Source organism: Notechis scutatus, chromosome 13, assembly GCF_049901735.1.
Source record: "Notechis scutatus isolate UNSWTSFEM ecotype Mainland chromosome 13, rNotScu1.2, whole genome shotgun sequence".
Lineage (NCBI taxonomy): Eukaryota > Metazoa > Chordata > Lepidosauria > Squamata > Elapidae > Notechis > Notechis scutatus.
In genome coordinates, this window is record NC_142021.1 from 7201892 (window position 1) to 7270382 (window position 68491).

The window sequence follows — 68491 nt, forward strand, 5'->3', positions numbered from 1 at the left end:
AGTTTAAAAACGTCTATAAGTAGCATATTAATTTTCAGAATACTGTAAACATCCCATGACCTTCAGCACCACTTATCTAAACACTATTGTACCAAGAATCTGGGGACAGAGATCAAAAGACAATAGTCTACGCAGACACTTTTGCAAAAAATTAGATTAGAACTTATCTGCATGCAGCCATGCCGGTCCAGCCTATTTTTTTTGTTTTGTTTTCTTCCTCTCTTTCTCCAGCTTGCCTAATTTCCCAAGGGAAAAGATGAACTTGAGAAAACCTGAAGGATTTCCATCCTTAGAGAGGCTCTCTTGCTCAGGGCTTGGGTGTGAAAGTGAGCCGAGGTGCTCCTCTCTGCGAGAAAACTAGGTTTTATTCTAATTAGGTTGCTCCATATGGGATTCGTGATGGTGGGGGAATCTTTACCGTTGGTTCTCGGGGCATGGCCACAACGGAGCCCAAAACTTCCGTTGCTAGGCAAGATAGTTGCTAAGTGAGGGTTTGCCCCATTTTACAACTTTCCCTGCCATAGTTGACGAAGTGAACCACTGCTGGGTTAAATTAATAACCCGGTTGTTAAGTGAATCTGGATTCCCCATTGACTTTGCTCGTCAGAAGGTCCCATAATTTGAAAGGGCATCTAGTTAGGAAGCTTAAGCTTGGGTATCAGCCTCAAAAAGGCTCTATTCACACAACACTTCGAATGCCAGTTATTCTGGCAACTTTCCCTTTTTTGGTGAATTTTACCGGGCGATGTTTTACGTGAACCCAGAAAAGGGCTAAATCCAGCAACTGCATTCTTATGCAAACATTGCATTGGCAAAATTAAGAGGAAAATTAAGTGGCATTGCACTTAAGAGGTCCTTAAATCTGAGAGGACACCAAACTCTGCCAATGCCCCTTCTCGATTCATCCAAATGACATCCTCCTGATTTGCAAAAGCGAGCAAAGGCATCGCCTTCCCAGAGTAAAGATGTCCCCGGTGGCTTCGTTAAGGGAAAAGGACCACAGCCAGAACGCCGCTCTAGGCCTCGCTTTTCTATGGCCTTTTCTCCCCGAATAGGTTTCATTCATTTCAAAGCCCGGCTGGGATCATAGAGAGGAGAACGCTAGAAGAGCCCGCGGGGGAGGTGGGATAGAAGCGGGGTTGGGAGAGCGAATTCTTCGCCTCCTTCCGCATTTCTGGGCCCAGCTGCAGACGGAGCGACGGCTCGGGACAAGGGCAAGGTAAGGGGATGCTCGCCCCGGCTTTCTCGCCTTTCCCCAGGATGGACAAGGGGCGGATTTGCCGTCAATGCACCAGTGCCTGGCAGGAGCAAAGTTGCCCGGGCTGCAAAATCAATGGATGTGTGTGTGTGTGTGTGCCTACGAGGGTGGGTGTGCACGCCTGTGTGAGTGTCACAAGCAGATGTTAGAGGTTGGGCGTGCAAGAATGCAAAGGGGGAAGGTTGCACAAGGTGTCCTCTGTTGCTTTGAGCATCTTTTCAGAATGCTATCGACTTACCGTCTTTGCCAAAGAGAGGAATTCTTAATTAATTTTATTTATTTATTGGTTGGTTGGTTGGTTCGTTTATTTATTTATTTAAAATTAGGAATGCCCAAAGGTGCTTTTTTTTCAAGAGGCAACTGGACTGTCTGTTTTTTCTTGGAAGCGCTTTTGTTTCTCATCCAAGAAGCTTCTTCGGTGCTGGATGGAATTAATTTGGTGGTTGGATTAGAAAATAGGTGATTAATGGTTTTAGAGGAACACTGTTACTTTCACTATTACTTTTATATTTGGTGGCTGGATTGAAAATCGGCTTTATTGACTTAATCTGCTTGTTTTAGAGGAATCACTGAATCCTGCTATCTACTTATACTCACTATTACTTTGTTTAGGTAATTGTAGCCTTCAAGTGACATCGGCTCATATTGACTTAGTTTTTAAGCTAGTGTAAGACAACATTATGAGGAATTCTGCCTTAATGGTATATACTATATAGATGGTATAGGGCCTCCTGCTTGAACTAGAAGACCTCCAAAGTGCCTTCCAACTCTTTTATTCTGTTAATGTCCACAAGTTGCATGGCTGCCCCTAATACCAGAAACGTCTAAAGTTAAACCATAAAGCACCTTTGTAAGTTTCCAAATAAACCACAAACAAGCTTAAAACAAGCCATAGTTTTGGTCCTGGCCTCTTACAGGGGAGCCAGTTTAAAGTTCCTGATTCTTATATCTCAATAAAGATGGCTGTGAAAATATCTACAGACCCCTCATATCCCGGACATAAACTATTTCAACTCCTACCCTCAAAACGATATAATAGAGCATTGCACACCAGAACAACTAGACACAAGAACAGTTTTCTCCCGAACGCCATCTCTCTGCTAAACAAATAATTCCCTCAACACTGTCCAACTATTTACAAAGTCTGCACTACTATTATTATTAACCTTCTCATCATTCCTTATCACCCATCCCCTCCCACTTGTGGCTGTATGACTGTAACTTTGTTGCTTGTATCCTTATGGTTTATATTGACTGTTTCCTAGTATGATTTGATTGCTTATTGTACCCTATGACTATTACTATGTGTTGTAACTTATGATTCTTGACTCTTGATGAATGTATCTTTTCTTTTATGTACACTGAGAGCATTTGCACCAAGACAAATTCCTTGTGTGTCCAATCACACTTGGACAATAAAGAATTCTATTCTGTTCTAATTTGTTGAACTAATGCCATTTGATGTGAAAAACCAAATGAAGGCACTTAAGGATGGGCCAGTCAGAGTACTGGATTACCTCTACCATGGAAACACAATTACTGATAACCAAAATGCTTTTAAAGTATGGCTGTCCAGCTAGCTATTCTGAATTTTTGAACCTTCTTATTCTCCTCTCTCCTTCACTTTTCCTCACCAGCTCCCAATCTCTGCTCCCTTTTGCAATTCCAAAAGCATTTAAGGAATGCCACATCCATTCAGAACTTCCTGCTTCAATCCCCACCCACTTCTAAGCTTTGGGATATGCAGCCTTTAAAGGTTTTTCAGCTCTTTGCCAAAGAAGTGAATCTTTGACTTTTGCAGAGGTCCTTGCCGTTATTTGAGAAATAATTTAAAATCAAAAGGGGCTAACATTTTCTTCTGTCTTGCCTTTAATGGCATCTCCCTTCCAGTTTCCTGTAAAATGTCTGGTTTGGAAATAAAGCTGTTGAATTCAGGCAACCAGGTTTTGAAAACATCAAGATGGGTTGGTTATGTGTGTTAAATGTTAAATCCCTTCATTATTGCAGATGCTTCAAGGGATACAAGCCGTTATCTAATGACCATGTCTCCTGCAATAACAGGCACCATTTTCCTAAGTCTCTTCACTAAACTCGGGTTTGAAAATTGTATTCGTTTATCAGAATAAGGGACGCGGTGGCTCAGTGGCTAAGACGCTGAGCTTGCCGATCAGGAAGGTCGGCAGTTCAGCGGTTCGAATCCCTAGCGCCGTGTAACGGAGTGAGCTCCCGTTCCTGGTCCCAGCTTCTACCAACCTAGCAGTTCAAAAGCACGTAGAAAAATAGGGACCACTTTGGTGGGAAGGTAACAGCGTTCCGTGCGCTTTCGGCGTTTAGTCCTGCCGGCCACATGACCATGGAGACGTCTTCGGCTTTGTAACGGAGATGAGCATCGCACCCTAGAGCCGGAAACGACTAGCAAGTATTATGTGCGAAGGGAACCTTTTCCTTTACCTAAGGTGTAATGAAGGAGTTGGACCACATCAGGGGTGTCAACTCAAAGCAAAGGGGCCGGATCTTGCCCACAGGGTGCTTAGATCTGGTCCACGGGACTGGCCTGGAAACAGCAAAGGACCAGCCCACGGTGTCTCTGCCAGTAAAAACAGAACTCAAGTTTCGGCTGCAACGGCCTCTTGCAACCCACTGCCAGCGAAAATGGGGCCCGGGAGGAGGGGGCTGCATGTGGCACCTCCCGAGCTCCGTTTTTGCTGGCAGAGGGCTATCAAAACAAACTTTAAAACAAAACAAAAGGAGAAATGTTTCCCCTTTTGCATTTGAGCATGCAAGAAGGGACAGGAAAGGAGAGAGGAAAAGAGGAAAGACAAAGAGAAAGAAGGGAAGGTGGGAAGAGAGCAAGGAAGGAAAAATCAGGAAAGAGGGGAAGGAAGAAGAACGGAGAATGAAGAGGGAAGGGAAAAGAAGAAAAGGAAGGGAAGATGGGAAGAGAGCGAGGAAGGAAAAAGGAAAGGGGAAGGAAGGAGAAAGGAGAATGAAGAGTGAAAGAAAAGAGAAGGGAAGGAAGGAAGGAAGGAAGGAAGGAAGGAAGGAAGGAAGGAAGGAAGGAAGGAAGGAGAGATAATGAGAGTGAAGGAGGGTCTCAGGGAAGTCCTGCATTAGCACTTGGCCACCACAGGTGCCCCCAACACGAGTCCTGTGCCATGCCCCATCATGGCCACGCCCATGCCTGGCCACGCCCACCATGCGCCCCCCCCCCCGGCCCACCAAGGTCAAACACAACCCTGATGCTCCCCTCAATGAAATCAAGTTTGACACCCCGGACCACATAATGTCTTATGGAAAAGATGGGTTTGAAGAACTACTGGGGTGGGGGGGGTGGGGAATGAGACAGAAATAAACCATGGTTTATTATGACACAGATGCCTGCTTTTTTCCTAGGCTCCCATGTGGCCGAGGCATCTCTCTCTCTCTCTTTTTTTTTTAAAAAAAAACAAAAACGCTGTGAACTTGAACACTTTATATAATATTTCATTTTGCTGCGGTCAGAGAGGGAAATCCTCAGATGCCAGCTGGTATATTTATTTATTATTTTTTATTTTTTGGTATCCTGGAGTTACAAAGGAAATGAGTTGGCTTCCTTCCTGCAGGAGGCCACCATTTCATACTGGGATTCTGGCATGACGGCATCTTCCAGGGGGCTCGGTTGCGCTGTATAAGACAGGCTGCCCTTGATCATTGACGTTTTTTTTTTTTTTTTAGTCTCCCAACACTCCCAGGGCTGTTCTGCCGAAGTCCGGAAATCTCTTGGTACAAGACTTACAGTTCAGGAGTCATCTTTGAAGAACAGCCGTGACTGGTCGAGTTACATAAGGCAAAATAGGTCCTTTTCCAATGGTCACGAAACAAGCTATAAGCAAACCATGAGCTAATACGTGTGAACCCGAGGGGTTGGGCCGCTGGGGGTTCGCCAGGGGTGTCAGGAAAGCCCCCTAGCTAAGATTCTGTGCAGTTTGGAGAAACCCCCCCAAATCCCACTCCCGGCTGGCCCCGCCCATCCTGGCCCCCCCCCTCCCAGGAGCCCCCACGTGGCCCGTTTTGGATGCAGGTAAGTGCGCCCAGGCTCAGGGAGGGTGAAAAACGGGCCTTCCGGAAGTTCGGGAAGGCCGGAAATGGGCCCGTTTCCAGCTTCCGGAGAGAAAACGGGGAGGCCATTTTCACCCTCCCGGAGGCTCGAGGAAAGCCCCGGAGCCCAGGGAGGGCAAAACGCCCCTTTCCCCCGCTGTGGTGCAGGAGGCCGACTAGGCCACGCCCACCATGGCCACGCCCACCCAGCCACCAGGGCAGAGAACCAACCCCATGCTAAAAATTTGAAGCCCACCCCTGACCGCAACCCTCATACTTCCTGGGGTTTTTTGTCCTTGAAAAAGTTTTGTTTCTCATCCAAGAAGCTTCTTCGGGAAAAGCAAAAACAGTCACTCCTAGGAGGGACCTTGGAGTTCGAGGGAAAAGAAGGACTAGGGGTGGACATGATAACGGTAGTCCAGCATTTGAGGAGGTGGCCCCAAAGAAGAGGGGCTCAACTTATTTTCCAAAGCACCAGAAAGCAAGACAAGAAGCAATGGATGGAAACTTAACCAAGGAAAGAAGCAACCTGGCATTAAGGAGCCATTTCCTAACAGTGAGGACAATTAACCTGTGGAACACCTTGCCACCAGAAGTTGTGGGTGCTTCATCACTAGAGGAAAGCCTCCGGAGTCCAGGGAAAAAACAACCTCCCCCGCTGCGGTGCACACCCATGGCCACACGCACCCAGCCACCAGGGCAGAGGACCCCTTGCTAAAATTTTCGAAGCCCACCCCTGCTGAACCCATGTCTTCCATATCATCCATGCCACTTGATTTTGTTCATGTATTCCATTTATCTCAGGGGTCCCCAGTCTACAGGCTGCGGTCTGGTACTGGGCCTTGAACCGTTCAGAACCAAGCCACAGAAGTGGTGGCTGAGCACAGGCATACATGCACGCATCCCCACTTGTGTGAGCGGCGACTGTGTGTGTGTGCGTGCACGCATGGGCCATTTGCACGAGCAATGGGCACACGTGGCGTGGAACCATCCTGTCTCCCTTGTCGGGTTGCAACACCGAAAGGTTGGGGAACTCTAAATAATAAAGATAAAGTAAATAATAAACTCAACCAAATAAATAAATAAACTAAATAATAAAGATAAACTAAACAATAAAGATAAAGTAAATAATAAAATAAATAAATAAACTAAATAGTAAAACTCTAAATAATAGAGAGAAACTCTAGAATAGTTTATAGTAAAACTCTAAATAATAGAGATAAACTCTAGAATTCATACGCTATTTTTTATTGCTTTAGAAAAGGCTGGTGATTATTATTTGGCATAAATAAAAAGCTGAGACTATAACGTTATTATGTTCCCATAACTTACGTCATTGTTTTGTTTCTTTTTTAAAAAAATTCCTTTCCCTCCTTCCCTCACTTATCTCCTCTATTTCCTTTCTTTTCCCATTTTCCGATTGTCTTTATTTCTATTTTATATTAATAAACACACATACACAGAGAGAGAGAGAGAGAGAGAGAAAGACAGGCATACGACCACAGTTGAGCCCAAAATTTTTGTTGTAAAGTGAGACATTTGTGCAGTGACTTATGCCCCACTTTACGACCCTTTTCGCCACCATTGATAAGTGAATCATTGCAGTTGATAACTTAGTCACACGGTTGTTAAGTGAATCGACTTTGCTTGTCAGACGATCGCAAAAGGGGATGACATGTCTGAATTTTGATCACACAATCACGGGGATGCAGCAAAGGTAGTAATTCTGAAAAAAAGGCCCTAAGTCACTTTTTTCCAGTGCCGTCGTAACTTTGATCAGTCACTAAATGAACTAATGTAAGCCGAGGACTAATTGTAACTTCAAGTAGCTACTGAACGAATGGTTGAGAACTGTCTGTAATTTGGCTTTAAAAGTTTTAAACCCTTTGGTCATTGGAGGGTGAAGAATTTTAGCCAAGTAAGCTTGACCTAATGGATTCCTTCCCATTCTTAATAAATATGACTTAAGTATCAGAGGAAAAAAAAAACCCTGTAAATTTCTTGTCGGTCTTTTTGGATCAAAAGATTTCCTTAATTAAATTACAAATATTTTACTACAACTCACAGTGATGGGTGTCAGGAACTTTTGGAGGCAAAGGGCTTCGGGTTGGCTACCATTCAGGGCTTAAGCAAATCTGACTTAACTATCCAGCTGACCTCCGGGAAAAAATATCTGGGAATAAATCCAAAGACTACTGAAAGCTCTGTTTGTTCAGCTGCGGTGCTTTGCTGCGTGTGTGTTTGTATGTGGGTGGTGGTCAGGGATAAGCGACAATTGAAAATGTGTTGCCGCTAAAATAATTGTCTTAATCGATCCAAAGATGCTGGAATGGGCTTGACAAATAAGCCCCATTTAATTGCTTGTTTGGGAGGAAACTTGTTTCAAAGCATTTATTACAAAAGAGAAGTAGTCGATACAACAAATGGAAGCCTTGGATACGAAAGTATTGGCTGCAACGTTTGATACAAAGCGTTCGATGCAAAACCGAAATATTTGGGGCAAAATTTGGTGCCTCAAAGTCAAGTCCCACTATGGATCTCTTTCATCCTTAAAATTCAGGATTAAGCTCTGCAGATTGAAAGGATGTTACAGGTAATTGTCATGCCCTTGTTGGAGTCTGATTCTGAGGGGGAGATTGAGCAGCTGACAGGGAGTGGGAGTGTGGCTGTGGAAGGGGAAGTCCAATCTCTTCTTGAAAGCCTCCAGGGATGAAGCTCCCACAACTTCCAAAGGCAACTTCTATTCCATGGGTTGATTGTTCTCACTGTCAGAAAATTCTTTCTTATTTCCAGGTTGAATCTCTCCTGGATCAGTTTCCATCCATTGTTCCTTGTCTGGTCTTCGGGTGCTTTAGAAAATAGCTTGACCCCTTCCTCCTCTCTGTGGCAGCCCCTCAAATATTGGTAGACTGCTATCCTGTCTCCCCTGGTCCTTCTCTTCACTAGACTAGCCAGGCCCAATTCCTGCAACCATTCATCATGTGTTTTAGTCTCCAGGCCAATGATAATCTTAGATAGATTCAGATTAACTGAGTTGGAAGGGACCTTGATCTTCTAGTCCAGGGGTCCCCAACCACCGGTCCGTGGACCGCCCGGTCCGCGGAACAAGTCCTACCGGGTCAGTGGCTTGTTAAGCCGCCATCTTTTTGATGAAAAGCTTTCGTGAGCTTTTCCAGGTAGAAAGCTCACCGAAGCACGTTTCATCAAAAAAAGATGGCGGCACCCAGCTGATGCCGGCACCGGCCGCGGCGCCCAGCTGATGCCGGTACCGGGCCGCGCGTAAAAGGTTGGGGATCACTGTTCTAGTCCAACCCCTGCCTAGGCAGGAAACCCTACACCATTTCTGGCAGATGGCAGTCCAGTCTCTTCTTGAAAGCCTCCAGTGATGAAGCTCCCACAACTTCCAAAGGCAACTTCTGTTCCATGGGTTAATCGTTCTCACTGTCAGAAAATTTCTCCTTGTTTCCAGGTTGTATCTCCTCTTGATCAGTTGTCACTGTAGATGGTGTGTGCACTGCTTGGCAATAGGGGAAGCTGGAAAAAATGTGCAAAGCACACGCCATGTATCCATTTTCCTGGAGTGCCAGCATTTCCCTGACCTCTTGGGCCTTCCCCACCTCCACTCTACAGCTTCGGGTTGCATCCTGCCTCCTTGGAACAGGAAAGCATCTGTGTTGAGCCTCGCAGGTGTCTTTCTATAGGTCACTTCCTCCCTTTCAGGCTGTGTGACAAAAAAAAATCCCACAGCGCTGCAATGTCTTGTGCTTTTCCTCTTCAGCGGCTGTAGGTAGTCTAAATAAACAATCCATTTCATATAGAAAAGATGCCCAGGCACGTCCTTAATGCACGTCCACGCATAAACAGTCGACAGCTCGCATCCCAAATTAGCATTTGGATACTAGTGCTGTTCCCTTTGTTTGAAAGAGGTGCTTCAATATAGAATAGAATAGCAAGAGTTGGAAGGGACCTTGGAGGTCTTCTAGTCCGACCCCCTGTCTAGGCAGGAAACCCTACACCACTTCAGACAAATGGTTATCCAATCTCTTCTTAAAAACTTCTAGTGTTGGAGCATTCACAACTTTTAGAGGCAACTTCTGTTCCACTGATTAATTGTTCTAACTAACTGTCAGGAAATTTCTCCTTAGTTCTAAGTTGCTTCTCTCCTTGGTTAGTTTCCACCCAATCTGGAAAGTAGGATGAAAGGTTTTAAAACAAGCTGGAATATGTCAGTGTAACTTGTTATCCTTGCTTTGCTCCTTAAAAATTTGAACCATCAATTTTTAATCAACAGGAAACCAATCTGAATTGTTTTCTCTTGGTTTACTCTTGTGATTGTCTCTTTTATGGCTTATAAAACAGAATTGTATGATTCTATGCATATGAATCTGCCCAAATGGATTAAATAATTCTCTTTCTGTATGTAGCTAGCCTCTGTGGTGTACCAAAGTGTGTTGAATTTGTACTTCGTTGTTACTAAACACAAACATGACTCACTCACTGGAATACACCCTCTTGGGCAGGCTAGGATGAAAAACTTAAAAATATTTGTCATTTAATAATGTATTTCCATATGACTCACCCCTAAATGCATTGCCTTCTTTTTTGGTACCTCACTTTCATTTGAGTTCAGTAAAATACACATTCAGTGTACATGAATATGTTTGTCTCTCTGGATTCCAGCATCATAAAATGGAAAGATGAATTAATAGGATTCAGGTTTAGTGTCTAAATGTTCTGTATTTTTTCTCTCTCTCCAGGCTGTAGAAATTTGGTGTGCAGGAACATGTCCCAGTCAGCTGAAAAAGTAAAGGTGAGTTAGAACTTGGGACGTAGCCCATCAAAACAATTCTTAGCTTTCAGTGTTTTATTTTGGGTTTTAGGGTTTAAAGGCTGTGTTTTGCAATCACTTTGGGGCAGAAAGTAGGGAAAAGAACAGCTGGAATAAATTTTAGAGAATTATTGTTGTTTAAATAAATAACCCACTTGAAGTCATCCAGCTTTATTTGTTCTACTCTGCTTATTTTCTGTTCAGTGGACTGAAGAAAAAATATATAGAAAATTTCTCCATAAATTGCTGAATCCATTGCAGAAAACAGTGGATAACAACTGCAGGTCAAGATGAGATAGGAATTTAGTGTAAAATCGACTGAATATCCTAGTTTTCCCCTCTTCTACAGCACAACACTTTAATCATAATTTTTCAGTGTGAATTTCCAAGCAAAAGGATAGTTAACAAAAGATTTTTCTTGGTTTTCTCCACTGTTATCTGGCAATGAACGAGTAAAAGAACGGTATGCTTTGGATGATGGTTGTTGTGCAGCCAATCCAGTTTTGGGTTGAGTAGAAAGCTTCCTGCAGGGTGAAACTAAATGCTTTTCCAAATTCTCAAGAAGCAATAAGACAGGAAGTAGAACTAACCCCTACTTCCTTGCAATGAGAGTCCACAGAGGCCCTGTATAATTCTTACATTGTCTCCTAAACCATGTTCCTCATCTTTTCCCATTTGCGTATCAGACAGGAAAGGGAAACAGGAATCACATTACTTCTGTTGTAACTTGGTCTGGAGCGTTTCTCAACCTTGGCGCCTTTAAGAGGTGTGGACTTCAACTCCCAAAATCCCCCAGCCAGCATAGCCACGCATGAAGTCCACACCTCTTAAAGTGGCCTTAAAGTGGTTGAGGATCACTGGTCTAAAGCAGAGGTCTTCAAACTTGACAGCTTTAAGACTTGTGGACTTCAACTCCCAGAATTCTTCCTCCAGTCATGTTAGCTCAGGAATTCTGGGAGTTGAAGTCCACAAATCTTAAAGCTGTCAAGTTTAACGACCCCTGGTCTAAAGGCTTGGCTGAGCTTACTCTCCTTAATTGTCCCTGTATGTGAAAATATCTGTAAAAATATCGACAGACCCCCTTCACATCCTGGACATAAATTGTTTCAACTTCTACCCTCAAAACAATGCTATAGGGCAAGGGTCTTCAAACTTGGCAAATTTTAAGACTTGTGGACTTCAACTCCCAGAATTCCCGAGCTAACATGACAGGAGGAGGAATTCTGGGAGTTGAAGTCTACAAGTCTTAAAGCTGTCAAGTTTAAAGACCCCTGCTATAGGGTATTGCATGCAGAACAACTAGACACAAGGAGTTTTCCCCGCATGCCATCACTCTGTTAAACAACTAATTCCCACAACACTGTCAAACTATTTACTAAGATTGTATTACTATTATTCTTCTCATCATTCCTATTACCTATCTCCTTTTCTACTTATGACTATAACTTTGTTGCTTGTATCTTTACAATTTTTATTGTTTTCTTTAGTTTCCTGGTACGATTTATGTTGATTCGATCACTAAGTGTTGTATCTTATGATTTATGATGAATGTATGTTTATGATGACTATGATCATGGTTTATCACTCATAGCTTTTATGTACAATGAGAGCTTATGCACCAAAGACAAATTTGTTGGATGTCCAATCACACTTGGTCTGTTCTACTCTGTTCTGTTCCACTTTTAAGAAGGTGCTCTCCAGCTTGTAACTTTCCAATGTCGGCACATTTTCATGAATTCTGTCTCCCAATTTGCTGCTTTCGTTCTTGGTTTCTCATTCCAGTTTTCTGACTCTGCTGGCTATGTGGGGTTTGCCAATCTCCCCAACCAAGTCCACCGGAAGTCGGTCAAGAAAGGGTTTGAATTCACCCTCATGGTTGTCGGTAGGTGGATTTAATTTTTTCCATATCATGCACGTTTTGAAAATAAAACTGTGGCAGTTTAAACTATCGAATGCAGGTAGTCCTTAACTTACAACAGTCCATTCAGTGACTGTTTCAAAGTTACAACGTGACTTGTGGTTGTTTTTCACACTTACAACCATTGGGCATCCCCATGGTCACACGGTCAACATTCAGACGCGGTCACCTTGACCCCTACCATGGATGAATGGCTGCAAAAACTGATGGAGTTAGCAGAGATGGCTAAATTGACTGTTTTGCTTAAAGAAAAAAAAAATACAAATGCTTTTATTTCGACTTGGAAACCACTTCTGGACTTTGTGCTTGAGGTGGAAAAAAAATGCAACTTTGATTTTGGATTTTACCAATTAGATAGATTTGTTATTATAAAAATGGCTAGTTTATACTATTGTGATGACCCGGGGCATGGCACAAAGGCAACACAGTCAGATAATCAATAGGAGCCCCTTTATTGTCTCCAACTTTGCCCCCAATGTCCAGATTACCTTCTGGGCTAGAGAAAAATTCTTAAAGGGAACAGCCTTTGGCTGCAGAAAATTCAGTCCAAAACAGGGTAAACACAAACTGTCACTTTAAGTCCAATCAAGCCAAACTGAAGTAATTAGTTTGGCAGGGCAGGAGCAAGAATTTCAGACTTGAAGGCATGGCAAAACTCACATGGTTGGGAAGATGCCAGGAACACGGATAAGTCACGACAACACAAGATAAAGTCACATTTGCTCCCAGCAGCCTGCCGCACACAGCCTGCCTTTCTTATACACTGTGTTCCCAGCTTTGGCTAAGGAAGGGAATCAGGGCCCTTTCCTCCCCCATAAGCTACGCAACTCACATTGCTCCCTTCTCTGTTCCTCCCTGCGTACCCTAGGATGAGGAGGAGGTCTTCCTCTGAACTCCCTCTCCCTTGTTCTACCTTTCTCCTGCTCTGCCCAGCTGGACTTAGCTCAACTGTTCTGTACTAAAGCTGGTTTCTGCTGTGAAACTGAAACTAAAACTCCTCTGCTTGTGTTTTGCATTTGGAACAGGTTTCTTTTCAGGTGGGGAGGGGGAGTAGAACTCCTTAGCATCAGAGCATGTTAATAATAATACTATACGAAATACTAATAGCTCTGATGGTCATTTCGAAAAACCCTTTCTTAGTGAGCCCCTAGAAGCCAAGTGGAACATACGTGCCAAATGTCAAGTTTGTAGGCTTGACGGTTGTGGAGATTTTGTGATGATGTGTCAGTGGTAATTCTGGGTCAGAGGAAAAGATGGTGTTGTTCTCTTCTGTTTGGGCTGTTCTCCAGCAAGCTTATTCTCAACAGCTTCTGCTTTTCAGATAGCGCAAAAAGCTTATTATAAATATGGCTGTATCTGAGTCAATTTGACAAGAATGTGCAAAGGAGACGTTCAGCTTCTGTGCCAAAGAGGGACCTGCTGCTTTTGCACATTCCTTCCTGTTTTAGAGAAATGACTCAAATCTTTTGAGTCAAAAGAAGCGCGTCGAAACGGCAATGTGACAAAAAGAAGCCACGGAGTTCACAGTCCAGTTTTGGCACAGGATTTAGGAAGGAGTGGGTTTAGAAAAGGGATTTCAGTGGTACATCACAGTGACATCACTCTTCCTCAGGTTCCAGCTACTTTAGGCTGCCATATATATTTTTTCCCCCATGATGCTTTGAAAGGATAAGCGGCATTACGTGATTGAAATCATTGTGGCGCAAGGAAGTCCTTGATTTACAACAGTTCATTTAGCGACCAAAGCTACAACAGCGTTGGGGGGAAAAAAAGTGACTCATGGACGTTTTTCATACTTAACAACCGTTGTGATATCTCCCACGGTCCCATGATCAAAATTCAGATGCTTGGCACCTGACTCAGACTTACGACGGTTGCAGCGTCCCGGGGTTACGTGACAAGCAATTTCTGATAAGCAAAAGTCAACGAGGAATCCAGATTCGCTTAAACTTCCACTTTCTTGCTGTGGCAAGAAAGGTCGCTAAATGGGGCAAAACATATTTCACAAATGCCTCGCTTAGCAGTGGAAATTTTGGGCTCAATTGTGGTCGTAAATTGAAGACTACCTGTATTTCCTAGAAATCGGTTGACCAGGTTTAAAATTTGAACAAGGAATGCTAGGCACAGACCTGCTTTTCTAGGTTATTTTTAAAAGACTTTTATAAGACCTTTTGATAATGCTGTCTTGTAAAACAAGGGGGGGGGGGAGGAAATTTGATGATTTGACAAATCTGCCGTTTAACGTGGAAGGGTAGAAAGATTATCCCAGGGATTACATATTCCTCTTCTTTACAGGAGAATCCGGTTTGGGCAAATCCACTTTAATTAATAGTTTGTTCCTGACGGATTTGTATCCTGAACGCTACATCCCTGGAGCTGGAGGTAATTTGTGTGTTTTTTGTTTGTTTGTTTGTTTTTCTTTTCTAATTCGGCGTTTCTCAATCTCAGCAATTTTTAAGATGTCTCGACTTCATTTCCCAGAAGTATGTGGATGGAAAATTCTGGGAATTGAAGGCCTCACTTCTTAAAATTGCCAAGATTGAGAAACACAATTTTAATAGAATAGAGTAGAGTAGAATAGAAATGGAACAGAGAATAGGATAGAGAATAGAAAATAGAACAGAACATAGAATACGAATAGAGTAGAGTAGAGTAAAATAGAGAATAAAGAATAAAGAATGGAATAGAATGAGGAGGAGAAAAAGGAGAAGGAAAGATGGAAGAAAAATAGAATAAAGAATAGAAAATAGAAAAGAAGATAGAAAAGAAATAGAGTTAGAATAGAATAGAATAGAACAGAACAGAACAGAACAGAACAGAACAGAACAGAATAGAATAGAATAGAATAGAATAGAACATAATAGAGTTAGAATAGAATAGAATAGAATAGAATAGAATAGAATAGAATAGAATAGAACAGAACAGAACAGAACAGAACAGAACAGAACAGAACAGAATAGAATAGAATAGAATAGAATAGAATAGAATAGAACAGAACAGAACAGAATAGAATAGAATAGAATAGAAAAAATAAAGAAGAGAAGAGAAGGAGAAGGAGGAAAAGGAAAGATGGAAGAAGAATAGAATAAAGAATAAAAAATAGAACAGAAGATAGAAAAGAAATAGGAATAGAATAGAATAGAATAGAATAGAATAGAATAGAATAGAATAGAATAGAATAGAATAACAGAGTTGGAAGGGACCTTGGAGGTCTTCTAGTCCAACCCATTCTAAATGATTTCATATGATTCCAGTTTCACCTTCCTTCCTTTAAGCTGAAAGGGCCAACGCTCATCCTTGCGGAGGTCCCAAGTCCCTTTTGGTAGCCTTTCCACCCAGGTTTCCCAACCTTGGCCTCTTCTAAGTGTGGGGCCCTTTTAAATCACCCCAGAATTGTAACTAAGAACTACGCAGAACTATGGCGTTCTTGGGTTTTAAATATCTATGGAGATTCTCCGTCATCCAGGTCACGGTTGTCCCAAAGGTGCTTTTTCAAAAGGCAGCTGGACTTTGGGGGTTAAACATTCTTCTCTCTCTCTCTCTCTCTCTCCCCCCATAGAAAAGATCGAAAGGACGGTTCAGATTGAAGCTTCAACCGTCGAAATTGAAGAGCGAGGGGTCAAGCTGCGGTTGACGGTCGTGGACACTCCGGGCTATGGAGATGCCATTAACAGCCAAAACTGGTAAGTGTCGCTCCAGTTTCAAAGAAAAATACAAAAAATAATAATAATAATTGACCAATCTCTGGAACTCCTTGTGCCATTCTCCACTCTGTCTCCAATGACGTCGCCTTCTCGTTGCCGGTAAATCTCGCTTGACCCTTTCCTTTGAATCTCTGAGTGGCTGGAGCTGGGCCATTGTGTTGTCAGAAGAATTTCCTGTTGATTGTATTCTGCTGCTCGTGTTTATTCTTTGGAAAGATTCCTTGAAGTTCTGTAGATCTGAATTCTGCTTTTCTTTTTTTCTTTTTTTTGGGGGTCTGGGAGAGAGACTCTAAACATTGGGTGGGAACAACAAGGCATCCTAAGGCCCGTTGTTACGCCGTGCGGGTTGAACTTGCAACAGAGAATTCAAAGTCTTGTAGAAACAATAATTTTGTTAAAAAAAAAAATACCCTGTCTGCTGGAGTCTTCCTTTTCCTTTTTCTCCCCAACCAATAGGAAGGCGGTGTTTCTTTTCTATTTATTTATTTATTGCTTGTGTGGAGTGACCATTCAAAGTTACAATGGCACTGAAAGAAGTGACATGACCATTTTTCACACTTACGACTGTTGCAGCATCCCCACAGTCATGAGAGGCCAGGCGAGGAGAAGCGCGCCTCAATGTGAGTGATATTGAGTTGGCCACGCCCAGCCAATAACATAACCCCAAGCCACGCCCACCCAGTCACATGACCACCAAGCCACACCCACCAACTAAGCCACGCCCACAGAACCGGTTGTTAAAAAAATTTGAATCCCACCCCTGCTTGTAAGCGATTGACAAATCAAATAAATAATGAATAAAATAAATAAATAAATAAAAGTGGTTTTTTTTCCTTGCAGCATTGAGGATGGTGCAGGAACCAATCCGGGTCGGTCACCAGCATCAAAAGTTTCGTCTTCCCAGGTTTCGAACTTGTGCTGGAGCCTCATCCTTAAGGAACTTCTCTCCCACCGGGATGTGTTGTGAGGATGAGCTCCGGCATGAATCCCAAAGTTTGGAAAAATGAAACCTCTGCTCCCGGTGATCGACCCAGATTGGATCCTGCAACATTATCCTGGGATACGTATATAGGTAGTCCTCGACTTACTACTGCAATTGAGCCCCAGATCTATGTTGTTAAGTGAGACAATGGTTAGGTTAATTTTGCTCCATTTTACAACCTCCCTTGCTATAGTCGTTAAGTGAATCACTGCAGTTGTTAGAAATACGGTTGTTTGGTGAATCTAGCTTCCCCATTGATTTTGGTTATCAGAAGGTCCCAAAAGGACAGGGCAACCATCATAAATATGAGTCAGTTGCCAAGCATCTGAAGATTAATCCCATGACCATGGGGACGCTACAACGGTTGAAAGTGTGAAAAAAATGGTCACTTTTTTCAGTGCCATTTGAACCGTCATTAAACGAACTGTTGTAACTCAAGGCAGTGTCAACCCTGAAGTGAGCCTGGCTGAGGTCACCTTGGAGGTTTCAGGGTTGCCACACAGGAGTGGGAGGAGGGGCGGTAAAATAGCTAGATGGGGCTCCGTAGCCAAAACAATAAAGTTTTCCTGTGGGAACCAAGGACATTCTCACAAGTGGCTGGCCAGAGGAGGAGGCAGTAACCCAGCAACCAGCCAGCACCTGGATTGGACAGCGTGACCAATGACTTGTCGAGGGAAAGGGAAAACTTTTACTTATTTAGGCAAAAGCCACGGGAAACCTCAGAGTTGGCTTTCACCGGTGTGTGCCCATATGATGTATCCAATAAGCTTTTTCTTTGAGGAACTAGAGTTTTGTCTTCTATGGGCGCATAGCTTGGAACGCTAGCTGACAGGCTGTATTGGCCATCATTTGTTCAGGATGAATTGCCCATTCATAAAAACCTCTCTTGCGAAGCGGCTTTGAGCATGAATGATGTGTCCAAACTTCCTCTGGCTACGAAGACTTGATCTATCTCCCTGATGTTAGATGCGTGCCGTTTTGTTTTTCCCCCAACTAAAAAAAGAAAGTCAGCTCCCTTTTGCTGTTGTAACGCGGACAACAGGATATAATGACCTCCTCTCATGAAGGCTGGTGTCCCACTTAAAGGCAGGTGCTTCCCCAGTCACAGAGCCAGGTACCCTTAAGAGGAACAATGGAAGATTCCTTGAAAATTACCTTCCCCCGAAATTTCAGAGCACAAGAGAAGCTTATGAAAAAAAAATGGGTCATTTGTGTGTCAGTTTCTTTTGTATCTCTATTTTATTTTATTCAAAACATTAAAATAAAAAACTCCAAAAAAGGGGGGAAAGAAGAGAAAGCAACACAAAAGCAAAAAAGCTAGGTATGGCTACACAAAAAAATGTGCATTTTAAAAATACCCAAAACAATATATACATAAATGATCCCCCCTTGAATACTGATAAATATATTTTGAAGATAATAGCTCCTCTTCCCCTTGTAAAGGAGGCACCCATTTCTACAATACTGTTTACCCAACCTGCTTAGCCTGGCCTCTATCTCCTTCTCTTCCTCCTCCTTCTCCTCTTCCTTCTTCTTCCTCCTCCTCCTCCTCCTCTATATACAGTATATTAAAAAATGAAATATCACTCAGGCATCACCACAAAATCTCCAGAACCGTAAAGCCTACAAACTTGACATTTGGCATGTATGTTCCTCTTGGCTTCTAGGTGCTCACTAAGAAAGGATTTTTCAAAATGACCATCAGAGCATTAGTATTGGTATATTATTATTATTAACATGCTCTGATGCTAAGGAGTTCTACTCCCCCTCCCCACCTGAAAAGAAATCTCTTCCAAATGCAAAATACAAGCAGAGGAGTTTCACTTTTAGTTTCACAGCACCAAGCAGCTTTAGTACAGAACAGTTGAGCTAAGCCACACCCAGGCTCCTTGCTGTCTCCTTGCTCACACCGCAAATACTGTTTCAGTGTCCATGTTTCAGTTTCCAAACAGCCCTCAACTCTTTCACACACTGACAGGATGCTGGTAGGCAGAGGCACAATTTCCCCCCCTTATTTCCCTCCCCAAAAACTAAGCCCGATCATATAGCTTCGTAACGAAGCACGGGCATAGAGCTAGTCTACTATACGGAAACATAAGTTAACTGGTAAAACCAGCAGCCAAATTAAACTTCAAAGCTCATTGTTAACAGTCTGTGGTTGTATTTCACTCACAGAAAGTCCACAATGGCTTGTGGTTACCCTAAGTCACCACAATCACCTTCTGGGTCAGCTTTGAGAGGTAGTTCAGACTAGAAGCACACCCAAAGTACTGGCATTGTAAAAATTCTGTCTTCCCTCTCTCTCTCTCTCTTCTTGACCCAGTTTCAAAACCATCATCCATTATATCGACAATCAGTTTGAAAGATACCTTCACGATGAGAGTGGTTTGAATAGACGCCATATTGTAGACAACCGAGTCCATTGCTGCTTTTATTTCATTTCCCCTTTTGGACATGGGTAAGTATTAAGGTTTTTGTTTTTTTGTTTTAATATCCCAGGATAAAAGTCTCATTCCTAAGCCTCACTGAATAAACTTTCTGCAAGGGCCTTTAATTGAATAGCCAATTTAATTAAAATCATCTTTGGATATATTTCTCACCTTGGTTTCGCCTCCGTTTCAGAAGGGTACCTCTTAAAATTGTCGCCAAGCAGGAAAACCCATTCCTTAATACAAGAAATTAAACCACTTTATATAGCCCAGGCTTAAAGCATGCAAAGTCTTGTACAAAACGGAACTTTTCTGAGTTCTTCAAGAAATGGTGTTTGTGAAAGAGTTTTAAATTTCGCAGGATCCTTTTCCGTTGAAGTACTGGTTGAGATGTAGTTTCCTCAATGTTAAAATAAGCTTTGAATCTGAGGGGAGATTTTCATGGCTGTTGGGTAGAGTAACCAGAAGAATTAGAACTATTTTTTTTTCTGAACTTGGCGCAAAGTGTTGGCTTTTCGATTTCTTTTAAACAAGATGAAACTTGTTTTGAGACCCTGTGTAGTTTTAATTGGTTTTCCAGTTCAAGGTGATAAGAAACTTTGCTACCAACGAGCCGCAAAGGCAAAGCAAGGGCATCACCAAAAAAAAGGGATGGATGTTAGGTGAAAGCAGCCAGTGCATTGTTTGTTGTCGTCGTATAACTTTTTCTTTTTAATTCATCATTTTCCAGACTGAAACCTTTGGATGTGGAATTCATGAAGGCAATTCATGGAAAAGTGAATATTGTTCCTGTCATAGCGAAGGCAGATACTTTAACTTTGAAGGAAAGGGAACGACTGAAGAGAAGGGTAATGCATCAATTTTTCTGGGGAATTCTGGGAGGTGAAGCCCACCCATCTTAAAACAGGCTGGTTGGGGAATTCTGGGAGTTAAAGTCTGCACAATGTTGCTAAGGTTGATGAAAAACATTGAATTAAGTCTCCTTTTTTTACATTTAAAGAAATGGAGAGCTTTAAAACTCTTTCTTTGAGCATCTTGCCCTCCAGAAAACCACAGTTGCTTAATTGGTTTCCCCTCCTTTTGCCTCGGCGTTACCAGCTTGTAAATCTTCTGTGCTTATTTTTGCATTAAATGTTCACAGATAGTTTAACAAAAGCCCTGGCTCTATATAGAGCAATAAAAGGGCAAATAAACATCTAGCCCATTGTTTGAATTTTGGTCCATTTGAATCAGCCTTTAAAAATAATATTCCCCTACAATAGTGGCTTTATAAGGCAGAATGTTTCATGTTGATCCAAAACTTTGAAATTTCAGCTACTGTATATTTTTCTTCCTGCAAACATCTCTTAAGTGCAAATTCTCTAATCAAAGCAGGGGATCAAAATTTGCCTTTCTTGGCACAACTTCGAAGGTTTTTGGGTTGTGGATGTTTCTGCCATTTGGCAATCCATCTAAAGTAAGGATTAAGGTGTTTTTTTTTTCCCCTTCTATTTTTTTAAAAAAAATATTGAATAAGCAGAAACGTGAATGGTGGGTCTTTCTGTTAAGGAAGCCCATCCTGAAGGAATTCCTGTTTTGACTTAGTGGAATTGAATCTTCTTTTTCTTCCCTTTTCTTAAAAAATAAAATAAAATCTGAGCCTCTCAAGCGGGAACCAATGCGTGCCCGATTCACAAAGCCACACAGCGGCGATTTCTCGAGGAAGTTCACAAAAAGAATGCGTGAAGGGAAAGTTTGCATTTTGACTTCTTTTTCTTCTTTTTCCCTGGGAAGCTAATCTTTAAGAGGCACGGAGCCTCTAGGGACTCATTAACTGATGTCTGAAGAAACAAAATGCAGTTTTATTGTTGGGGAGTATGAAATGCAGTTTGTTTTCCTTGCAATTCTTCCTTTCTTTCTTTCTTTTTTCCTTTCAGGAAAGCGCTTGGCTGAACAGCTGTGATCTATTATTCAGGCACCCTTGCTGGTTTTCCCGCCATTGTTTTGGTTTTACAGTTTATCACCAAGTTTATCGCCCAGAGAAATTGGGCTTTCTTAATTCCCCATCATTGACAAACAGCAAACTAGCCAATGTTGGCCAGTCCACTCCTGTTAGGCTGTTCCTGGGAGGGTCTTTTTCTCTTGCAACCTATTATTAAAACTACTGTGTGCCGTTGCTAATTCTTGGAATCCTAGCCTGCCAGATTTGCAAAATTCGTGTCCGTTTGTGTTTGGATGGATTAGGCCTGGACATTCTGTTCTTTATTATTATTATTATTATTTTGCCTAAGAGAATCAGCAGAGCTTGAGTGGAGAGACAGTGATCCTATTTGGAGTGGGGATATATGTCTCGTTACGAAACCTGGCAAATGAATCTGGACACCCTACGGTGATGGGAAATTAAGAAGGACTTGTGGTTTGGCTTTAACTAAAAATTGGGTTTTAAATAAATTGTTCTGGGAACCATGGTTCAAGTAAACCAGGAAAGGTGCACAGGGGTCTATCCAACTAGAGAAATGCACTCAAATACTGGAGGCTTTCAAGAAGAGACTGCACTGCCAAATGTCAGAAATGGTGTAGAGTCTCTTGCTTGGGCACGGGGTTGGACTAGATGACCCACAAGGTCCCTTCCAACTCTGTTAATCTAAAGTTCCTTGCTTAATGAGATAATAAGCTTAGATAGCATTGATTAACCAAAACTGTATACCATTTTTTTAAATAGCTCGGATGTTGTTTGTAACGGTGCTAATTGTGTATTTTGATCTTGCTTCTGAAACTGAACTGCTAAAGAGACTTAAAAGTTCTTGAAGTTGAGGGGGTTAAAAAGCCAGTTTTAAGCTGCCAGCAAAGCCCATTTTAACAGGTAAACCCTTTTTGTTTTAGAAAAATATGAACAAAATGGTGATTAGGAAAAGGGGACAAATAGGCCCTGAACAAGGCATCTCTAAACGAACCCGGACTTTGTTTCTTTTTATTTTCTAATAACAATATTAAACATGCCAGTTAAAGAGATCAAAACCCATACCAGCTGGGGAAAAAAAATAAAAGAATACCCAGGAGAGAGAGCACAGAAAAGAAAACACAGAAAAGAAAAATAGGAAACAAAATATATATTAAAGAAGAAAAAGAAACCCACCATAGAGAAATGATTTTCGCTTTCCATCACAACTAAACCATTTAAAGTTTAGCCATTGTGCAAATACAATTAGAGGCTGCGGACACTTTGTCTAGAATGGAAAATATTGGCTCTCATTTCTTTCTTTCTTATTTTCTTTCTTTCTTTCTTTTTCCTTCCTTCCTTCCTTCCTTCTTTCCTTTTCTTTCCTTTTCTATCTCTTTTTCTTTTTTTCCTTTCCCTTCCTTTCTTCCTTTCTTTCCTTCCTTTCCTTTCTTTCCTTCCTTTCCTTTTCTTCCTTCCTTCCTTCCTTCTTTTCTTTTCTTTCTTTTCCTTCCATCCTTCCTTCCTTTCCTTCTTTTCCTTCCTTCCTTCCTTCCCTTTCTTTTTCCTTCCTTCTTTCTTCCTTCCTTCTTTCTTTCCTTCCTTCCTTTCCTTCTTTTTCTTTCTTTCCTTCCTTCCTTCCTTTCCTTCTTTTTCCTTCCTTCCTTCCTTCCTTCCTTCCTTCCTTCCTTCCTTCCTTCCTTCCTTCCTTTCCTTTCCTTTCCTTTCCTTTCCTTTCCTTTCCTTTCCTTTCCTTTCCTTTCCTTTCCTTTCCTTTCTTTTTCTTTCTTTTTGACATTGGCAGGTGTTAGATGAAATATCTGAGCATGGCATCCGGATTTACCAGCTGCCTGATGCCGATTCCGACGAGGACGAAGAGTTCAAAGAACAGACAAGGGTCCTGAAGGTAAACTGATGCAACTGTGTCGTTATAGATAGTCCTCAACTTACGACCCAAAGAGGAGGACCAGTCATAAGTCCCAAAGGTGCTTTTTTTTTTTTTTTTTTTTAAAGTCAACTGGGCTGTTTCTTGAAGGCCTTGAAAACCAGAAAATCCAGTTGCCTCTTGAAAAAAAAGCACCTTTGGGGCAACCATGACCTGGATGACTGAGAATCTTCACAGACACCAGTCGTAAGTCCTCCCACCTTTTTCCCCCCCCAGCACCATGATAACATAGAAAGGGAGTGGTGCGGTGGCCTAGAGGTGCAGCTCCCGCCTCACAATCAGGAGGCTGTGAGTTCGATCCTAGGTAGAGGCAGATATTTCTCTCTCCGGGCACAATGAGAATATATCTGCTGAACAAAAAACTCTGTATTAGCGACAGGAAGGGCATCCGGCCAGTAAATACTCTGCTACCTCTGTGTCAGTTGCCCAGACTCCAACCTTGCAAAGGATGATGGGGGTTGTTAAAAGAAAGAAGATGCTGGTAACGGAGAAAGGTTGCTAAAACTAATGAATGGTTCAGCGTTACGCCCTTGGATTCTTTCTAGATAAAAATCTGCATCTTAAGAACGTTAAGTTCCCGGATGCTTTTCGCCAAAAGGGTGCCTTGCTGAAGGCGGAGCAAATTTTTGCTGTTTGTGGGGTCAAATCGTGGGCTTCTGGAAGTACGAGTGGTGGTTTTTCACATGCAGGAAAAAGGGCTTCTAAATCTGCCAGCTTTCACCCCCGTGTATTTATGTATGTATCATTTATTTGTTAAGTTTATTTGCGGCTTATCTCGCCCTGGGCCTACTCTATATGGCTTACAATATAGACCAGGGGTGTCCAACCTTGGCAACTTTAAGACTTGTGGACTTCAACTCCCAGAATTCCTCAGCCAGCAAAGCTGGGAGTTGAAGTCCACAAGTCTTAAAGTTGCCAAGGTTGGACACCCCTGATATAGACCGCCCTTGACGTATGATGACAATGGAGCCTGGCATTTTTGTGACTAAGCAAGGCAATGGTTAAATGATTTTTGCCCCATTTTATGACCTTTCTTGCCCCAACGGGACACTGCAACCGTCATAAACATGAGCCGGTTGCTGAGCATCTGAATTTTGATCACGTGACCACGAGGAATGCTGCGACGGTCGTAAGTGTAAAAAAACGGTCCTAAGTGGGGTTTTTTCAGTGCCATTGAAACTTGGAACGGTCCCTGAGCAAATGTTCGTAATGTCAACTAAAAAGACTAAATTAGTCTTTTTAGTTGACCTTACGAACATTTGCTCAGGGACCAACTAAAAATACTTATTTAGTCTTTTTAGTTGCCAGCAGAAAGGGAGGGGGGGGGAAAGTAGGGCATTCCTTAAATGCTTCAGATAATTGCTAGGCAGCCGAAGCTGTTGGTGCGCAAGATTATTACTGGAGAGCATGATGGATGACTCTTGACTATGGATGTGTCCCAGTGGAGAATATACATCCAGGAGGTGGGGAGGGGGGAAAACCAAGGTCAAAGGTGAAATGAATGATGTGTGTTAGAGTTGGGCGCACCCAGGTAACGCCAACATGGTCACTCCTAATAAATCAAAAATGTTTACTCTGAGAGATGCAGCTAGAGACTTATGATTTGAATGGGGGTGGATTGCCAGAGCCCTGACACATAAGTTGAGGATGACCTGTGATACAAAGGAAGAAAAGGAAAGGAATGTAAGCAGAACCGAAGTAAAGCAACTGGACAATAAAATAAAGGCCAAGGAGCACAGCAAGAAGAATAAGATCAACGGGATAACTGATGGTCTCTCGGCTTTCCAATATGGCGCGTGACGTGGCATTCTTCCTCCTCTTGACTCCTCCAGGCCAGTGTTCCTTTCGCTGTGATCGGGTCCAACCAGCTGATCGAAGTGAAGGGGAAAAAGATCCGAGGTCGCCTCTACCCCTGGGGGGTGGTGGAAGTGGAGAACCCCGAACACAACGACTTCCTCAAGTTGCGCACGATGCTGGTGTAAGTGGCGTGCCGCCTTTGGCAAGCCCTGTGGAGTGTGTCAGCTAGCGAAATCCCACGGGCGTCACTGAGACGAGAGAGAGAAAGAGGGAAATGGATCAATAGGGATGGTTGGATGGATGTATAGATATGGATGGATGGGCTGACAGGCTGAAAGATAGGGATGACAGATAAGATGGATAAAATACATAAGAGATGAGATACTAGATGGATGGGCGGATGGATGACAGAGATGGATGATAAGCTAGAGAGAGAGGGATGTATAGATATGCATGTATTATAGGTAGGTAGATGATGGATGGATGAATAGATGGATGGATAGATAGATAGATAGAATAGATAGACGAGAGATAGGAATAATATAAATTGTAGGTAGGTAGGTAGGTAGGTAGGTAGGTAGATAGATAGATAGATAGATAGATAGATAGATAGATAGATAGATAGATAGATAGATGATAGATAGGCAGGCAGGCAGGCAAGCAGATATGGAGAAATATGAAATAGATATGATAAATAGGGATGGAGGGATGGATGGGTAGGTAGATATAGATATAAATATAGATATAGATATGGATGGTAGATATAGATGGGTAGAAAGAAAGGAAAAGAAAGAAAAAGAAAGAAATGGATATTCTGATAAATATGAATAGATGGATATGGATGAATGGATACAGAGAGACAGACAGAGTGAGAAATTCCTGGCTGTTTATTCTTAATCCCACTTTGTGTCTTTGGAAAACAAAATAAATTCCAATCCAAGCGTTCCCTCTACTGGACAATTTTCATGCTACACTTTGAAGATTTTGTCCTGTTTGTTGCTAACCGCGTTGTCCGGTCTGCAGAAAAGCTTTTTAAAGAAGCCATATGGAAGACATACCATTGATTAATGTCCATTCTGACCAGCCCCTGTTGTGTTTCTTGTCTCAGGACACACATGCAAGATCTCCAAGAAGTAACCCAGGATTTGCATTACGAAAACTTCCGGTCGGAGAGATTAAAAAGGACTGGCAAGTAAGTTCTTTCTTTGCGTCTCGTTGCTTTCCTACGTTTGGCTGCAACTTCCAATCTCCCTTGTAAAGTTTCCCAACTAGGCAACCTGCAAAAAAAGGGCATCAATTTCCTTTGAAATGACCCCTTGGGAGGCTTGATTAACAGAAACTAGCTATAGATTCAAGTGACACAACGGCCTAGTGGTGTTCTGACCCAAACCCTTTTCCAATAAAACAAACACGAACCAAAGGGAACAGAAACCTTTTAATGATTCTTACAAATCCCTGGTTAAAAGGCTGCTGCAAACTAATTAACTTTGATAAGCACAAACCTTGCCAAAACTGTGCGAGGCTGCCAAGAATCACAGATAAGAAATATTTTACAACACAAGAGTCTTCAAATACCAACTTGAGATACTGCAATGTCCACGAGGCTGAGTTTCAAAATGTCTTTGCTTCCTGCAAAGAACGTTCACTTCACAGCTGGCTTTTATCTTCTTGAAGGAGGGGCCATTACCTTGCAGCCTTACTCCCGAGTCGTCCATGCTGCTGCAGCTGCTCTTTCCTGCAAGTAATCCTGAGCACATGCACACTTGGCACAGGCTCCTCGGGAACCTCATCGCTGCGGCCAGCCCCCACAATCTCTGAAGGCAGCAGTTCACTCCCTAATGGTCCCGGCCCCTCATCTGAGTCCTCGCTCCCTTCAGCCATCCACACCTGCTGCTGGCTAACCACAACAAGTGGTTACGATGCTAGGCTTGTAGACCGGAAGGTGGGCAGTTCAAGACCCAAGCACGGGTGATGGGGTGAGCTCCCGTTCTCGCCCCCAGCTCCTACCAACTGCTCCCAGCAGTTCGAAAGCATGCAGATACGAGGAGAAGTAATCCTTGAATTATGACCATCGTTGAGCCCCAAAGTTCTGCTGCTCAGGGAGACAGCCGCTAAGTGAGTCTTGCCCCCATTTTACAACCGTTCTTTGCCACAGTGGTTAAGTGAACCACGGCAATTGTTAAGTGAGTCACATGGTTGTTAAGTGAATCCAGCTTTCCTGTTGACTTTGCTGGTCAGATGGTCGCAGAAGGTAATCACGTGACCCCCCCAGGGACACTGTGACCATCATAAATACGAGCCAGTTGCCAAGCATCCAAATTCTGACCAGGTGATCATGGGGATTCTGCCAAGGTCATGTGTGAAAAATGGTCATAAGTCACTTTTTTTTTTGTTCCGTTGTAACTTTGAATGGTCACTAAATCAATGGTTGTAAGTCAAAGACTGCCTGTCATTAAATAAGTGGGAAGGTAACAGGATTCTATTGCCTGTCGGCGTATAATCGTGCTGACCAGTGGTGGGATTCAAATTTTTTTACTATCGGTTCTGTGGGCGTGGCTTGGTGGGCGTGGCAGGGGAAGGATATCCTGTAAAATCCCCCTTCCCTCCCACCCCACTAGCCTGCTTTCCAGCTCCGTTCTCCTGTGCAGGGCAACCAAAGGAGACCCAGCCGATCAGCTGGGACTCTGGAGGCGGAGAATAGATGGGGTTGGCGGGGCCAGTCAGAGGCGGCATTGGCCGGTTCTCCAAACGACTCAAAATTTCCGCTACTGGTTCTCCAGAACTGGTCAGAACCAGCTGAATACCACCTCTGATGCTGGATCCTCTGACCATGGTCTAAGGCAGGGGTGTCAAACTGGATTTCTTCGAGGGCTGGCTCAGCATTGTGGTTCTCCGTGGGCCAGGCCGGTGGGGTCAGGGGGGGAGGAGATGAGGAGGATGGGATGGATGCCTCCTGCAGCACTTTGCCAGCCAGAATGGGGTGTGAGGGGATGTGTGTCATGCGAGGCTCTCCAGCACCCCATTTTGGCCTCTCCAGGCTGAAAATGGGTTGGAGGGGGCCTCACACAGCCCCCCCCCCCCCCCATTTTGGCTGCCAGAGGCACCGCGGGCCGGTCTCACGTTATTTCAGGCTCGCCCCGTGGGCTGGATTTAAGCACCCCGCAGGCCAGATTTGACCCCGTGGGCCTTGAGTTTGACATCCGGGGTCTAAGGCTAAGAAAGGGAGATGAGCACTGCCCCCTAGAGGCAGAAATGACTGGACAGGTGAACCCTTTACCTTTTATTTATAGATTCAGCAAAAATAAGGATTGGGATGGCGGGGGCTCCCCAGAGATCGCGATTCCAGCTAGGAGGGATGCGTGAAATACCATTTAATAAGAGATTGTCCCTATGTGTGAGAACAAAGACCACGACTTATAAATTCAGAAGGCTGTCATAGAGCAGGCTATTTTCAGAGGTGTAGATGCTTCAGCGTTTTGACAGTCCAGCACCAATGAATCTCCTGACACTTTAAAAACTGACAAATGTATCCTTGCATAACCTTTTTCTTTTTTTCCGGCTTATTCAGGATATGTCTTCAAGACACCACCAGATTCTAAAATCAGACCGTTTATCCAGCTCATTCTCTCCTCCTCCTCCTCTCATATTTTTAATTTTGCCACCTTGTTTTACAAAGAATTCTGGGGAAAAAATCTATACCTACGGGCTCTTTTCTAATTTGATCTTACCTGATCAGTATGTGGATGGTGGTTCTTTGATATTTTTTATTTTGTTTTGCATTGCACCTTACTAGTGACAAAGTCCTTTGCTTTCTCTTTTGACACATGTAGAGCATGTACAGAAATATATATTTTAATTAAAGGACTGAGCCCGTAGGTGTGGGTGTAGTTCTTGCCTTTGTGCATTAAAAGATACACATGAAAGAGAGAATAGAATAGAAATAGAAATTAGAATAGAATGGAATGGAATAGAATAGAATGGAATAGTTTTATTGTCACTTTGAATGTACAGTAATCGGCATAAATTAAAAGGAAATTTCGTTGCATATGGCTCTTCACCTCCAATATACACTACATAAACATGACTAAATAAATAAATACAAAGTTATGCAAATACCCACATATATTATGTAATACAGCAAAACAACACAGTCTAATGTTGGATGTATACACGTACATGGCGAGAAAAGCGAATCTTGAGTTTTCAATAGTTCTCTTTCCCTGCCAGGTTTTACAGGAGGAAAAAGTCTATGGTACAGGGAATCTTCAATTTGGTCCAACTGAGATAATTCTTATTCTTTGCCTTTAATTCTGTGGTCCATCTTATATTTCACAGGCCTGCGGAAGAAGAAGTCATGGACAAAGATAGGATCCTTCAGCAGAAGGAGGCCGAGGTAAGGACTCAGAAGCCAAGCCCGGGGGTATCTGTTGAGTTCAAATTGAATTAGTGTTAACCAACAACAATAGTCTTTTGAAGGACGCACCTTTAACCATGGTTAAAGAGCCAAGCAAAAGAAACCGTCAAGAGGCAGCAGATGCCCTCCAAAACTAGTGATTGAAGTTGTTCTATACCGTATCCCCTTTTATTTATTTATTGGGAATTTTATTTAAGAATTGCAGAGTTCTTCAAGGCTTTAACAATCCTCTTTTGAAAATCCAGTAGGGAAAAAAGATTACCCAGATTGCTTGCTTGGTTTCTCATTTGTATTTGCCTTTTTACATTTGGGAACCTGAGCCAGTTTCTTTTGTAGAACCAGCGAAACGTCCTTTTCTAAGTCATTCTCCTGGCCTGTCTGACATAAATCCATTTTCAGTACCATCTCTATTTTGTCAAATAAAATTTGTTCTATGTCCTCAATAACATCTTCTCTAGACATAATCTATCCACAGAAGCAGACCCCTCTACTGAAGTTGTTGATACTGTGGTTACTCTTTTCTGATTCCATTCTTCCAAAACCACCTTCGGTATTTTTAGTGTCATAACCATCTTGCAAGCCAAGTTTATCTTCTTACCTAAGAAACTGCCTGTTCTCTAAAGCCGTATTTATAATGCTCGAGGAAGATGGAGAAGCAGACACAGGAAATGGGTTTACATTCCTTGGACTTTGTTGGGAGCACAAACATCAATTTCCCTCTTAATGTTTTTACATTCTGAGCAATAAGAGCGCTTGGAAATCTGTTTACAAATCTGGAAAGTTTATATAACCCTCTGAGCGTGTGTGTGTGTGTGTGAGAGAGAGAGAGAGAGAGAGAGAAATAAATAAAAGAGAGAGAGAGACAGACAGACAGACACAAACCTTGCAGGAGTTCCAGATTCATCAGGATCAAGAGATCAACTCCTGCTCAGTAGTTATTCTGGATTTTATCATCAAAGGATAGAAGTCCTTGACTTTCAAATAACCATTAATCTTTTCCCTGCTTTGTTCCTGGTCTCTTTCTTCCCGGCCTTCGTTTAGTGTCGTGTCTGCTGGGTTTTTGCTTCCTGAACTGCCTTTAAATATCTCCCTCTTCTTCCAAATATAAAACCTGGCTGCCTATTCAAAAACAAAAGGAGTCTTGAAACAGGAAGGTTCTTCAGAAACAAAAGGCATGTTTTGAGTCTCTCAGATCTCAAAAGTCCACCGTTTTTTTTTTAAATCCGATCTCCGAAATGTTAAAAAAGATGCATTTAATGCCTTTAATTCCACATCCTCCCACAGCTTTCTCGGTTCATTTGGTTCAAATAATTCCGATCGGAAAATTTGCTCGGGCTGGAAAAAAAACACAGGGCGAAAAAAGTAATTTTGCACGTTAGCACCGAGCTTATGCCGATATTGGCTAGAGATAGCCTTTGACTTACGACCACAATGGACCTGAAAAATGTCCGTTGCTAAGCGAGACATTTGTTAAGTGAGTTTTGCCCCATTTTACGACTTCCCTTGCCACCGTTGTTAAGCAAATCACTGCAGTTGTTCGATTAGCAACACAGTTGTTAAGCGAGTCAGGATTCTCCATTGATTTTGCCTGTTGCAAGAGGGGAATCGCATGACTCTGCGAACACCATTGTAAATAGGAACCAGTTGCCAAGCGTCTGAATTTTGATCATGTGACCATGGCAATGCTGCAACAGTGTGAAAAAGGGTCTTAAGTCACCCTTTTTTCAGTGCCGTAACTTCGACTGATCACTGAATGAATTGTTATAAGTCAAAAAACATCTGTAATTTGGTTCCTTATAGTGACATCTCAAATGATTTGGCTTTTGTTGCATTTTGTTTGAGGATGGAGATTTAAAAAACAAAAATTTAAAAGCAGAACTATGCAAGATATATAAAGCCACAAGGATGTTGTACAAATTTGGCTGCTGCTAAATCCCCAGGCCTCTTAAATATGTAGATAATGCAGGAATTTGGAGACGATAGAATAGAGTAGAGTAGAGTAGAGTAGAGTAGAGTAGAATAGAATAGAATAGAATAGAATAGAATAGAATAGAATAGAATAGAATAGAATAGAATAGAATAGAATAGAATAGAATAATAGAGTAGAGTATAGTAGAACAGAACAGAACAGAACAGGAAATAGAATAGGAAAATAGAATAGGAAAATAGAACAGAACAGGAAATAGAATAGGAAACAGAATAGAACAGAACAGAACAGGAAATAGAATAGGGAATAGAATGGAAGAAGAAGAAGAAGAGGAAGAGGAAGAAGAAAGAAGAAGAAGAAGAAGAAGAAGAAGAAGAAGAAGAAGAAGAAGAAGAAGAAGAAGAAGAAGAAGAAGAAGAAGAAGAAGAAGAGAAAGAATAGAATATTAGAATAGAACAGAACAGAACAGAAGTTGGAAGGGACCTTGAAGGTCTTCTAGTCCAACCCCTGCCTAGGCAGGAAACCCTACACCGCTTCAGACAAATGTTTATCCGTTTTTTTTCTTTAAAACTTCCAGTGGAGCATTCACAACTTCTGGAGGCAAGTTGTTCCACTGATTAATTGTTCTCACTGTCAGGAAATTTCTCCTTAGTTCTAGGTTGCTTCTCTCCTTGATTAGTTTCCACCCATCACTTCTTGTCCTGCCTTCAGGTGCTTTGGAGAATAGCTTGACTCCCTCTTCTTTGTGGTAACCCCTGAGATATCAAAAGACTGCTATCTAACACTGTTAGGTAGTGTTGATAATAATGAATAATCCAGGAAGTGAAGTAGGAACAAGAATAGAGACGTTTAATCTGCACTGAAGTTACTATTCATGCTTGGATATAGCAATATCCCTTAGACTTATATACCACTTCACAGTGTTTTACGGCTCTCTCTAAGCAGTTTATAGAGTCAGCATATTGTTCCCAACAATTTGGACCCTCATTTTACAGACTTCAGAAAGAAGTCTAATCTGATGAAAAAAAGGACTAGGGGCAGGGGTGGGATTCTATCACTTGGCACCTATTCTCTAGAACCGGTTGTTAACATTCTAAGCAGTTCAGAGAACCGGTTGTTAGAAGAAATGACTGGCCTAATCCTGTAAGGAGGGCAGGAAGGAAACATTCTGGTGTTGCTTACAGAAACTGCCTCTCCGTTAACCCTTATTACATTCTTGGCAGGACTAGACTTCCTGTCTCAGGAACATCTCTGGAGGGTTTTTTTCCTCCTTTGCTGGTACTTTGCTTGTGTGGAGTGACCATTCAAAGTTACAATGGCACTGGAAAAAGTGACTTATGACCATTTTCCACACTTACGACTGATGCAGCATCCCCAAAGAGAGGCCCAGGCGAGGAGTTGCATGCCTCGATGTGAGTGATGTTGAGTTGGCCATGCCCAGCCAATAACATGACCACCAAGCCACGTCCCCCTAGTCACATGACCACCAAGCCACGCCCACCAACTAAGCCACGCCCACAGAACCAGTTGTTAAAAATTTGAATCCCACCCCTGACTAGGGGTGACATGATAGCAATGTTCCAATATCTCAGGGGCTGCCCCAAAGAAGAGGGAGTCAAGCTATTCTCCAAAGCACGAGGAGGCAGGACAAGAAGCTGTGGGTGGAAACTAACCAAGGAGAGAAGCAACTTAGAACTAAGGAGAAATTTCCTGCCAGTCAGAACAATTAATCAAGTGAAACAACTTGCCTCCAGAAGTTGTGAATTCTCCAACACTGGTTAAGAAGAGATTGTATAACCATTTGTGTGAAGTGCCTAAGCAGGGGATTGGATTAGAAGACCTCCAACTCTGTTATTCTCTGTTATTCAATTCTATTCTATCTGGAAGGCTTGAGCCAGTGAGAGACTCATATATATTCATATTTATGAAGCTGCTAGCAAGTCGATTTTTTTTTTTTAAAAAAAATGTTTTTATAGTAACACAGACATGCTCTTGGCCGAATTCTTCATCCCCCTTCCTGCCGCGGTTATTTTTATTAAAAAATTCTTCTTAGTCTTTTCTCGTTCAGTTTACCGTAAATGCCAGAATGGACGGGAAAACAGAAAACAAATTGCTGTCCATAAATAGCTTGGAGCGAGCAGTGGGTCATGCTTGAAGAATGTGGCTTCTGCAATACCCAAAGGGGTCCCACGGGAGAAAATGATTCCCACGGGAGAATTGAAGAAAATAATAATTGCAAGCAGCTTGTGTGTTTTGGCCATATGCCTCCAGATTAGTGGCTAGTTAAAACATACCTTAAATACCAAGTAGCCTGTTAACAGCATCGTGGGAATGTCTTCCCATTATTGGTGGTTTTCTGAATGGAAATTCTTGGGTTCTCCACTCTGTAGAATCCAGAGGATTTTTTTTTTAATACAGGTAATCCTCTAGGATCATAATGGAGCCGGGTATTTTGGTTGTAAGTCATTGCAGACGTAAATTGAGTCACCACATGACAAATTCGATGTTGCAACCATTTTGATAATAGTCATGAAGCAAGTCACCATTGTCATAAACACTGTAAACTGCTTAGAGAGGGCCGTAAAGCACTGTGAAGCAGTATATAGGTCTAAGGGCTATTGCTATAAAGCGAATCATATGGTCATAAGTTGGTTTTATCCCATTTTGGCACTTTTTGGCCAAAAACATTGCAAAACATGATCAAGTGACCACGGGACTGTGGAGGTGATGTGTGACAGTTGTAACTTTGAGGACCAGTCGTAAGTAACATTTTTCAAGTCATTTTGTAACCGTCGTTTAAGTCAAGGACTACAATGCGTGAAGATTGTTTGCATTACATCACATATACTACTTCCTGGTGGTGCAGTGGTTAGAAAGCAACACTGTAGGCTGGCTCTGCCACTCTGCCAGCAGTTCGATCCTGACTGGCTCAAGGTTGACTCAGCCTCCCATCCTTCCGAGGTGGGTCAAATGAGGACCCAGATTGTCAGGGGCAAGAGGCTGACTCTGTAAACCGCTTAGAAAGGGCTGGAAAGCATTGTGAAGCGGTATATAAGTCTAAGTGCTACTGCTATTGCTAACTGGACACCGTATTTTTTCTTTCTTTTTTCTCTCCCCACATCCAGTTGCGTCGTATGCAGGAGATGATCGCCCAAATGCAAGCCCAGATGAGGATGAAACCTGCAGACGAGTAAGGAGGCATCCTAAGAGTTTGACAGTAAGTACGGTTTTAACATCCCTGAGCTTCAGGAATACACAGGGGCTTATTTTCTTGGGAGTTGATGCAGAGATGAACAGAGCGCAGGTTCCCACCCCTTGAGGGCATGGAGAGCAACCGCGGGAGGCTGTGGGTGGCTTAACAACCCCCTGATGAGCAGGAATCAAAGGACTCATCATCTCTTCGCACAGCAGTCCACGAACCTGCTGGGAATCAGAATAAAAACACCGGATTGTACACAAAAGATGCCAAGGCTCTAGAAAGAGCGCAAGAGAAGAGCTACGATAATTGACGGAGGGTGAAAATATAATTAGAAAAATACTAGAAGGCACGGAGATGGATGGATCGACATCAAAAATAAAAGACAAGGAAGAATCAGAATATTTTTTTAAGCATAGGATTTGTTTTACCAGTGATTCGATAAAAGGGTTAGACATTAGAAGATAAAAGATGATTGCTGTGTATAAGTAAGTGATGAAAAATTACAACATACACGTAAACATTATTATAGACTTTATTCATCAAACATGAAACTCAATCAACTGAACATTCAAAAATGCATCAGAAATACCAGGGGTCCCCAACCGCCGGTCCGCGGACCGGTACCGGGCGCGAACAAGCCTTACCGGGCCGCTGGTTGCTGGGCGCCGCCATCTTTTTGGTAAAAAAGCAATTTTTCGTCAAAAAGATGGCGGCGCCAGCGCTCGTGAGCTTTTCCGGTAGAAAGCCATTTCTACCTGAAAAAGCTCACGAGCGTGAGCGCCTTATTTGACGAAAATCACTTCCGTGACATCACCGGAAGTGATTTTTCGTAAAAAATGGCGGCGCCCAGCTGACGCCGAACCGGGAACCAGCTGACGCCGGAACCGGCGCGGCGTAAAAGGTTGGGGATCCCTGAGAAATACCATTGACTGGTGCTGACGGTTGATACAAGTTGCTGCCAGCATCCTAGGTATCGACCGAGTACCTTCTTAAGAGGTATGACGTTCTGAGTAGTGCAGTATTTTGCAGTTCTGCTGGTGTTATTGCAGGAAGCTGCTATTATTATTAATACTACTACTATTAGTATTTAGTATAAACAATTGACTCAGGCAGTACACTGTTTGTTAAGCGCTTATGTATATTAAAGGGAAAAAAATGTATAAATTAAATTACAGTTCAACTGTATGATGAAAGCTGAGGGAGCTAGCCTATTAAAGAAAAGGATTAGGGGGACCTGATAGCTGTCTTTCAGCGCTTGAGGGGCTATCACAGAGAAGATGGGGGGTCAACTTATTCTCCAAAGCACCTAGGGCAGGATAAGAAGTAACAGACGGAAGATTATCAACAAGAGATCCAATTTCCCCAGCAGCGAGAACAATTCATCAGTGGAATAGCTTGCCTTCTGAAGTTGTGGGTGCTCCATCACTGGAGGTGTTCAAGAAGAGACTGGACAACCATTTGAATGGGATGGTACAAGGATGATAGGAGCCATGGTGGCACAGTGGTTAGAATGCAGTATTGCAGGCTAACTCTGCCGACTGCCAGCTGCCAACAGTTCGAGTCTCACTGGCTCAAGGTTGATTTTCAGCCTTCCCTCCTTCCGAGGTCAGTAAAATGAGGACCCAGGTTGTTGGAGGGCAAGAGGCTGACTCTGTAAACCGCTTAGAGAGGGCTGTGAAGCATTGTGAAGCGGTATATAAGTCTAAGGGCTATTGCTATAAGGCTTCTTGCCTTGAACGGGGGTTTGGATTAGAAGACCTCCAAGGTCCCTCACAGCCCTAAGCGTCCTAGAAGAACAGCAAAATGGAGACTGTTGCGCTTGCAAGAAAGACACAATTATAAATTCTGATAAAACATCCAGCTTTCATATTCAGAGAAATCGTTGTAGAGCTCCTTTGATGTGCTGCTGGTAAGAAGGAACCTGGCCTGAAGATTTGTTCTGTGTCCCAATAAAGGAGATTTCTTGCGTTTTCTTTAAAAGGTGGAAATGAAAAACGCAAGACTTGTAGGATGTTGGATGCAGTTTAAATGGTCCGTTTTAAGCACCAGCTGTGCTTTGCTGACCTGTTAAAATGTAAAACCTGAAGCAATGTGGCTTGTGTACCTTAAGGCTTTGCAACAGTTTCCACATTTGAAAGAAGTTTATTTATTTTTTTCTTCTGTTTCTTTTTGCTTTTCTTGTTTGAAGTAAATACCAACCCAAACTATTTATGTGGTTGGGAGAATGTAACATTGATGTCAAAGCCTTTCCCACAACTTGGAAAGTTATTGTAACAATTGAAGTTAAAAGCTTAGATTTTCTTCCGATGATTTTACTCCAGTCAATATGGGATTCATGAGCAGGGGAACAAGAGTCACTGGGTTTATACATTTCTCTTAACCATGTCGCTTTTTAACATAGTTTGCTGACTTAGCCTCCACAACGGTCAATGACTCCAACATGCTGACAGGAACCTAGAAACATCTCTTGTCATATCTGTTTTTGTTTTTTTTCCATTAAGATCATATATAAATATGATATAAATCATGAATGAAATAGATGGAGGGGGAAATGGGAAAGGAGAAGAAAGAAAGAAAGAAAGAAAGAAAGAAAGAAAGAAAGAAAGAAAGAAAGAAAGAAAGAAAGAAAGAGAAGAGAGAAAGAAGGAAGGAAGGAAGGAAGAAAGAAAGAAAGAAAGAAGAAAGAAAGAAAGAAAGAAAGAAAGAAAGAAAGAAAGAAAGAAGAAAGAAAGAAAGAAAGAAAGAAAGAAAGAAAGAAAGAAAGAAGGAAGAAAGAAGAGAAAGAAAGAAAGAAAGAAAGAAAGAAAGAAAGAAAGAGAGAGAGAGAGAAAGGAAGTAAGAAAGAGAAAGAAAGAAGGGAAGGAAAGAAAGAAAGAAAGAAAGAAAGAAAAAGAAAGAAAGAAAGAAAGAAAGAAGAAAGAAAAGAAAAGGAAGGAAGGAAGGAAGGAAAGACAGAAAAAGATAAGAAGTATAAGATACAAGAAAGAAAGAATTGACTTCTAACTTTTTTCAGCGCAGTAGAATAAAAAATAAAATTATAGCCTCCACTTTTTTACTTTTACATACTTGATAAATCCTAGCCTTTCTATAACCACAAAGTAATCTAATCAGCAAATCCCAGAGTCAAGAGTTCATTTTTTTTCTCTGCCTTTGGACACAAAGTCTAGAAATAGTTTCCAAACTAAATATATCCTGTAACATGCACTGTTATGTCCAAAGATAATAGGTGAACCTTCACACCGAATAACCAGGATGGAGAAGACTTTTGGCTTTCGATTGGGAGACTTTTGGCTTCAACCAAACTGGGAACAGGTTTTTTCCCCCCTTTCTCCACACCCTGGAAGAATAGTAAATTAAAATTTGGGGGGGGAAAACTCCTCCCACTTATAGCTCTACCCAGGAAGCTGTTGGCGATTGGCTGGCCGTCTATTTCAAACCAATGCTGGGCGGAAGCGTCCTGAAGAAGCCATTTAATCTTCATTTGCTTCCTGAAGAAGCCTGTTTTCTAACAGAAAAAAAATAAAACCTCTTTTCCAAAACAGACTTTTAGAAACCGGCTTCATGTAACAGTTCCCAGTCTAGACACAGCAACGAGCCAAAATTCTGTGGGATTCCACATTTTTTGGGAATGAGATATCCCGATGCACATGGCCTGGGTTTTTTTTCTTTTCTTCCCGCCTCGGCCACTCCTGCAAAAAAAAACAAAAAAAAAAACAAGGAAGAAAAGCAAGTTGTACATTTGCTTCTTAAAACTTCAAAACTGGAGCGATCAGAATGGAAAGTTTTCCTGGGAAAGGAAGTGTCATAACTAAACTTGGCTTGAGTCAGAGTCAAAGAGCCATGGTTGCAGCCAAGAGGGGTATCTATCCATCTACTGCTGGGAGAGCGAGGGAATTTTGTTGGCTACCAAAATTGAAATAATAATATTTTTTTAAAAAGCAGCTTTCAATATACAACTGAATTTACTGCATCGATTCTTACTTTTGATTCCAGAACGCTCTCTACTTTATTACAAAGCTACATGGATGAATCTTGCAGGTTTGAAAACTCAGGGGGTCCTCAACTTATGACTCCAATCTCTGTTGCTAAGCACGATGGTTGTTAAGTGAGTTTCTCCCCCCCCCCTTTTTACGACCTTTCTTGCCACCGTTGTGAAGCGAATCGCTGCAGCTGTTAGGTTAGTCACACATTGTTAAGCGAATCTGGCTTCTCCCCCCCCCGCCCCCTGACTTCGCTTGTCAGAAGGTCACAAAAGGGGATCATGTGACCCCCCCAGGACACTACGACCGTCATAAGTATGAATCTGTTGCCAAGCATCTGAATTTGGATTATGTGACGGTGGGGATGCTGCCAGGGTTGTAAGAGGGAAAAACGGTCATAAGTCACTTTTTTCAGTGCTGCTGCAACTTTGAAAGGTCGCTAAATGTTGTAAGTCGAGGACTACCTGTAGTTTCCCTCCTCCCCCCCCATATCTCTTTTACAACTTGAGAAACTAGGGAGGGGTCCCTTCTGAGCCATTCATTGTCCAGCTGCTCGATAAGCGGTTCCTTATCTGGCCGTTCCCTTGGCAGCGTCTCTTTCCTCTTGTCTCCCAAGGTCTTTCCTACAAACTATTATAGCCGCCTCCTTTACATCCTAAGAAATTAGGGAGGGTCCTTTCTGAGCATCTTTCTCCACCCCTTTACAGCTGTGGGCTATGCCAACTTATCTAACTGCTCCCCAGGCAGCCTCTCTTCTCTCCTTTTCTGCCCCAACTCCCAAGGTCTTTCTCACATACCATTATAGCTGCCTCCTTTACAGCCTGAGAAACGAGGGAGGGTCCCTTCCTTCTTGAGTCTCTTTCTCCACCCATTAGGAAACTGAAGACTATGCTGTCCATTATCTAAATATTCCTTAGGCAGCATCTCTTTCCCCTGACTCCCAAGGTCTTTCCCACACACCATTATAGCAATGGTGGTATTTTACCGGTTCAGCTTGGTTTGGCCGAACCGGTTGCTCTGACGATCATCCCTCCCACCCGCCCCGACTATACTGACCTTTATTTCCTGCTTTTCAACCTCAGCGGCTTTGCGTGGCACAGCCGATTACCGCTCAAAGCAGCTGTTTTACACACAGAGCTTGCAGCAGAAGGTGAGTTGCAAACGCTGCGCGTGCGCTCGCATCGAACCAGTAGGAAACAGGTTTGGAACCCACCACTGCATTATAGCCGCCTCCTTTACAGCCGGAGAAACTAGGGAGGGTCCCTTCTCTTTCCCCACTCATTAGGAAGCTGAGGGCTATGCTGTCCATTATCTAAATATTCCCTTTGCAGAATTTCATCACCTCGTCTCCCAAGGTCTTTTCCCCGCATACCATTACAGCCCTCTGCTTTACATCCTAATAAACTAGGGAGGGTCCAGGGATGGGTTTCTACCGGTTCTGTCTACCTCTGTAGAACTGGTAGCTCTGAAGAGCAGCAGACATCGAACCGGTTCTATCTCTGCTGATGTTTTTGCCCACCCACCCACCCGGGCTCTTACCTGACCTTTATTTCCTGATTTTTTCAACTTCAGCTGCCATCCGAGACACAGCTGCATTTAAAAAATCAGGAAAAGGGGGCTTTTTGAAAGGCTGCTTCTCTGCACGCAGCGTGCTGATGACGATTTACAGGAAGCACATTGTAAATCACTGAACCTTGTAAATGACCGAACTGGTTGTTAACCCTGTCGGATCCCACCCCTGGGAGGGTCCTTTCTGAGTCTCTTCCCCCACCCATTATGCAGCTGTGGGCTATGCCGGCTCTTATCTAACTGCTCTGTAGGCAGCCTCTCTTCTTTCCTTTTCTACTCCAACTCCCAAGATCTTTCTCACATACCATTATAGCCACCTCCTTTACAGTCCAAGAAACTAGGGAGGGTTCCTTCTAAGTCTCTTCCCCCACCCATTATGCAGCTGTGGGCTATGCTGGCTCTTATCTCTTCTTTCTTTCCTTTTCTACTCCAACTCCCAAGGTCTTTCTCACATATCATTACAGCCCTCTCTTTTACATCCCAAGAAACTAGGGAAGGTCTCTTCTAAGTCTCTTTTCCCACCCATTATGTAGCCATGGGCTATGCCATCTCTTATCTGACCGGTTCCTTATCAGTTTGTCTCCCAAGATTATTCCTAACCATGCCATTACATAGCCTTGGAAGTTCTTGCAGGAATTAAATGGGAGGAGGTATATTAATCTGGCCGCGGAAAGAAGAACAGACTAGAAACGGCAACCCAAAAACAACTTTATGCCTAATTTGTCTGTGAGAGCAGATTTTTTTGTAGAGGAGTCTCACATTCTTCCCCACCCTTTTGCTTAAGATTGCAAAAATCTGACCCAAGGTTTGTCTCCCGATGGATCATAGCTTCTGAATCTACCAGGACTGCAGAAATAGTTCCTAAATGATGGGATGTCATTTTTGTTTTTCTTTCTGGAAAGAGGAACGCATGCCATAAATCCTGATTTTTCTTCCCCCCTGGGGGGGGGACGGGGACTCAAAAAGGAAAAGAGAATTTAAAGGGGCCAAGTCCTTTAAATTCCCTTTATCTTCAGTTTGTTACAGGTAACATCTGGAGCAGCTCTGAGCCTGAGCAATCGTTTTTAAATCCCACTAGATGCTAATCACGCATTTGTTTCACTTAGGATTAAATCACGGAAGGACATTTCAAACAAGGAAAAAGGAGACGGGGAGGAAGCCTCCTTGAAGAAACTTTGACATAATTTTCCTCCGTTATCTTAAGTTGCTTTTTTTTTTTTTTTGCTAATGCCCCGTTCAAAGCCTGGTTCCTGCCAAGCACATTTTTTTTTTTTTGGGGGGCAAAAGTTTGAAAAATAACCCTCGGCTCCTTGCGATAACAGATATGTGGGGTTTTTAAAAAAGACAAATAGGTCTGGCATCGCCATAGCAACCAGACTTGAGTCATGGTCTGATGCCAGAGGGAGGTGATGAGGGACTTCATCTGGGAGAGAAGGTTGCAGAATGACCCCAGGTCTTTCAGGTCGGAATGTGACACTTAGCCAGGAGCTTAGACCTTCTTCGGAGTAACCATCACGTTGAAGTTTCCAGTAACTATGGTTAATGGAGGTTTAGTGAATTGCCCTATTGTTTGAGTAGATCCTGTCTCCTTGTGAGTCATGTTGGCTTGTCACTTTCTCTGTGTGAGCTGAAATCCCTTCTCTTTTCCCTTTTTTCCTTTTCTTACTTTTCCTTTCCCTTCCCTCTTCCTTTCTTTTCCTTTTTCTTCCTTTCTCTCTTTCTTTCCTTTCCTTTCTCTTCCTTTCCTTTCTCTTCCCCTTTCTTTCCTTTCCTTTCTCTCTTCCTTTCCCTTCCCTCTTCCTCTCCCTTCCTTTTTCTTTCTTTCTTCCTTTCCTTTCTCTTCCTTCCTTTCTTTCCTTTTCTCTTCCTTTCCTTTCTCTCTTCCTTTCCTTTCTCTTCCCTCTTTCTTTCCTTTCCTTTTTCTCTTCCTTTCCTTTCCCTTCCCTCTTCCTCTCCTTTACTTTTTCTTTCTTTCTCTCTTCCTTTCCTTTCTCTCTTCCTTTCCTTTCTCTTCCTTCTTTCTTTCCTTTCTCTCTTCCTTTCCTTTCTCTCTTCCTTTCCTTTCTCTTCCTTCTTTCTTTCCTTTCTCTCTTCCTTTCCTTTCCTTTCCTTTTTCCTTTTCCTTCCCTTCCTTTCTCCTTTCTCTCCTCCCTCCCTCCTTTCTTTTCATTTCTCCTTTCTTTTCTCCCCTCCCCTCTCCCCTTTCTTTTCATTTTTCTTTCCTTTTGACCTCCCCTCTCCTAACTCTGATCCAAAGCGGACAAGATCATTCACCTGAATTAGACCCAAGATACCTTTTGCTAGGGAGCCTTCCCTGCCTCGCAGCCTCGTCTGTGTGATAAGTTCCCTGCCTCTGCAAGAAACACAATAATGGATCTGGTGGAACCTCTGCACGTCACTGCTGGATTTTGAGTAGGCCTACGGCATCTCCTGCTTGAACAAGGGGGTTGGATGAGAACAGGGGTCGCCAACCAGGGAGTCGGGGACCACTGGTGGTCCACGAGAAAATGTTGATGGTCCGCAGAGAAATGTCACCCCCAAAGCAATTAATCCAGGCTGCACAGGAACACAAGGCGTGCGTCACTTGCATTGCGAACCACACAAGGTAGTGAGAGGAGGGGGGAAAGGGCAGAGGGGGGTGGAATTGCCCCACTTGCCCCGCGCGCCTGGCCTGGCCACCGGGCTGCTTCTTTCTGCTTCTCTCTTCTTCTGCTTTTGGCTGCACGCAAGGAAAGCAGCAAAAGTCTTTCTTTCTCTCCCCCAAACTCCAGCAGAAATGAGTCTTTGGGAGCCTGCAAGGCCTCCTGCTCCAAGAGGCTGCACCAGCGCGACCAGTCTCACAAAGACTCATTTCTGGCGGAGTTTGGGGGGGAGAGAAAGAAAGATTTCTGCTGCTTCTGCTGCTTTCCTTGCATGAAGCCAAAAGTTTGCACTTCCTGTCTCAGTTCAAGCAGCCTTTCTAAAACTCTAAATTCCTCCCCGTCTCTTCCTTCACTCGGCCACTTCCAGTTTTTCTGATCTGGCTGGAAACTCCAAAATTACACACTTTATAAATGGACACTGGCAAAAACGCACACAAGACCACAATAGCTGTCTCTCTCTCTCTCTCTCTCTCATGCCCTTGGTTGAACCGGGACTTGCATATGTGCCTGAAGGCAGGCAAACTGTGATACTGGTAAAATCCCCTGCCGTGTGCGAAGGCAGAACTTAATTTAAAAGCACAGGAATGGTTAGTATGCCAAAAAAAGGGGAGATTTACTCCACCAAGCATTTAAAGATAAGACACTACAACAGTGGTGGCTAAACTTTTGGGGCTCCTGTGCTGAAAATTGCATGCGTGCATGTGCTCACTCCCGTGCCAGCACCCAGAAGGCAATGTGCACGGGGCCCCCACACTCTCTGTGCAGGCGTGCACGTTTCCCCTGCCGCCGCCCCTTACCTGCACTGGGCATGCAAGCGCCTCCAAGCTGATTTTCGGCCCGTTTGAGGCGGCCTCCCAGAGGCTCACGGGAAGCCTCTGCAGCCTTTGCAGGCTGAAAAATGGGCCCGTTTAGTCACTTCCAGTATTTCCGGAAATATAGGAAGTGACGAAACGGGTCTGTTTTTCGGCCTGCAAAGGCTGCAGAAGCTTCCCTCGAGCCTCTGGGAGGCTGAAAAGGGCCTCAAATGGGCCAAAAATCAGCTGGGAGGTGCGCGCAGTGAGGTAAGTTTGGCTGGGACTCGGGGTGCCCGCACAAATACCTCTGCGTGCCACAGGTTCGGCATCACGGCACTACATCCAAGTCTCTTTATTTCCAGTCCAGCACAAAAAATAAAATAAAAAAAAATAGGGAGCTACCATAGAGGGAGTCCTCGACTTAATGGCTGCAAGTGAGCCCACAATTTCTGCCATTAAGGGAGTGTTGCCCCATTTTTACGACCTTCCTCGCCACCGTTGTTAAGCGAATCCCTGCAGCGGTTGAATAAGTAACACGGTTGTTGAGTCAATCTGGCTTTCCCCTTTGACTTTGCTTCTCAGAAGGGGATCATGTGATTCCCCGAGAGGCTGCAACAGGCATAAGTACATGCCAGTTGCCAAGCCTCCAAATTTTGTTTTTTTAATTTTTTTTAATTGAATAAACATTAAAAACAATTGAACACAGTGCGACTTTCTTGGCCATCATTTTGGCCATACAAACTATAGTATAGAGATACACATAACAGTTCATTTCCTTTTTCTCTTAAGTTATTAGCTAGCTGCCAAGCTTCCGAATTTCGATCCCATGACCCTGGGAAATGCTGCCTGAAAACCAGCCATAGGTTGCTATTTTTTCCCCAGTGCCGTTGTCCCTTTGGTCACTAAACGAACAGGTCATAAGTCAAGGATCACCTGTACACCAGCCATTCTTCTAAACTCTTGCCTTGTGCTCTTCCTTGCAGCGGGGGACTCGGTGGTCTTAAAGACTCAGGGGTCATGAACTGAAATTGAATTTCAATGATGACACTAATGGATTTGGAGAGGTTCATGCTTGGATGGCGGACCAGGATATGATGCAGTGCAGCTAAAAACCCTTGGAAGTTCACATTGGAAAAAATTGAACCCACCTGTCCACGTATACGTATAACCATCGCTTATATCTCCTTTCATGTCTTGCTATGCATGAAATGTAGCATCATGATATGGAACAATATTATTTTTCTCCCTCCTTTTGCATCCTTCGATGTGTCTCTTGCATTGTTTAAAATCCCCAACGAACATGGCACGTTGCATCTGATGAGCTTTAGAAGCAGGACTTAATTCCATTTTTCTCTTCTGCTCAGGTGGCTCTGGATACATTTCTACCCTTTTCTTTCTTTCTTTCTTTCTTTCTTTCTTTCTTTCTTTCTTTTTCTTTCTTTCTTTCTTTCTTTCTTTCTTTCTTCTTTCTTTCTTTCTTTCTTTCTCTCTCTCTCTCTCTCTCTCTCTCTCTCTCTCTCTCTCTCTCTCTCTCTCTCTCTCTCTTTTCCTTCCTTCCTTCCTTCCTTCCTTCCTTCCTTCCTTCCTTCCTTCCTTCCTTTCTTCATTAAGCAAATTCGCGCATCTTTACTATAAACATGCCCTGTCGGAATTATATTTTAGTTTAAGACTTGCCGAATTCTTCTGAGCCTTGTGAGTTGTAGATACATTTATTTGCAGCCTAGCTAGGTACATTTATAGCATTCTTCTCTCTGCTTTGTAAAAAAATGTTTGTAGGTCACATGGGATCAAATTCTTCCTTTCTGGTGCTCCCTTAAAAAAAAAATACGGTACAGAACATATAACTTGCCAAGCATGTGAAAAACTTGGAGAGTTTCACCCACAATGCCTTAAAAATCATGGGTAGAACATTGCACGCCCATCTTTTCTAAAAGAAATTTCTAAATTTCTTTCTAAAAAAAATCAGTCATGGGTTGTTGGTTTTTTTGGGGTTGTCACCGTGTTTTCTATCCAATTTAAGCTCTGCTCAGTTGAGAGAACGATGATATAAATCCTCAAAGGTTTTTATAGGCATCATGACACTAATTTTCTGGACCGTTTTTGTAATAAATGGAATCAACCTGACAAAAATGTGTGGGTTTTCCTGTCTGTTTTTTTTTTTTGGGGAGTGTTTGGGCGAGAGAGAACCTATGGGTGAAATCTCTAGAGCTTTGAACAACGATGGGAAGGTAAGTAGATGGCAGTGTGTTTTCTTGAAATCCAATGAATTTTGGAAAATAAATCAAACAGGGCTGGAGTAGGCCAGGCAGGGATACAGGTAATCTTCAACTTACGAACACAATTGAGACCAGAATAACAGAATTGGAAGGACCCTTAGAGATCATCTAGTCTAACCCCTTATTCAAGCAAATTCGATGGAAGAGAAAAAAAGGCATAAAATCAGATGTGGTCACGACTTACCACCAAATGTCCGACTCAGTTATGGTCGTAAGTTACCTGGATTTTTTAAGGCTGGCTGGGCACATCTGGAATATTGGGAGCGAACAGATGCTCTTAGAAAACTGATGCCCGAATGGCTTGTTTAGATGTCACGGTGACAGACATAGAAAATCGTCCAGTATTCATGTTTGAGCTGGAAATAATAGTGGTAACTTTTACTTTTTACTTTATTGTCGTTGCACCTCGTACAACGAAATTGAATGCCATCTTCAGCGTACATTATACATAAAAAACAAAACACACCTCCTTCACATTCTATACAACTGAATTGAAAACCCCTGATATTGCATTAATATTGCACCATGCAGTAGAATTCAATATAGTTACTGCTCTGGGATATAGAAGCTGTTTAACAAATGGTACATGGATTTATGTGGTGCCTCTTTTAAAGCATGGGATCCAAATACCGTTTTTTTAACAATAATTTTTATTGTTCTTTTTCACCTTTTACACATATTGATCTTAATTTTAACAATACTGTGTCATCATTATTATATAAATTATTATACAAACCAATCTCATGTAAATATCTATATATACCTTTATATACATTCATATACATTTATCTATAATTTTCTTATCTCCTTTATCCTTATTTCTATTGTTTAACCATTTATACCAATTATCCCAAATTTCGTAATACTCCGACTCTTCTTTATCTTTTAATTTTAATGTCAATTTATCCATTTCAGCACAATCTAGAATTTTTTGAATTACTAATTCCTCCGAGGGCATGTTATCTTGTTTCCAACATTGTGCATGTGCTATCCTTGTTGCTGTCAAAATATATAATAAAATACATTTAATCTTTTTCCTATATTTCCCTTTAATAATTCCCAACAGAAACAACTCCGATTTAAATTCTATTTGATCTTCCACTATTTCTTGTATCCAACTCCGTATTTTGGTTCAGTATTTTTGGGCTTCTGGGCATGACCACCACATATGATAGAAGGTACCTTTGGACCTAAATATCTTAAAGTATGGGACCCAAAGACATTATACTTACAAATCAATTCAGTAAAATTCCCTTACTCCCATTGTATTAACGCTCAAACATTTAGTTCAACAAGGCATTTAAATAAATGCCCAAGGATAGGTCTGTGTGTCTAGACAACCATCTTAATGAGAGGTGTTACCCTGCAGCTGTCAGCTAAATAAAGAATAGGTGGAATAACACAACCTTATAGTAACCTACTAATCAAATTAAAATCTCCATCACCCTCCATCATCTACTTCTACCCTCCCCAGTGTGCCCTTTTTAATGGATATTTTTATGGACATTGATTCCTACAAAGCTTTGGGTTGTAACTATATATAGATATAGATATATAGATATATATAGATATATACATACATACATACACACACACACACACACACACACACACACACACACACACACACACACACTGTATTTCTCATATAATAAGGCCGGGTCTTATTTTTTTTTGAGCCCTGAAAAAATGGCTAGGGCGTCTTTTCGGGGGTGACTTAATCCCCCCCCCTTGCATCTTTGGGTGGGTGGGCGGCGACGGCTTGGATGTTGACCTCGGCGTTGGTGGGGCACTTCGTATCGGGGTCAACACAGGCAGCATCATATCCAGGTGTGCAACAAAAGTACTTCCTAATGGCAAGCCCCCCCCCCACCATTCCCCCCCATTTCGCATGTTTTAATATAGGCCTTAATTTGGGGGGAGGGGCTTAATTTCATTTCATGCCTTGACTAACTTGAAATTTGGCGTGTATGTTCCTCTTGGCTTCTAGATGCTCACTAACAAAGGATTTTTCAAAATGACCATCAGAGCTATTAGTATTTTGTTATATTATTATTATTATTAACATGCTCTGATGCTAAGGAGTTATATTTCCCCTCCCCACCTGAAAAGAAACCTGTTCCAAATGCAAAACACAAGCAGAGGAGAGGAGTTTCAGTTTCAGAGCACCAAGCAGCTTTAGTACAGAACAGTTGAGCTAAGCCACGCCCAGGCTCCTTGCTGTCTCTGCTCACACAGCGAATACTAGTTCAGTTTCCAAACAGCCCTCAACTCTCACACGCTGACAGGACACTAGCCAGATGAATACCGATGGATGCTGGCAGGCAGAGGCACAATTTTTTCCCCTTATTTTCCTCCCCCAAAACTAAGCCCAATCACATAGTTTCGTAGCGAAGCCTGGGTTTCGAGCTAGTTGTCCATAATGGTTATTTCTTAAAGGGGGCTTGATGGACCTCCAAGGGAGAGGATACCTTGGGGATGTGTGGGAGACAGGGACCTCGCCTTGTACTATGCCAGTTTCCTGGCACTCATATAGCCACATGTGCCACAGAGCAATTGCCAGCAGGCAGGACCTGGCCAAGATTTACTTGCTTCCAGCACACCGGCGACTTTGAAAGGTGGGGTGGCATAAGTTCTTTTGGGGGAACGAAGCTTTAACAAGGAGAGAATATTTCTAGCTCGGGGGTTCGCTTGGTGCTCTCTGAGCATGCTGAAGTTTCATGACCCAACTAGGTAACATCATCAGTGCTCGAGGGAGTAAGGTGTGCAGAGGAGGAGAAGCGAGGAGGAGGACTGTGGGGTCCTCGGTCCTATCTGGTTTTCTTGCAGACCTTTCATGACCCAACTCGGTAACAACATCAGTGCTAAAACAATGCACGTCACAGGGAATTGTAGGCGTGCGGAAAACCAAAACGGTTGTGCGGATGTTTTTAAAAATTTTGAGGTGAGGACCGACGGGAAACTCTTTCCTGTTTTGAGAGGCTGGGTGGGGGCTGCAGCACAAAGAGAGGAGACTGTACCCCAAGCATACCATCCTCCGCACCCCTCCAACTCCCAGAATGCCCACCCTGCCACAAATTCCCGCTAATACCATCACCCCAGCTCTGCGGGAACGAGGGAAAGAGAGAGGCTGCTTTACCTTTTACCGGTCCCGGAGGCTTGGCTGGCAGCCTTTCAGCCAAATCATGAGGACTAGCGCCTGGAATGACCTGGATTGCAGCGCGAGGATGTTGTCTGCAGTTTTCATCCTTCGGAGCCTGGGGGGGGCGGGGGGATCTGCTGGGAAGGGAAGGGCGGGGCTGAGCGGGCACAGATCGGCCGGCTCGAGCCTGGGGTTTTGATTGGCTGCCGGCGACAGATTGGGCGGAGCCAGGCCTCCTTTGGCTCCGCCTCCCTCCTTTTCTATTGCACACATCCCCCCAATCTTCACTCCGCGGAGCTCTCCGTTTCTCCGCGGCTTGCAACCTTCCGCGGAGCCGCGGTTTGCAAACGTCGGGAGGGCGGCCCGACCCGGATTGCAGGGGAAGGGGGCGGGTGGGGAGGAGGCAGCCGCCACCCCTAATCCAGGAAGCCCCGCACCCTCTTTTGTGGGGTGGGGGGGCGAGCGAGGGTCTTCGAGATGAGCACAGCCCTGCGGTACAAGAGCAAGCTAGTCAACCCAGGTGAGCTGGGTTCTTTTTGGGGGGGGGGCATGGATGGGAGAATAAGGTGCGTTTTTGCAACCTGCCTGCCTTTTTTGGGGGTGGGGGGAAGAGGAGCTTTTGAATCTCAGGCGGTTGTGGTTTTTTTCTTCTTCTTCTAATTTTGGCTTCTTCTTCGTCTTTTTTCTCTTCCTCCTCTCCTCTCTCATCCACCCGCATCTGCCCGTCTGGATTTCTCTCCCATAGAAGAAAAGCAGGTAAGTTGACTCCCTTATTCTCTCTCTCTTTTTCCCCTTTGGCATCCCAGATGATGCTAAAGGAAAGGAAGGGGGGGCACTTGCATTTCCTCGGCTGCTTCAAGGGAGGACAAGCGGAGGCCCCCCCTCCTCCTCCTCTCTCTTCCCTCCCCTCCCCCCCCAGCCCCTCAATTTTACAGAGACCCCCCATAAGGCGAGTAAATCCCAGCTTTCCTGGAAGATGAATAGCAAACACCCACATACAGACACAGCGCAGCTTAAGAATATTGGTTTCGGCTGCTTGCAGGAAAGCAGGCTTTTTATAAAGGGGGGGTGGCGGCTGCGTTTGCAAATCCTAAGGCCTGTCCTTTGATTGGCAGCTAGCAACCCTGATGGGGCTAACTCCTTTGCCCATGTGCCAGGGGGCCAAGCTACCCATATTCTGATAAATGTCTTCTCTTCTGGAGAGTCATTGGTGAGATTTCAAAGCGGCCTTCCTCCTTAGGGTCTGAGGGTTTCTTCCCCTCCACCTCCTTCAGCATCCTTTTGGCGTGCCCAGTTTTCGTTCCCCCGAGGGATGCTGCTTAGGGTGTGTGTTTGTGCAAGGGTGGGGTGGGGTGGGGGGAAACTAGGGTGATGTAATTCCGTGGCAAGCAGGGAGGAAGATTGTTTATCTGCAATTTGGCTGGCTGGCTGGCTGGAGCTTTGTGCAGCCCGATCAGTTTGCAGGGATGAGAGAGAGAGAGAAGAGAGGGACAGAGAGAGAGAGAGAGAGAGAGGGAGAGAGAGAGGGAGGGATGAGAGAGAGAGAGTATGAGAGAGTGAGTGAGAGACAGAGAGAAAAGAGAAAGAGTGACAGAGAGAGAAGGAGAGAGGGAGGGATGAAGAGAGAGTGAGTGAGAGCCAGAGAGGAGAGACAGAAAAGAAAGAGAGAGAGTGACAGAGAGAAGAGGAGGAGGGGGAGAGAGAGAGAGAGAAGAGAGGGACGGAGAGAGAGTGAGAAAAAAGAGAGAGAGAGAGAGAGAAGAGGGAGAGAGGGAGGGATGAAGAGAGAGAGTATGAGAGAGTGAGTGAGAGACAGAGAGAAAAGAGAAAGAGTGACAGAGAGAGAAGGGAGAGAGGGAGGGATGAAGAGAGAGAGAGTGAGTGAGAGCCAGAGAGGAGAGACAGAAAAGAAAGAGAGAGAGTGACAGAAGGAGGAGGGAGGGAGAGAGGGAGGGAAGGAGAGAGATGAGGAATTAGGGTATTATTGTTATTGGCTGGCAGAAGAGTAGATTGGATTCTAGACTATATCCAGCTGTGACTTCTTGGTCTTAGAGGTTGGTAGGTAGGTAGCTGTGGATGGAGATGTAGCAAGAATTAAATCCGTGCTTTGGGCTTGGCTGTTCATCCGGTTTGAGCAGGAGAGAATACAGATGCTGAAGGCTTGAGGTTAAAGGATTGGAGGAGTAAATTGGCCTTCTTGAGCCTTCTCCCCATCTGAGTAAGTTCCCTGATGCTTCCTCAACCTGGCAAAGAAGGAAGGAAGGAGTGTTTTGAGATGGAGGAAGAGGATGGTTTTTTAGGGAGTGGGTTGAGTTGTGTTCAAACATGGCAACTGTGGTCTTCCTTCTGCTGGATTTATATTTTATTTGTTTGTTGGTTTGTATCCTGCCTTTTTATTGTTTTTACAAATCACTCAAGGTGGCAAACATCCAGCACACCTTCCTCCTGTTTTCCCAACCACAGTCCTGTGAGGTAGTTTGGGCGGAGAGGGAGGAACTGGGCCAAAGTCGCCCATTGGGCTTTCATGGCTAAGGCAGGACTAGAACTCACAGTCTCCTGGCGATTGGCCCAAAGTCATTCAGCTAATTTTCCTGCCTAAAGTGGGACTAGAACTCGCAATCTCCTGCTTTCTAGCATGATGCTTTAACCACTAGACCAAACTAGCTAGTTTTCTTCCCCATCCCTGCCTGATTCACATATATTTTTTTCTCCTTTTTGATGGCGTCACTCAAACACGTTCAGCTTTTCCCTATGTCCCCCCCTAAGCCAATCTACAATGCCTTTATTTGAATATATGGTGTGTGTTTTTGTAATATAACTTTATGTAGATGGAGGGTACCATTAATTATGTGCCCCCAAGTCCATGTCATCTTTCACTGACCACATAAATAGTTCTTTTCTTGGGTGATCTGACCCTAACCAGGTCCTTCAGGTCATCCATCATTGTTGAAACTAAATCCATCCAACTTGCTAATGGTCATCTCCGCCTCCTCTGTCTTTTCACCTTTGCCAGAATTATGGATTTACAGATTAACAGAGTTGGAAGGGACCTTTGTAGTCCAAACCCCCAGCCCAAGCAGGAGACCCTACACCATTTCTGACAGATGGTAATCCAAACTCTTCTTGAAAGCCTCCAGGGATGAAGCTCCCACAACTTCCGAAGGCAACTTCTGTTCCATGGGTTGATTGCTCTCACTGTCAGAAAATTTCTCCTTATTTTCAGGTTGAATCTCTCCTTGATCAGTTTCCATCCATTGTTCCTTGTCTGGTCTTCAAGTGCCTTGGAAAATAGCTTGACCCCTTCCTCCTCTCTGTGGCAACCCCTCAAATAATGGAAGACTGCTATCCTGTCTCCCCTGGTCCTTCCCTTCCCTAGACTAACCAGGCCCAGTTCCTGCAACCATTCATCATATCTTTTAGCCTCCAGTCCCCTCATCATCCTGGTTGCTCTTCTCTGCACTCTTTACAGCCTCAACATCTTTTTATAGTGTGGTGACCAAAACTGATGCAGTACTCTAGGTGTGGCCTTACTAAGGCTTTATAGCAGTGGTATTAATACCTCCCTTGATCTTGATTATATCCTTCTGTTAATTCAATTTAGGATTGCATTGGCTTTTTTGGCTGCTGCTGCACAACTGCTGGCTCATATTTAACTGATTGTCCGCTAAGACTTCTCAAAAGGTTATTGTGTAAAGTGTCCAAAATTGGACAATTTGAACTTGCTCATTTGTGTTTCAAGGGAGAAAGCTGGGTTGATTTGTTTCAATGATCCGTTTGTGGGCTTCCTTCTTGGCTGTCCATGGTATTTTCAAGCAATCTTCCCCAATGCTAAAATTCAATATTCTTCCTTTCCTGGTTTTTTTTTTTTAATACAATTATTGCATCTGTATAAGCTTGTTTAAACGCCAACGGATGTTTGAGAAGATAATGGTTATAACCGGATCATAATTGCTTAATGCTCAACTAAGTAAGGTTGGGCTCAAGTAAAACCATGGATTGCTTTGATGCCTTTAATATTATTACACTGCTGATTATCTAGAACTATTTACTCATACTAAGCCGTGACTTAAGCTTTACACATCGCTGGGGCTGTGTTCACATCACCACAAACTACGTTTCAGATTAACGCAAACCAGCCTCCCATCTGCTTAACCAAACCTCTCTGTGGTCGGTTGGCCACTTATTACATGTTGCTTAGAAATACAGGTAGGCCTCGGCTTATGGCAGTTCATTTAGTGACTGTTCAAACTTACGATGAGGCTGAAAAAAGTGACAACCATTTTTCAAACTTACGACTTTTGTGTACAACTTTTTTTTTAATCCATAGATAAACATTTTGAATACAGTGTATTGTCAGGGCATATCATTTTACAAAAGTAAAAAGAAAAAAAGGGGAAAAAGATAGTAACATATATGCTAATAACAATAGTAGTGGTACAACATAAAATGATTTTAACCAAACTTATACTTACGTTAGCTTATTTATAATTCTGTTGATTATATTGACATACTTATAGTTATAAGGAGCCTCTGTGGCGCAGTGGTTAGAGTGCAGTACTGCAAGCTACTTCTGCTGCAGCCAGCTGCTGACAATTTGGCGGTTCAAATCTCACCAGATTTGGTTGACTCAGCCTTCCATCCTTCCGAGGTGGGTAAAATGAGGACCCAAATTGTTGGGGGCAATTATGCTGACTCTGTAAACCGCTCAGAGCGGGCTGTAAAAGCACTGTAAAGCTGTATATAAGTCTAAGCACTATTGCTATTGCCCTTCCTTCCTTCCCTCCTATCCATCCATCCGTCGTGTGCAGTGGTTAGAATGCAGTATTGCAGGCTAACTCTGCCCACTGTCAGCAGTTCAGTCCTGACCAGCTCCAGGTTGACTCAGCCTTCCATCCTTCCTGGATGGGTAAAATGAGGACCCAGATTGTTGACGGCAAGAGGCCGACTCTGTAAACGGCTTAGAGAGGGCTGGAAAGCACTATAAAGCAATATATAAGTCTACGTGCTGTTGCTATAAACCATGTTTGTGTTTAATTTATACATAGCAATAATCTTTCCTCATCTAATATCTACCTCTCATCTCCAACCACTCATAGAATCTATTCCATGTTAAATAATATTCTGTATGTCCTTTGTCCTTTATTTTCAATGTCAATCTATCCATCTCTGCCCAGTCCAATATTTTCCGAATTATATCTTCATCTGATGGAGTGTTCTTAATGACTTTTGTAGCATCCCTGTGATCATGGGATGAAAATTCAGAGGCTTGGCAACTGGTTCATACTTACGACCGTTGCTCTGTGTCTCAAGATCAAGTGATCCCCTTTTGTGACCTTCTGACAAGCAGATTCACTTAAGAACCGTGATCCTAATTCAACAACTGCAGTGGTTCACTGAGCAATGATGTCAAGAAAGGAGGTCAAAATGGGGCAAAACTCACTTAACGAACGTCTTGCTTGGCGACAGAAATGTTGGGCTCCGTTGTGAGTCGAGGACTTACCTGTATTCATCCATTCATCCATTCGGAGCTGGGGAAATTGGAGGAGCTTGTTCCACGATGCCCTGTTGGGTTGAATTAATGGTTGCCTTCTCTGACATTTGGGTCAACTTCCAAACCTCATGAAGGCACGTGCCGTGGGAAGACTCCATGCAGGGAGCGAAAAAGTGGCCTCGAACCTCTCGTGGAAACCACAGGGACGTCTAAGAATAGTCTGAAGGAGATTGCTGGAAGCAAAACGATTCCTGCATCTCCATCCAGTCTTGTTGCTAAGCAACGGGGAGGCATCTCGCACACTCCTGCAAAGTCACGCTAGCTGTGCACGCTAGAAACATTAAATGGGGGACCAGAAGGGAAGGGGAAGGCCGATATTGTTCCAAAGAGCTGTCTGAATTCCATCGGCTGTGATTGAACTCGATGGGGGAAGGTGCTCAGGAGGTTGGGCGAGACGTTATAGGTGTCTTAAAATGAGGACTAATAGATTGACGAAGAGTTTCTTTTCCAAGGCAGTAATTGTCTTGAATCAAACGGTGCATTTGTGATTTAGTCCTATGTATACAGTGGCATTTTTAAACTATTTAACTTACTGAATGTTTTAGATGGGTTTTAGACTGGGTTTTAATAATTATTATTATTTTAATTTTTAAATACTCTGTAGTGTGATTGGGATGTGGTTTTGGGGGCACTCTGCTGGGAGTAGATTTCAAATGTCATTGTATTCGTGGAATGCAATGACAATAAAGGCATTCTATCTCATCCGTTGGCAAGATTGAAGATCTGATCTCAAATCCACGTGGCTGAGAGCTTTCTTAATAGGTGATCCTTCAGTTAGGACCATAAATGAGCCTGGAATTGTGGTCGTGAATCCACTGTGATTGAACTCAATGGGGGAAGGTGCTCAGGAGGTTGGATCTCATCCGTTGGCAAGATTGAAGATCTGTTCTCAAATCCATGTGGGTGAGAGCTTTCTTAATAGGTTGTCCTTCAGTTAGGACCATAACTGACCCTGGAATCATGATCACGAGTCCAGCTGTTAAGTTGGATTCTGATTTTACGGCAGGTTTTTTTTTCTGTGTTGTTTTAACAGATTAACAGAGTTGGAAGGGACCTTGAAGGTCTTCTAGTCCAACCCCCTGAACAAGCAGGAGACCCTATACCATTCTGGATCAATGGCTGTCCAATCTCTTCTTAAAAACATCCAGTGATTAAGCACCCACAACTTTTGAAGGCTGATTTTTTTTATGATTAATTGTACTCACTGTTGGGAAATTCCTCCTTAGTTCTAGGTTGCTTCTCTCCTTGATTAGTTTCCATCCATTGCTTCTTGTCCTGCCTTCTGGTGCTTTGGAGGATAGGTTGCCCCCTTCTTTGTGGCAGCCCCCCCAATATTGGAATACTACTATCATGTCACCCCTGGTTGCTTTTCTTTGCTAGGCTAAACATACCAAATTCCCTCAACTGTTCACCCTCCAGACCTCTTTGTTGCTCTTCTCTGGCACTCTGTTCTGACCCACGCCCTTTTCCAACAAATCAAACACAATCCAAAAGGAACAGAAACCCTGTAATGCTTTTACAAAATAATTAGCTGTGATAAGCACAAACCTTGCCAAAACTGTACGAGACTGCCAAGAATCACAGATAATAAATATTTCACAACACGAGAGTCCAACTTAAGATACTGTAATGTCCACAAGGCTGAGTTTCAAAACGTCTTTGCTTCCTGCAAAGAACGTCCGATTCACAGCTGACTTTTATCTTCTTGAAGGAGGGGCCATTATCTTGCAGCCTTACTCCTGAGTCACCTGTGCTGCTGCAGCTGCTCTTTCCTACAAGCAACCCTGCACACACGCGCATTTGGCACAGGCTCCTCGGGAACCTCCTCATCGCTGCTGCCAGCCCCCACAATCTCTGAAGGCAGCAGTCCACTCCCTAATGGTCCTGGCCCCTCATCTGAGTCCTCGCTCTCCTCAGCTGTCCACACCTGCTGCCGGCTAACCACAACACACTCTTTCGGGAGGGTCTCTGCCTCTTCTTTGAATCATGTGCAACAGTGTTATCATAAAATAAAATTTGATTTTGATCCCCAGTAGCCCATCTCTTGGACTGTCCCGAAGGTGCTTTTTTCAGGAGGCTTTTTCAGGAGGGCAGCCATGACCTGGATGACTTAGAATCCCTACAGACTCTTACTGCTTGGGCAGCGGGTTGGACTAGATGACCTACAAGGTCCCTCCCAACTCTGTTAATCTGAATGTAAGATTCCATCTCTTGGGCTGCTGTGCACGGGGATGATGCAACTTTGGATTCCAGCTGGCAGGGTTGTTGTTAGGCCACCCTCAGTTGCCCTGGAGCAGAACGAGAACCAACAGCTACCAATTTCCATCCATTTTCCCCCCCAATATACTCCGCGCCCCCTTCCCTTCCTTCCACCACATCTGTGCTTCTGCAGCCTTTTTCAGAAACTGCCCTATGCAAATGTCTGACGAAATGCAATCCTTGGGGATTTGCTCCAGCAGAGCTTATTGCTGATGAAAACACATTGCCCGGATCCAAGGCATTTCTTTCAATTGAGGTGGAGTGCAAGGAACACATCTTTCAGTTGGATTTTTTCTTTTTTCTTTTAATTTATCCGCCTGGTGAATTACGCAGAAAAATAGAAGATCGCCCTTTGCATGGAAATGGAAGACTTGCCTGTTGTTTTGCGGGACCCCGTGGGCTGAATTATTGCCCAAAAAGCCAGCCCAATTCTAGGCTGCGTAAACAGAGGGATAGAATCAAGATCACGTGAAGTGTTAATACCACTTTATCATGCCTTGGTAAGGCCACACTTGGGATCCTGTATCCAGTTTTTGGTTGCTGCGATGTAAAAAAAAGGATGTTGAGACTCTAGAAAGAATGCAGAGAAGAGCAACCAGGATGATGAGGGGACCGGAGCCTAAAACATACGATGAACAGTTGCAGGAACCGGGCATGGCTAATTTGATGAAAAGAAGGACTAGGGGGTGACAGGATAGCTGTCTTCCAATATCTCAGGGGCTGCCCCAAAGAAGAGGGAGTCAAGCTATTCTCCAAATCACCTGAAGGAAGAACAAGAAGCAATGGATGGAAACAGATCAAGGAGAAAAGCAACCTAGAACTAAGGAGGAATTTCCTGACAGTTAAAACAATTGTTCAGTCTTCAGAAGTTGTGGCTGCTCCATCACAGGAGGCTTTTAAAAAGAGACGGGACAGCCACTTGTCTGGAATGATATAGGGTTTTCTGCCTAAGCAGGGGGTTGGACTAGAAGACCTCCAAGGTCCCTTCCAACTCTGTTATTCTATTCTATATTTTATTCTATTTATTCCATTCCATACTATTCTCCTTCCTCATTCTATTCTATTCTATTCTATTCTATTCTATTCTATTCTCTCCCTGAAGCTCCCAAGCAGGATTTGCAAAGCCAGCGTGGGGCTCCCGGTGGTTTCAAAAGACCAGCCTTTATAACAAGCTGGCTGAGCGAGTTTCTGTCTTGCAGGAATTCTGCTTTGGAGAGCCAGCTGATCCAGTTTTATTGGCTAATTGGTTTGGACTCCTCCTGATCGCGGCGTGTCCCGATTTTTTTTTTCTTCCTGGTGAAGAGACAAGGGACAGCATCTAAAAAATTTGGAGTGGTTTCTCTTCCTGCACCGCCCCTGGAAAATATCCACCCACATCATGATAGAAATTGCAGTGGTGCGGTGGCCTATTGCCTCGCAATCAGGAGGCTGTGAGTTCAATCCTCGGTTAGAGGCAGATAATTTCTCTCTCTGAGCATTCTGAGAATATATCTGCTGAACAAAACTCCGCCCTGGTGACAGGAAGGGCATCCGTCCAGTCAACATTCAGCTCCATTCAGTGGCCCAGATTCCACCCTGCAAGGGATGAACATGATGATCACGATAGAAATTGCAGGTAGTAGGGGCAGAATTTCCCTTGATAAGGAAGATGGTTACGAGGTGAATTGTTCCCGATTTCAGGACTGTTTTTTACCATGGTGGTTAAGCAGATCACTTCAGTTAAGGTGAACCATGCGGTCGTTAAGCCAACTGGGCTTCTTCCATTGAGTTTGCTTGTTGGAAGCTGTCTGGGAAAGTTGCAAATGTAGATCACACAACCCTGGGATGCGGCAAAACCCCATTGTAAACCCACGTGGGTTGCCAAATTTTGATCATGCGACATTGGGGATTTGGTGACGGTTGTGAGTGCAAGGATTGGTCGTAAGTGATTTTTTTTTCCTTGCCATCCCAAAGGTGCTTGCTTTCTTTTTTTCCTCGGGAGGCAAGCGGACTTCCTGTTTTTTTTCCTTTTGAAGACGTTTCGCTTCTCATCCAAGAGGCTTCTTCATCTCCGACTGGATGGTGGGAAAATGGAAGGATTTATACTCCTTGCAGACAGCTGGTCATTTGCCTCCTTTTAGAGGGTCCGTTGAGAGCACTTGGAGGTCTGTCTGTGTCCTCGGGGTCAGCTGAGTGGTGCAAATGGGTGTGGAGCTTTCTTGGAACTGTCATGTTGTAAACTGGAGATAGACAATGGCATATCCTTCCCTCTCTGTTGAAGGAGGGTTGTTCAATGTTGACATAAAGGCCTCTTGGACCCTTCTTTCAAACCAGCGGCCGTCTGTCCAAAATGTGGACTTTGCTATCTTCCAAAGATAATAATAATAATATAGGAAATACTCTAAATGCTCTGATGATCATTTCTAAAAATCCTTTCTAAGTGAGCACTTAGAAGCCAAGAGGAACATATGCGCCAAATTTCAAGTTTGTAGACTTTACAGTTCTGGAAATTTTGTGATGATGCGTGAGTGGTATTTCCCTTTTATATAGAGAGAGGGAGATTGAGAGGGGTGCATACAATATACACCCCAGCAGATGGAAATCTGTCTTCTGTGGCTGTCTGAATTTGTGAGCAAGGTTTCCCTCTCCTAAATAATTCATGCTACAAGCAGACAAATACATCAGAGAAGAAATCATTTCTCTGCATATGCTGGGTCTAGCCACACAGAATTTTAACCCTTTGGGGAATAAAAAATGGAAGTCTTGTTTTTAAAACAGTGCAATCTTTCCTTGTTCTTCTTGGATTTTTTTTTCTTCCCCAGAAAAAATGCTTCATAATCTTTCTTTTTTTAGGGTGTCTAAGACTTTCTAGGGTGGACTGCAGGTCTCAAGTAAGTTTTTTTTAGGAATTAAGGAATTGTTCGCTGCACAAGAAATGCCATTGATAGGTTTGGACCGTGAGGCGGATCTTAACTTTTGTAGTTTTGTGCAATGTATCGTCTTATGTTGTATAAAAGCTTGTGTGACCATCAAACAGACCAGGAGTGAATGTAGAGGGGTATGCTTCATCTTTTTGGACCCGGTGATAAGTAAGCATATAATGTTTGCAGGGTGTGCTTTCTTATTTGGGGGTGCAGGATGAAACCAATTCTATGGTCTACTACACTATTTTATTTATTTGTCTGTCAAACATGTACAAGATAACAAGTATAGGTATGAATATAAACATGAACAAAGGGAGTAAATACAGATAAATGGGGACAGTAGGACCAGGGACGGTAGGCACGTTGGTGCACTTATGCACGCCTCCTTTAAGGACCTCTTAAGAATGAGGTGAGGTCCCTGGCTCATATTACCATATGTGGTGGACATGTACGGATGCTAAAACATATTGGACTAAAATCCACACGTGGTTGGAAAAAATGACAAAAAAGCATATAGATTTGAAACCAGAGATATTTTTATTGGGAATTTTACCCGAAATATATAGTAAAGAACTGAAATACCTGATTGTAAATGTATTAACAGCGGCTAGGATTGTATTTGCTAAAAATTGGAAAAATGAGAAAATACCATCACATGTTGGAATGTGCTGAAATGAGTAGATTGACATTTGAAATCAGAGAACAAGATGATAATTTTATAAAATTTGGGATCTTTTCTATCAATGGTTAGACAATAAAATATAGTAATGAATTATGTAGATTCTTAGAAAATAATAAATATATAAAGATGTATTCTTTTCTTCTTATATCTACAAAATGATTCTAGGATAGATTTGAGATGATAATATGAACTGTCATAAAACAAATTAAAATATGATTATTTCGTAAAACATGAATGAATAAAAATATAGTCAAATGATTGATTAATAATGATATTAATCTATTTAATACTTGATTGAAAATACGAGAATATATACAATGTAATTGTAATTGAAGACTACGAAATGGAAGCACAAAACAATTTGTAAACCAACAGGCACAGTGTATGTATATATATGGAAGATGGCTTGGTGTTTTTATGTTTTGTTTGTTTATGTTTGTTTTAAAAACCAATAATTTTTTTTAAATAAATAAATAAATAAAAGAATGAGGTGAGGTCCACAGGAGATAGTTTGAAGTTGAAGCTGCGAGGGTTCGAGGCTGTGACAACGGAGTCAGGGTATTCCAGGAGTTGACCACTCTGTGGCTGAAGTCGTATTTTCTGCAATCGAGTTTGGAGCAGTTTACCTTGAGTTTGCATCGGTTGTTTGCCCGTGTATTATCGTGGTTAAAGCTGCAGACGTCGTTGACATGACTATGGTTTTGTCTGTTTCACATCTCCAGGGGGCAGGAAACGCATCTTCCATTTTTGGGGCTGGATTTTTGAGAAGGCATGAAGCTTTGCAGAAAGTTACTTTGGGGCACTGTGCCTCTGTGTGTGTGTGTGTTTTTTTTCACAAGCACTGAGACATGATGGCACAGTGGTTAGAATGCAGCATTGCAGGCTAACTCACTGCTCACTGCCAGGAGTTCGATCAAGTTTGAATCAGCTTTCCGTCCTTCCGAGGACAGTAAAATGAGGACCCAGATAGTTGGGGGCAAGAGGCTGACTCTGTAAAACCACTTAGAGAGGCCTGTGAAGTGGTATATAAGTGCTATTGCTACCCACCTCTGGATTGAAAAAAATCCACTTCTTCCTAATATTTCAAGCCCCGAGGAACTGAACACCGTGTGCAGTTGGCAGGAAAAAAAAATATATTTCTAAGGTGTAGAATGAGGAAGATGGGGGTGCCTTGGAGTCTGTTTTCATTTTTTTTTTCTGTCTCCCTATTTTAAAGAAGATAAAATAAAGTCGTGGAAAGACTGCTGGGGTGTTTTTTTTTTAGAGGAAGGAAACCTCTCTGCACAATTTTTGAGAAAAGCTTTCATACCAGGAAGACTTTGTGTCCCGGGGCGGAGAAGAACCCTGTTCAAAATCTCCCTAGGAACGGATCTCAGAAAAGTTCCTCTTTTCTCTTCTTTTGCTCTGCAAATGTTTGGGTACTTGGAGGAAGACAGTGGGGTGCCTCGAAGCTGTGGGGCCGTGTTCTTTCAGGCCAGCTTTTGTTGTTAGCTCACACAAAGCTTTCCTGTTTGGGAAACTGCCCGCCCGTTGGTACATTCCTTGGCTGGTGCCAGCCAGTACTGGGACATGGCTGCAAATTGGCCGTGAAACCAAGTCGTGTCTCTCCCATTCAGGAGGCAGGAACTGGCTCAGCTGGGGATAGGGTGCCTCTGGATGGGTGTTTTTCCATCTCTGCTACTTCAACTCCCAGAGTTCCCCTTGGCCAGCATTGGCTGGGAATTCTGGGGGGTGAAGTCCCTGCATCTTAAAGTGCCCGAGGTTGAAGAACGCCGTGAGTAGGTACCCATCTTGGTGTCTTACCAGGTTTGCTCTCTGCAAGAAAGCTATTTTGTATATGAAAACAAGAGATTTAAACCCTGCTCCTTTCACCCTCTGATGATGTTCCATAGTTGGGTCGTGAAATGTCTGCAAGGAAAACAGCCAAGCTCAGAGAGCACCAAGGACCCCACAGAATGTCTTGCCTGCCGCCTCTCCTCTCCACACACCCCACTCCCTTCTAGCACTGATGATGTTACCTAGTTTGGGTCATGAAATGTCTTCAAGAAAACAGCCAAGCTCAGAGAGCACCAAGGACCCCACAGAATGTCTTGCCTGCCGCCTCCTCCTCTCCACACACCCCACTCCCTTCTAGCACTGATGATGTTACCTAGTTTGGGTCATGAAATGTCTTCAAGAAAACCGCCAAGCTCAGAGAGCACCAAGGACCCCACAGAATGTCTTGCCTGCCGCCTCCTCCTCTCCACACACCCCACTCCCTTCTAGCACTGATGATGTTACCTAGTTTGGGTCATGAAATGTCTTCAAGAAAACCGCCAAGCTCAGAGAGCACCAAGGACCCCACAGAATGTCTTGCCTGCCGCCTCCTCCTCTCCACACACCCCACTCCCTTCTAGCACTGATGATGTTACCTAGTTTGGGTCATGAAATGTCTTCAAGAAAACCGCCAAGCTCAGAGAGCACCAAGGACCCCACAGAATGTCTTGCCTGCCGCCTCCTCCTCTCCACACACCCCACTCCCTTCTAGCACTGATGATGTTACCTAGTTTGGGTCATGAAATGTCTTCAAGAAAACCGCCAAGCTCAGAGAGCACCAAGGACCCCACAGAATGTCTTGCCTGCCGCCTCCTCCTCTCCACACACCCCACTCCCTTCTAGCACTGATGATGTTACCTAGTTTGGGTCATGAAATGTCTTCAAGAAAACCGCCAAGCTCAGAGAGCACCAAGGCCCCCGAAAAATGCCTCTTCATAAGGCAGGCAAATCAAATAGCATTTTAGACATTGCAACCGCCAAACCTTCCTTGCTGCCTGAATGCCTTCATTGACAGGCCAGGGCGGGAATCGCCGTTCCGGTGCCAAGGAATATAGTAAGGCAGGTGTGGTGGTGTTTTGTTTTGTTTTTTTAAAAAAAATTTGTGAGCTTGCTGGTGCCTCCTTTGGCAAGAGCCAGCTCTGTTACACAGTCAAACGAAACTTTTAACACCTTTTCCCACAAATGCCGGCTCTTTTCACAGTTTGTTCTCTCCGGGGCCCCGAGTTCAAAAGCGTTTATTCCTTGCTGGGTTCGAGGCGAAAAGACGCAGAAAGAGAATTTCATTTGTTTTTCTGTCAATATCCAGCAGGGATTCTGCATCTTGGAGCACATGAAAAATAAGAGTCTTTAGATGTTGGCTCCACCACATTTTGATTCTAAAGGTTCCCCTCGTACATAATACGCGCTAATCGTTTCTGGCTCTCGGAGGAGGTGCTCATCTCTGTTGCAAAGCCGAAGGACTTGGCTTGTGAGAAGGTCGCAAAAGGAGATCGCGTGACCTTGGAACACAGCAACCGTCATAACTGTGAATCCATTCTCAAGCATCCGAATGTAAATCACGGAACCACGGGGATGTCGCCAATGGTCATGAGTGTGAGAAATGGCCACAAGTCACTTTTTTCAGTGCCGTTGTCACATTCGAACGGTCATTAAGCGAACTGTTGTAAGTCGAGGACTACCTATAAAAAGAAAAATGAAAATAATGGGAAAATAGAGGAAAAAGTACAGGGGGAAAAAGGAAAAGGGGAAATATTGACTTCCAACTCTTTTTTTTATTTATTTTATTTTGTTCATTATGTATTATTTATTTATTTGTCAAAAGCTTACAATATAACAGAAACAAGAATAAACATAAGTTTAAATACAAGAAATAGGAACTAATAATTGGGGACAATAGGACAGGGACGGTAGGCACGATTGTGCACTTATGCACGCCCCTCTCAGGAATGGGGTGAGGTTTTTAGCCTAATAGAATAAGATAATATATGACCTCAATGTTTTATTTTTATGTAATAACTAGCAGGATACCCGGGCTTCGCTGCGAAACTATGTGATGGAGCAAGTTTTTTGGGAGGAAAATAAGAGGGGAAAATTCAGCCTCTGCCTACCAGCATCCATTCATCTGCCTAGCATCCTGTCAGTGTGTGAGAGAGTTGAGGGTTGTTTGGAAACTGAAGCAGTATTTGCTGTGTGAGCAAGGAGCCTGGGTGTGGCTTAGCTCAACTGTTCTGTACAAAAGCTGCTTGGTGCTCTGAAACTGAACCTCCTCTCCTCTGCTTGTATTTTGCATTTGGAAGAGATTTCTTTTCAGGTGGAGAGGGGGAGCAGAACTCCTTAGCATCAGAGCGTGTTAATAATAATAATAATAATAATAATAATAATAATAATAATAATAATTAATAATATGCCAATACTAATGCTCTGATGGTCATTTTGAAAAATCCTTTCTTAGTGAGCCCCTAGAAGCCTAGAGGAACATACGTGCCAAATTTCAAGTTTGTAGGCTTTACGGTTCTGGAGATTTTGTGATGATGCGTGAGTGGTATTTCTCCTTTTATGTATAGAGATATATACTCTCCATTTCTCTAACAACAAACTTATCAGCAAAACCCAAAATCAGAACTTCATTTGTTTTCTCCTCAAGCACAAAGTCCAAAAGCAATCTGAAGCTGTTTTAGTTTTTATTTTGCTTGGTTTTGAGATGCTGAAGCCCACTTCCAGAAACCATATATTCAGCCAGGCGCGATGAACTGGACACCATTCATACTTTAAACAAGGTTTGCTGTGAACTGAACCGACCTCGTGAAACCAGTTGACGGAAAATCAGCGTAATGGGCAGACCGTGTGATCTATTCCGTTTGCTTTAGTTTTCTTTTCCTTGGCCCCGAATGAGCAGAAGGCTCCATGTAACTGCAAAAACTTTGGACAGGCTCGGAGAGAAAAACACACGTCTGTCTGTCTCTGTGTGTGTGTGTGTGTGTGTGTGTGTGTGTGTGTGTTTTATCCTTCTGGATCATGATTCTATACACCAGGCTGAAGTACAAGAGAAGGGAGTTTGTGAGTTTGGGGTGCGGTGAACCATTGGGTTGTCAACTTTGGGGAGTTGGCAAGAGAGATGGGGAAGGAGCTGCTGATAGAAGTGTGTTTTTCACAGGCTGCCGGAGGAGAAATAAGAACTATTAGCAGAGGATCATAATTACGTGAAATGAGAGTTTAAAAAAAAATTGGCATTGGATAAAAGATTTCTAAATGGGGCAGTGAGGATGTGACAATCTTCATCGTAAATTGTTATTTCTTCTTCTTCTTCTTCTTCTTCTTCTTCTTCTTCTTCTTCTTCTTCTTCTTCTTCTTCTTCTTCTTCTTCTTCTTCTTCTTCTTCTTCTTCTTCTTCTCCTCCTCCTCCTCCTCCTCCTCCTCCTCCTCCTCCTCCTCCTCCTCCTCCTCCTCCTTCCTCTCCTTTTTCCTTTTCCTTCTTCTTCCTCTTCGTCTCTTTCTCCCTCTTCTTCTTCTCCTTCCTTTTTTCTGCCCTTTTCTCCCCCTCCTCCTCCTCCTCCTCCTCCTCTCCTTCCTCTCCTTCTCCTTCTTCCTCCTCCTCCTCCTTCCTCTCCTTTTTCCTTTTCCTTCTTCCTCTTCATCTCTTTCTCCCTCTTCTTCTTCTCCTTCCTTTTTCTTCTTCTTTCTCCTCCTCCTCCTCCTCCTCCTCCTCCTCCTCCTCCCTCCTCCTCCTCCTCCTCCTCCTCCTCCTCCTCCTCCAAGCTGAGACAAGAACTGCATTCACTTCTTTTTGGGTGACAAGAAGTTGGAAGTCCCTATTGTACAAGAATGGGCAACCAGACCCGAAAGAAACTAGATCTCTTCACCTCGTGTTTCATTGCCTTCCCCCATCATGAGATCTAGAAACCTAGCCCAACAAATTTGCTCTGACACTCTTCACCACCTTAATATTTTATATATGTCGCTCTCACAAGCTGTTGACTACATCTCCTCCCCTGGCTTTGAATTTGGAGCAGAAACTTTCCTTCCTCACAATTTTGTACATGAGGACCAAAACTGTTTTTTCCCCTCTGGGCTGGGAGGGTCAGGGAAACAGGTGTATTTTCCAGCGTCAATGACTCAGTGCTTCTTCATTTGTTGGCAAAATGAATTTCCTGAAATAATTCCACTTGGCTGAATCCAACTCAACCTTTCTCGCTTTCTTGTTCTCCAGCGATGGGCATGTTTTCTGCCTAACTATTTTATTTTATTTTAAGGCACAGTTTTTTGTAATGATGTCTTTAGCTAGAATGAGGAGAGCGGGGGGGAAAAGTAGCACAATGTTCCATTTTTTAAAACCATGCCAGTTGCTATGATAGGGTAGTAGAAAATATAGAAGAGAATACAGAATAACAGTTGGAAGGGACCATAGAGGTCTGCTAATCCAACCCCCTAGTGGTCTCTCCCATCCTCTCCCTCTCCCTCTCTCTTTTGTGTATGTGTTGTGTTTGTATCTGTGTGTGTGCACAGCATTCTTCTGGAAGCCATTGAAAGGTTTCTATTTTTTTGTTTTCCCTCTTTGGAATGTTATGCCTTTGGGATGATGCTCTTTTAATAGAACATCTAAATAGTAATATTTATATCCTTTCTTCTTTTTTCCCTGTAAAAACAATGAGAAAAATATAGCTACTGTTGAAAGACACTATAAAAATAGAGAAAGATCCTCGAAATAACTCATGGCCTTGTTTTTGAAGTGAATGTGACCTGCCCTCGGTTTACATAACAAAAGAAGCTATAAAGTGAATGTATTTTTGCTTTTTGTTCGGTTTAAATTTGTTTTGCGCCGGGCTGGTTATATTTATTACATTAGATTTAAACAAGATGAGTGTTGAGATTTAGAAAACTGGCTTCGTATTTTTGCTTTCTGCTCACCTCTTCAAGAGAAATAGAGGAACAAAACTAAGAATGAGCCAGAGAGCTTCAATTATTTTGTTGGTCTGTGACAGGGGTCACAGACAGTCATTTGTCTGAAATGGGTATAGGGGTTGGACTAGAAGACCTCCAAAGGTCCTTTCCAACTCTGTTATTCTGTTACAAAACATTGAGCTCCAGCATTATCTCAGTGGAAGTTACAAATCTGTTATTCTGATTCCGTGTGTTGTGTGAATCCAGCCATTATAACCTGGATATTTTCCTTAAGCTATCATATGATTTGTTTTGATTGTATTTGAGTGCAGGTATTCTGTTTCGATAACCCAAGGGTGGTATTTAAGATGTTTTTTTTTTCAACCTTGGCAGCTTTAAGATGTGTGGACTTCAACTCCCAGAATTTCCCAGCCAGCATGTTTAACATGGATGGATTTGAACTCCCAGAATTCTCTGGTTAACATGGCTGACTGTTTATCTGTCTTAAAGCGTGCTGACTGGGGAATTCTGGGAGTTTAACTTAAGTCCATACATCTTAAAGCGTGCTGGCCAGGGAATTCTGGGAGTTGAAGTCCACTCATGATAAAACATAGGAATTCTGAGAGTTGTCATCCATACATCTCAAAGTTGTCAGGATTGAAAAAAATAATAATTTAGAGGGCTTTTTAATCTGATTTTTGACTTTCTGGGCACAGCACATATTCCTTTCTTCTTTAGTACCCTTTCCTTGTACCAAGGAGTTCAAATAAAATTGGTTTTCCAGCAACTTTAATTGATGGGCAGCTCTTTTGGGTGAAATGATTTGCCATTTATAAATCAGTGTTTTTCCCACCCAGTGTGTCAGATGGGGACATCGCTTTTCCTTTGATTTCACTCTGGACAAAGGGATGATTGTGATAGGGTAGGAGGGCATTTTGAGCCAGGATTATCCCTTTTTTTTTGCCTCCAAAGTTGGACTCATGTTTTACATTTGCTGTTTGCTTCTATTTACTCTGTATCTCGTTTAGTTACTTCGATTTACTGGCTGGTAAATGACAGGTTTTGAAGCCTGATTCCTTCAAGGTCAGGGAAAGCTTTGGGTGCCAGAAGAACAGGTTCCGGTTTTCCCCTATATTATTACTTATATTTTTAATGCTTTTAAAGTAATAACAGAGAAAGAAAAACAACAGGCACAAAACACAGACATAAATTATAATGCAGAGTCATAATTTCTTTAAAAGCAACCTGGAGAGGATAAGCCAAGAAGATCACAGAGTAATATTTCTCAGTCTTTAATAACTTTATGTTAGGACTTCAATTTCCAGAATTCCTCAGCCTGCATGAGAAACACTGTCCCTGAGACCTGATGGAATCCTCTTTTATTCCTTAAATGTTGGAAAGATAGGCAATGATTTGCAACCCAGGCTATGTGATAATTGTCTGTATTTTTGTCTTTGATGTCCCTCTGGTGGTATAGCTGGATTTTGCAGCCATAATCTCAAAAGCTGAGCAGCTGGTAGAAAGACAGTGAGCTGGGTTCAAAGCAAAAGCTTTTTAAAATAAGTAAATTCAAACCTTGGAGTTTTAAATTTATTGTGTGCCAC

General features: G+C 43.0%; 1 protein-coding gene and 1 long non-coding RNA gene across 2 annotated transcripts; one reads left to right on the forward strand and one right to left on the reverse strand.

Moving 5' to 3' along the window:
• Window positions 1-1086: 1086 nt before the first annotated feature.
• LOC113424611 (septin-2) lies at window positions 1087-44831 on the forward strand. Its single transcript, XM_026686381.2, has 13 exons — window positions 1087-1219; window positions 10093-10145; window positions 11946-12045; window positions 14377-14463; window positions 15641-15764; window positions 19091-19225; window positions 19927-20044; window positions 22919-23020; window positions 24892-25037; window positions 25965-26048; window positions 29192-29249; window positions 34323-34414; window positions 44365-44831. Exons 2-12 carry the CDS (start codon window positions 10119-10121, stop codon window positions 34389-34391), a joined length of 1050 nt encoding a protein of 349 aa, XP_026542166.1. The 5' UTR covers window positions 1087-1219; window positions 10093-10118; the 3' UTR covers window positions 34392-34414; window positions 44365-44831.
• LOC148129616 (uncharacterized) lies at window positions 28419-48925 on the reverse strand. The gene is made up of 3 exons (XR_015745273.1): window positions 48797-48925; window positions 45842-46013; window positions 28419-30605 (listed from the first exon to the last, which is right to left on the reverse strand). It is a non-coding gene; the product is annotated as an uncharacterized LOC148129616 (long non-coding RNA).
• Between the last annotated feature and the right edge of the window lie 19566 nt (window positions 48926-68491).

Bases quoted from the DNA above. Each gene is read 5' to 3' on its own strand.
- LOC113424611 (XM_026686381.2), top strand. From the start codon at position 10,119: ATGTCCCAGTCAGCTGAAAAAGTAAAG. The intron at 19,226-19,926 runs GTAAGTATTAAG...ATCATTTTCCAG, and splicing joins ATTTCCCCTTTTGGACATGG to ACTGAAACCTTTGGATGTGG. The intron at 26,049-29,191 runs GTAAGTTCTTTC...TATATTTCACAG, and splicing joins AGATTAAAAAGGACTGGCAA to GCCTGCGGAAGAAGAAGTCA.